This window comes from Lissotriton vulgaris, chromosome 1_1 (assembly GCF_964263255.1).
Source record: "Lissotriton vulgaris chromosome 1_1, aLisVul1.2, whole genome shotgun sequence".
In the NCBI taxonomy this organism is placed as follows: Eukaryota; Metazoa; Chordata; class Amphibia; order Caudata; family Salamandridae; genus Lissotriton; species Lissotriton vulgaris.
In genome coordinates this window covers 68,347,813-68,419,901 of record NC_141685.1, presented here as the reverse complement: position 1 = coordinate 68,419,901, position 72,089 = coordinate 68,347,813, and the positions used below count along the sequence as shown (strand labels likewise).

General features: G+C 49.5%; 1 protein-coding gene across 1 annotated transcript; it reads right to left on the bottom strand.

Moving 5' to 3' along the window:
- Positions 1-21,971: 21,971 nt before the first annotated feature.
- Positions 21,972-50,946, bottom strand: LOC147737332 (uncharacterized). Its single transcript, XM_086925095.1, has 3 exons — positions 50,689-50,946; positions 36,155-36,238; positions 21,972-26,641 (listed from the first exon to the last, which is right to left on the bottom strand). The coding sequence occupies exon 3, from the start codon at positions 25,919-25,921 to the stop codon at positions 23,960-23,962; it is 1,962 nt and encodes a 653-aa protein (XP_086781221.1). The 5' UTR covers positions 25,922-26,641; positions 36,155-36,238; positions 50,689-50,946; the 3' UTR covers positions 21,972-23,959.
- Between the last annotated feature and the right edge of the window lie 21,143 nt (positions 50,947-72,089).

Genomic DNA, 72,089 nt, shown 5'->3' with positions numbered 1-72,089 from the left:
AGTCCTACCTGGGAGTCAAGCAGAAACTTCGGGACATGAAGCTGCAATACATGCTCCTTTACCCGGCCAAACTCAAGGTGCTCTCCCAAGGGCGCGCTCACTTCTTTGAGTCTCCGGCGGAAGTGTGGGAGTGGCTCGAGATACGGGGAGACGACCTACCTCCTGGTGAGCGGGGTGGCCCCCGCGAGACCTGGGGGACCCGGCCCCCGAGGCGCCGGCGAGGCAGAGGGAGACGCAGATCTGGATCCCGGGGTTCACCCGAGTCCCGGATTACCGTGGGAGAGGATGGGGCGCTCCACGTGAGACCATCGACGGCGGGGGCCGCTTCGGAGTCACCTGAGGCCACTGCACCTGGTGAGATCCTGGTCCCGGATACCTTGCAGGAAACCTTGCTGGAGGTACACTCTGCTCCCCCGGTGATACCGGAAACCGCCCTCTCCGAACCACGGCCTGAGTGAACTCTGATATGAGGTACTGTCTTGTTAAAATGTTGTTGCCCTGGGAGGTTGGGTGGGTCGCCCCTCCTGGTTTTTGCCTGCCCAGGGCTGTCCCTGCCTGGCACTGGGAACCCTGGTTGGTGGGCTGAACAGTGGATGGACATCATGTTGGCCGAGGCGATGTGGTGAGAGGTCCAAGAGTTTATGGCGTACCGTCGCCCAGCATTGGTATTGACTTTCATGAACATTCCCAGAGACTGTCCTGGAACATTGGGTCCTCGGGGAGTTGGGGGAAAGGGTGGGTGGGTTTTGGTTGGTTGTGTGTGAGTGTGGGGTGCGTGGGGTGTATGGGGTGGCTGTGCACGTCCTGGCACTGGCAGGGGAAGGGCAGGGTAGCGTTCTTGGTTGTTGCTGTCCTCTTGCTCGCGGGTGGGGGGGGGGGACTGGTTTTGATGGGGTGTTGGGTCCTTGTGTTTTTGGAAGGCACTGGCGTGGGATGACCGGGTTGGTGTGTTTTCCTGTTGAGTCATTCCTCCTTATGGGTGGGGGAGGGGGGGGGACTGATTCTGGGGTTGGGTGGTTGCGGGTGTTGTGGGGATGGGGGGAGTTGTGGGGGGTATTTGTTTTTGGCATAGTGTGTACTACTGTTCGTGCCCCTAGGAGGCTGTTTGCAGAAGTGAGACCTGGGTGCCCGGATGGGCATGACCAACGCTTATGGGATTCAAATTTTTGACTTGGAACGTGCGTGGCCTGGGTACTTGCTCCAAGCGGCATAGGGTGCTATCCTTCCTTCGTCGGCATGGTGTATCAGTGGCGTGCCTGCAGGAAACGCATTTGAATGAGGAGGGTGCTCTTAAATTGGCAAGGAAATGGAGGGGTCAGGTGTTCCATTCCTCCTTCTCTACCTATGCTAGGGGGGTCCTGATCTGGGTGGCTCCGGGGGTACCCCTAGCAGTCCAGTATGTTGAGGCTGATGTTGAGGGCAGATATGTTCTTATACGTGTGAAACTGGATGGGAGGGACTTCCTGCTGGTGAACTCATATGCACCTAACATAGTTGACCCGAGTTTCTTTACCGGCCTGCAGGAGCTTATAGCGACGGACCTGGATGCCCCCCTCCTCTGGCTTGGAGATTTTAATTGTGTACTGGATCCACTGCTGGACAGGCATCCCCCCCGGGTGGGTACAAAACCTCGGATGACGGCACGACTCCGGGAGGTAATGGAGAATCTGGGTGCTGTGGATGTCTGGCGCCTCGGCAATCCGGGACTGAAGCTTTACACTTGCTATACCCCCACACATAACACACATAGCAGGCTCGACAGGGTCCTTGCGGCCAACATTGGTGCATCCCTTGTTTTATCGGTCACACATCAGGCCCGGTTCTTATCCGACCACTCGCCCGTGACGTGCACGGTACAGTGGGTGGACCGCTCCTCCCGCCCAAGGACCTGGCGGATGCCAGGGGATCTTCTGCAGGATCCGGTGGGACGGGAACATGTGGAGACGTCCCTGCGTAATTATCTGGACCTGAACTGGGAAGTGGGTGATATCCCTTTTGCGACCAAATGGGATGCCCTTAAGGCAGTCGTGCGGGGCGCTTGTATGGGTCTGACATATGGAGTTCGCAAACAGCTGCTCCGTGACCTCGCGAGTGCTGAGGAGCGCCTCAGCCACTGCCAGTCCTTATCGGACCCGGATGGGTCGAACATGGACTCTGAGCGGACAGCCCGAGAAGGCGTCCATGATATCCTGAACCGGCTGGATAGATTCACTCTTGGTCGATATCGCCAACGCCTTCACCGTGAGGGGGACAAGTCGGGCCGATTGCTGGCCTGGATTCTCCGAAGAGAATCGGCCCCTGCGCGGATTGTTGCGTTGAGAAATCCCGCTGGGGTCCTAGTACACTCGGAACGGGACCTTCTTGCGGTGCTCCGCACACATCTGCAGAAGGTCTATACTGCTGACCCCCTGGTGACAGAGGCGTCCTATCAGCCATACCTCCGGGATTTGCCCCTTCAGACCCTCTCTAAAGAGGATGCTGAGGACATGGATACTCCAGTGACGCTTCATGAGGTCAAGGTGGCGGTGGCCGCCCTGCCGAAGGCTAAGTCACCGGGTGGAGACGGTTTTCCCCCAGAGTTTTACCAGGCGTTTGTTGATACTCTCGCGCCCCATCTCTTGCAGGTTTACCATGAAGCGATGGTGCGAGCTGCGCTCCCACCCACCATGCAGCAGGGTGAGGTCTGCATGCTCCTGAAACCGGGTGGGGATGACTGTGATCCTACGGCCTACCGGCCGATCACTTTAATCAATACCGACGCCAAAATTCTTACTAAGATCTTGGCCACCCGACTGGCTCCGCATATGACACACTTGGTTCATTCTGATCAGTGCGGGTTCATTCCGGGCCGCAACACCGCCATGAATCTCCGGCGTCTGAACCACGTTCTACATGAGGTGCGCGATAGGGAGGATCCTCAGGTCCTGGTCTCGATAGACCTGGCTAAAGCTTTCGATACAGTTAGCTGGGGTGTAGGAAGGGGGAGGCTCGCACATCAGGGCTTGTCCTACCTTGCACCTACAACGCACCCTGCCCGCAGGCCTACCATAGGGGTGACTAATATGTAGTCAAGGGAAGGGTCGGTGCTGGCAAGTGGGGACACTTGCCCAGCTAGCGTGACAGTACGAGACCGCACGCGGGTTCTGCGGTCGCAGTTCCCAGACACATCTTTACGGCTGCTTCGGTGGGTGGCGCAACCAGCGCTGCAGGCCCACCAGCAGTACAAGCCCCGGCACTCTCTTGTGCACTTTACTAGGGATTAACAGTAAATCCAATGCACCAATCAGGGATACCAATCGTATGTACAATTTACAGTAGGGAGCACTTGCACTGCGGCACGGATCAGCCGTGGCGCAGTGCCCTGAGTATCGGAAAACCAGCAAAACATCGGAGGCACATCAGCAAAAAGTGGAAGGGAGACTCACGCCAAGGTGCCAGGTCTAACATGTGTCCCCTCCAGCTGAAATGTGGGTGGAACTACCCTTCCCCAGGGAGTTCCACATCACTAAGGCGGAAAAATCTGGACAGACCGTCAGCGTTGGCGTGATCGGTGCCAGGGCGGTGTTCCACCGTAAAGTCCATACTCTGTAGAGAAATGGACCACCTCAACAGTTTCGGGTTCTCACCCCTCATTTGCATTAACCATCTGAGGGGCCTGTGGTCCGTCTGAACTCGGAAGTGAGACCCAAACAAGTAGGGTCTTAGCTTCTTCAGCGCCCAGACCACAGCAAATGCTTCACGCTCTATTGCACTCCACCTACTTTCCCGTGGAAGTAACCTCCGACTTATGAAGGCTACGGGTTGGTCAAAGCCCTCCTCAGTCATCTGTGAAAGAACAGCCCCTACACCATGCTCTGAAGCGTCTGTTTGCACAATGAACTCCTTGGAGAAATCGGGGGCCAGGAGCACGGGCGCCGTGCACATGGCAGTCTTCAGGGTGTCGAAAGCCTTCTGACAGGTGTCAGTCCAAATCACATTCCTGGGCTGCTTTTTCGAAGTCAGCTCTGTCAAGGGGGTCACGATCGTGCCATAGCCCTTGACAAACCTCCTGTAATACCCAGTGAGCCCCAGGAAGGCTCTGACTGCAGTCTGGGTCTTGGGGGGTTCCCAAGCCAGGATGGTTTCGATTTTGGGCTGCAAGGGGGCTACCTTGCCACTCCCAACCTGGTGTCCCAAGTACACCACTGAACCCTGCCCAATCTGGCACTTGCTTGCCTTGATTGTGAGGCCTGCTCTGCGCAGGGCCATCAACACTTCCCAGAGGTGTCGCAGGTGTTCGGGCCAGGTGCCGCTGAACACCGTGATGTCATCCAGGTAGGCGGCACTGAACTCGTCCAGTCCAGCCAACACCTGGTTGACCAATCTCTGAAAGGTGGCAGGGGCATTCTTCATTCCAAATGGCATAACCCGGAACTGGAAATGCCCATCTGGTGTAGAGAATGCCGACCTCTCCTTTGCCCCATCGGTCAAGGCGATCTGCCAGTACCCAGACGTCAAATCAAACGTGCTGAGAAACCGGGCAGCCCCTAGCCGATCAATGAGCTCGTCAGCTCTGGGGATGGGGTGCGCGTCAGTCTTCGTGACTGAATTGAGTCCTCTGTAGTCCACACAGAACCGTAGTTCGGGTGTGGCTCCCGGCGCAGCAGCCTTCGGCACCAAGACCACGGGGCTGGACCAAGGACTGCTGGAAGACTCAACCACTCCGAGGGCAAGCATCTTGGAGACCTCCTCCTTGATGCAGGCCCGTACCCTGTCAGTTACCCTGTAAGCCTTATGCTTCACCGGTAAGCTGTCTCCAGTGTCCACATCATGGACGCACCAATCTGTGACACTCGGAACCAGGGAGAACAGGTCTGGAAACTGCCCCAGCAACTGGCGGCAGTCCTCCTGTTGTTCGGCGGTCAGGGAGGGTGAGAGGTTAACTCCATCCACTGACCCATCCTTCTCACAGGCCACCAAGAGGTCAGGAAGAGGCTCCGACTCCTCCTCCATTCCGTCATCGGTTGCCAACAACATGCCCACTTCGGACCTTCGCAAGTGGGGCTTGAGCCGGTTGACATGTAGGACCCGCAAAGGGTTCCTGGGCGTCTTCATGTCCACCAAGTATGTCACGGGGCTCTTGCGCTCCACAACCTCAAATGGTCCTGTCCACTTATCCTGAAGGGCACAGGGCTCCACTGGGGCCAAGACATACACCTCCTGTCCAGGCTGAAGCTCGACCAGAGTGGCATTCCGATCGTACCACCGCTTCATCTCCTCCTGGCTCGCTTCCAGATTTGCCTCGGCAAGTTGTCTGAAGCGCCTGGTTTGGTTTCTGAAGGCCAGCATGTAGCTATATACATTCTGGGGAGGTTTCCTGGGAGATTGCTCCCAGCCTTCCTTTACCAAACTCAGTGGTCCTCTCACGGGGTGACCGTACAGCAGTTCAAAGGGGCTGAACCCTAGGGACTTCTGTGGTACCTCGCGATATGCAAAAAGCAGGCATGGCAAGAGGACGTCCCACTTATGCCTCATCGGACCTTCCAGGCCCATGATCATGCCTTTGAGGGTTCGGTTGAATCTTTCAACCAACCCGTTACCTTGGGGATGGTAGGGTGTGGTGAACTTGTACGTTACGCCACACTCCTGCCAAAGGGACTTCATATATTTCGATATGAAGTTGGTCCCCCTGTCGCTCACCACCTCTAGAGGGAATCCTACTCGTGAGAAAATTCCCATCAGTGCACGCCCCACCACGGGAGCCGTCACTGTCCTCAGAGGGATGGCTTCAGGGTACCGGGTGGCATGGTCCACCAAGACCAGGATGAACCTGTTGCCCATGGCTGTCTTGGGGTCCAGAGGCCCAACGATGTCAATACCCACTCGCTGGAATGGCGTACCGACCACAGGGAAGGGTTGGAGGGGAGCCTTGTTCTTCCCTCCCGTCTTCCCACTTGCCTGGCAAGTCGGACAGGTTCTGCAATAAGCATCTGAGTTTTTATGCATTTGGGGCCAGTAAAAGTGGGTGACAAGCCTGTCATAGGTCTTGTCCATCCCCAAATGTCCTGCTAAAGGCACATCATGAGCCAGACCCAGTAGGAAGGCTCTGAACTTCTGGGGTACCACCAGCACACGGGCTGACCCAGGTTCAGCAGCCTTAGGCTCCGAATACAGGAGGTCGTTCTCCCAGTACACGTAATGTGTTTTGGCCTGAACACCATTGGCCTGGTCTGCAGCCTGCTGCCGCATACCCATGAGAGAAGGGCATTCTTTCTGCTCCCTGCAGAATTCCTCCCTGGAGGGTCAGCTCAGGCAGGTCCCCCAGTTCGGCGATCTGTTCCCCCGTAGGCTCCAGGGCATCCCCCTCAAGGTCTGCCTCCTCCTGGACCGTAGGAACTTCAGGGGCCGGTTTCCCGCGCCCCCTGCGCCTTCTCCCTAAGGCCGGTTCCTGGGCCTCTCCATCAGGCCCCAGGACCTCTCGATCACCCCTACTGGCTGCCATCGACCGGGTGGTCACGCACGCCCAGTCAAGCAGACCCACCATCCGCAGGTGAGTCGTTTTCTCCACCTTTTCCCAAGGGGAGTGCTCCAAGTCGTTCCCTAGCAAACAGTCAACAGGCATGGTTTTCCTCACACAGACCTGCAGAGTACCAGAGACCCCCCCACACTCGAAGGGAACTTGAGCCATCGGACACTGACTCTCAGAATTATCAGCGTTGATAACCCTACAGTAGGCATGGGGTACAACCTGCTCTTGAGACACCAGGTGCTGCCTCACTGCAGTCACACTGGCTCCTGTGTCTCTAAGAGCCTCGGCCTCCTTACCATTGATGATCACCACCTGCCCATATTTCTTAGTGTTAGAGGGCAGGTAGTTTGTAGGGATCATCTCGCTGTCTCCTAACGAGACTAGGGTCATGTGAACGGGATCTCCACCCCCCGGGACCATCATTTCTTCTCCCAGGTGAACGCTAGTCACTTGTCGGGGCGGAGCACCAGTGGGTGCAGGTTTTCCAAATAGGCGACACTTGGGGTCACTGGATATGTGCCCAGGCTCGCCACATTTGAAACAATTGAAGGGCCCCTTTGGAACAGGTTTACCTGTCAGGCCCCATTCTGCTTCGGGGGTGGGGGAGGCTGAGAACCCTGCTGCGGATTCCCTTGGGAACTACTTTGGGGGCCTTTTTGGAACCCTTTCTGTTTTCCCCCCTTGTCCCCCCCACTCTTCTGCTGGGGACCCTGCCCACTCTTGGCGGAATCTCCCACGGGACCCTTGTGGACCCTGGTGCTGAGCCAGCGGTCCGCCTCCTCAGCAAGCTTCCTCGGGTTGGACAGCTTGCTATCGATCAGGTGTTGGCGTAACTCAGGAAAACAGTGATCAGACAAGTGCTCCCATGCAATTAAATCAAAGAGACCTTGAAAATCATTAACTTTGTTACCTTTCACCCAACCATCCAGTGCTCTGCAAAAGTAAGTCACATACTCCACATACGTATTCCCAGGCCGCTTAGTACATCCCCTAAACTTCTGTCTATACATTTCAGGGGTAAGCCCGTACCTGTTTAATAAAGCTTCTTTCATGTGGGCATAGGATCTCTGATTCTCGACGGGCAAATCTAGCAAGGTATCTCTCCCTTCGCTAAGGAACCTTCCCCACAACCCCGCTCCCCAATCCTTGTCAGGGACCCGGTGGGAGGACATGGCTACCTCGTATGCCCTAAACCACTGTCCTATGTCATCCCCCTTAAAGAACTCCTTAACTACGTCCTTCGGGATGTGCACTCTTGACTCTACCTGCACTGGCGATGTGCTGCCACCAGAGGGAGGACGATCCAAGCCTCTCTCCTTGAGACTTATCTCCCTCATTTTCACTTCGTAATCCATCTGGTGCTTTCGCTCTTCCAGCGCCATGCTTTTGGTTTCAAGCTCCAGCTGGATTTTCATTTCTGCCAACTTTCTCTCGTGATTCCGGGTTTCCTTCCTGTCCGCCAGCTCCTCTGGCGACAGGCCTTTACCCAAGCTGTGCTCGCTGTCTTGCCTTTCTAGATCGATCAGATCCCCAAGCGCATTTTGCTCCTCCGTCGTATTCTGCTCGGCGAGGACGTCTTGCTCTTCCGGGGTCTTTCTGGACTCCACCCAGGCTTTCAGGGCCTTGTAGAGCTCCGGCTTGTTTTTGCAACCAGCGTGCGGAACCTTTAGTTTCCTACAGAAAAACTTCAGCTCCATCTTTGAGTATTTGTCCAGCTTTGCGGCATCCCACTCTATCTCCAACACCTCGGAGGTCGTGGACTCCGCTCCATCCAGGCTCTTTGTGCCCGGCATGGTTTCCGCACTCGGAATCTTCTTTCGGCAAAATTCAAAAAGCAAAGTCTGTGGCTTAGTAACTGGACCGTAATCCTTGTGTAGTGGTCAGAAGCTCAGGTATAACTATCGCAAGTGTAAATTCGAAATCCTCACCGCTGCGTCCAATGTAGGAAGGGGGAGGCTCTAGTTGGCGCAGTGCAACACTAGCGACAAGCAGGGACTCTCTCTTCCTCGTCAGGGCTGAGGGTTACCTTCCAGACAACCTCTGCTTACCCTCTAGGTAGTGTGGCTTAAGCAGTCGTAGGCTAATCTTTGGGGCACATAGGGTTAAACACTTGCAACAGTACACCTTTACAAGCAACCCACCACACAACGGGACCAGACTGTATTCTTGTAAAAATATATATCTTTATATAGATTTTAAGCAGGCTTGGGAATACAGTCAATAACTTTATGAAAACGGTTGCAGGTTACTCAATTCGGGTTACTACAGTTCTTATGCAGTTCTCTTGAGGCCCGTAGGCCGGTGTTACTCAAAGTTCTTGTGGAGCCGGCGGCTTCAAGGGGATCTGTCCCACGTCGCGTTGCCTTCCCGGGGTCGCTGATCGTTGCGGCTCTTCAGCCGAGCAGGTCACTGGTCATCCGGGGCAGCGGTGTTCTGTGGCGGCAGGGTCCTCTCCTCGTCGTCTGCTCCGATGCTGTGCGGTGGTGACAAGTGGCAGTACGGTCCCCAAGTGCAGGACGTACCCAGCCAAATGTCGGTGCAGCTGTGGGCTCACAGCTGGGCTGTCGGGCAGGCTACCGACCTTGCGGATTCTCGTAGGGCAACTGTCCGTCTTTGCAGGTGAGTGGCTGCTCGTGAGGCAGTCACCTCGAGAGCTCGGACCGGACGGGTCCTCCTTTGCTTTGCTCTCGGGCTCCCGGTGCAGTTGCGGTCACGGTGTTCGGGCCAGCGGCGGCTGGTCCTTACTTTGCTTCCGCTGTTGCTTTGGGCCCCGGTCACGGTGGTCGGGAGGTCGTTGCCTTGGAGGAGATTCCTCCGTCAGTGCTGCGGCGATGGTCAGCCCCCGCAGTCGCTTTCTTCCAAGGGGGTAGCGTCCACTGGTCCTGGGACGCTGGTCAGGGGGCAAGTTCAGTTGCAAGCCCTTGGAGATCTCTTTAGCAGAGTTTGGCACAAATAGAGCAAAAGTCTTTTCGTAGTCGTTTTGTCTTCCTCTCCTTCAGCAGCAAGGCACCAGACACAGGCAAGAGTCAGCACCCTTCCTTGTCTCTCACGGTCCTTCTCGTAGGGCAGAGTCCTTCTGTGGCCCAAACCGGATCTAATTCTCAAGGAGCAGGGCTCCTTCTTTTATAGGCCAATTCTTTTGTTCTCGCAGGCCAGGGGGGCCTTTGCATAGCCACTCTCAGTTCTGGAGTACCCCGGCGGGTGTACTCCGGCTTCTGCTTTCAGTGTGAGGGGCAGGCGCATCAGACGCCCCACAGGAGGTGGAGCCAGCATTGTCCGGACAGGGGTGGCCAGAGTACCTTGTTGATGGGGGCTTCGCCCTTCCTGGGCCAGGTGCCGGCAGAGTCATCCGCCGCTCCCCAGGAGGGGGGAGCCAGCATTGTGGTGGCCGAGCACAGTGACAGTTTGAGTCAAGAGGCACTCCTACCTCCCACTAAGGTGTAATCTGCGCATTCACCACCTGCCATCCCTCCAGCCCTGTCACTCACACATCCCAGACAGTCAGATACACATACCAGCAGAGGCGGCTGAAATGGTTAAGCAAGCAAAGGCTAACTTTCTAAAAGTAGCATTTGCAAACCCAGGATATTAAAATAAACTTGGTTACAAGAAATATCTCATCATCCTGAGTTCAGGCATACTAAACATGACTCACTACCATGCTCCTTGAGCCTGCGGGGGTTATAGGGTGTAATAATCCTCGCAGCTCAGTCTGGCCTAATGGAGCAGGTAGCCTTCAATAGTGAAATACGGTCTTCGTTGTAAGTCACTACTAGGACATGCCACGCACATCAGGGCTTGTCCTACCTTGCACCTACAACGCACCCTGCCCGCAGGCCTACCATAGGGGTGACTAATATGTAGTCAAGGGAAGGGTCGGTGCTGGCAAGTGGGGACACTTGCCCAGCTAGCGTGACAGTACGAGACCGCACGCGGGTTCTGCGGTCGCAGTTCCCAGACTCATCTTTACGGCTGCTTCGGTGGGTGGCGCAACCAGCGCTGCAGGCCCACCAGCAGTATTGGCATCTACAAGCCCCGGCACTCTCTTGTGCACTTTACTAGGGACTAACAGTAAATCCAATGCACCAATCAGGGATACCAATCGTATGTACAATTTACAGTAGGGAGCACTTGCACTGCGGCACGGATCAGCCGTGGCGCAGTGCCCTGAGTATCGGAAAACCAGCAAAACATCGGAGGCACATCAGCAAAAAGTGGAAGGGAGACTCACGCCAAGGTGCCAGGTCTAACATGGGGGTACCTATTGGAGGTGCTTCGGTTAGCGGGGATGGGGCCCCTTTTCTGCACTTGGATTCGGATCCTTTACAGTGCGCCTACGGCCAGGGTCAGGCTCGGAGCGGCCCGCTCGGAGGAGTGGAGGTTGGGCAGGGGCACCCGCCAGGGGTGCCCCCTGTCACCGCTCCTGTTCGCTCTGGCGATTGAGCCCCTTGCAGTGACACTACGCGCGGAGATGGCACCCTGGGGAATACGAGTGGGGGATGTGGTACACCTGGTTTCGCTTTATGCGGACGATGCGTTGTTCTACCTGACCTCCCCGCGGGAGTCGCTGCCGATCCTGTTACGCCACTTGGAACGCTTTGGTGCAGCTTCTGGGCTGCGTCTTAATCCTGAGAAATCCCTGATCTTTCCCCTTGCGGGATGCGGTGATGACCCTCGTGTGGGTTTCCCGCCCCTGGGGCTGCGGTGGGAGATGGAGGCCTTCCGCTATTTGGGTATTCAGGTGGCTGTCTCTGATGAACAATTGCTGGCCCGCAACGCCGACCGTGTGCTCAGTTCCCTACAACAATCTGTGTTCTTTTGGAATACGCTTCCTCTCTCCCTCATGGGACGATTGGCCGTCTCAAAGATGGTGATGCTGCCTAGAATATTGTATATCCTACAGAATACCCTCTGTCCTCTTCCTCCTCGAATTTTCAACAAGCTTAACACGATGCTTACCTCCCTGCTCTGGGCAGGCAGACGCAGCAGAGTTGCGCTGCGCACAATGGTCAGGCGCTGGGAGGAGGGGGACTTGGAGGCCCCACGCTTTGATCTCTACTATTACGCGGCCCAACTTATACCGGCTGCGCGCTGGTTCGCGGGCGCGGAAAATTGGGAATTGCAACTCCTGGCTGGTAGCGCAGATGAGAGGGCGTTGCAATTGGCTCTGATGCGTGGCAGAGGTGCGGATGGCAACCTGCCGTATATTGTTCGGCATACTGCGGGATCTGGCAGCGAGTGGTGGAAAGAGTGCTGAGACGGGCCCCTTTTCATAGGGAGCTGCCGATATGGATATTGGCACCGGTCGCTCTAATGGAAGAGCACATGTCGTTTCGGGAATGGCGTGAGGGCGGCTGCGACACATTGGCAGACTTATATCCGGACGAGTCCTTTGTGACCCTGGAGAGAGCTGTTGAGGCCTTCAGTCTTACGGGGGGCCAATACCTTCACTATGGAGGCCTGCGGGACATGGCGAGAGCGACGTGGCCACAGTTCCCTGAGGCGCCCCAGGTGTCCCATACTTTGAATATCTTGCTATCGTGCGGCGCGGGACGGCGATTGATAACGCTTTTCTATACAGCGATGAGAAGCGACTCGGCGCCTCCGGTGTCTCCGTCCTGGGCGGCGTGGGAGGCAGATTTAGGGGTTGCCTTGGACCCGGGACAGCGGAGTCGGATAGGGACGCTCACCAAGAAGGTATCGTGTAATGCACGTTTCAAATTAATCCATTTTAATTTCATGCACCGCACTTACGTAACCCCAGTTGCTCTGCGCCGCATCGCGGCGGATAAATCGGATGCCTGTCCTCGGTGTGGTTCAGCAGGAGCCGGATTTCTCCATCTAGCTTGGGAGTGCCCACTAGTCGGGGACTTCTGGAGGGTAGTGGTAGCCTACATCCGGAGGGTCACGGGACTGCGTCTTGACCTGTCCCCGATCCATTGCTTGTTAGCCCTGGTCCCCAAACCTAAGAAGAGGAATCTGTCATATAAAATGCTGCAGCTGCTCTTAGTGCTGGCTAGACGGCGGGTGGCTATAACCTGGATGGGACAAAGGGCGCCAGATATGACATTATGGCTTCGGGATGTGGGGGAATGGACATTGGCTGAAGAAACGCACATGCAGCATACGCGTAGGGATGAGCGGCTACAGGAGGACTTACTTGCATGGCGTATGATGTGTGCGGTGGGGTCGACTGACAGCGACTCCGATGCTACTAGTGCTGCATTGTTCTCGTCCGAGGAATCGGGACCTGAGGAAGGGGTGGCGGGGGCTGGGGAGGGAGAGTAGGGGCTGGGGTTCTACCCTGATGACTACGCACATGTTCCTTATGTCAGTTTCTGTACTTGCACTGTATCCCGTGGATCTGATTCTTGCGTTTCCTGTTCTATATGCAACTGTTGGAGCCGTGCTGGGGGGGTGAACTGCGTACACATGTATTTTCTGTACCTTGATGCCAATTTTGGGGAGGGAATGTATTGTTTATTCTGTTGAAACAATAAAGTTTTTTTTTTCTTCACCCTTAAAAAAAAACCTACTTAGGTCATCTCTTGTCGAAGGAGGGAAGGAAATTGACCCCATAAAGAATTCAGGTGATTGCGCAAATGAGTGTGCCAACGACACAGAGAGAAGTTCTTGCCTTTTTGGGTATTACATCATATTGTAGACAATGGATCCCTAATTTTTCATTGTTGGCGAAGCCTCTGTTAGCATTGACTGAAAGATACTCCGTATCCTCTTCCTTGGTCTGATGAATGTCAGAAATTTTTTTCAGAATTACGTGATGCATTGTGTTCGGCTCCTGTGTTGGGTACTCCAGACTATAACAAGCCTTTCACGTTGTATGTGCACGAGAGAGAGGGATGTGGGTTGTCAGTGTTGACACAATCTTTTGGGGACAAGCAGCGTCCATGCGCGTATTTTTCATCAACGTTAGATCCAGTTGCTAGAGCGTTGCCGAGTTGCTTGAGAGCTACAGCGGCAGCGGCTGTTTCTATCCGACAGTCTGCTGGACTGGTGATGGATAATACGTTGATTGTGATGGTTCCACATGCAGTGGATACTTTATTAAATCGGACAAAAACTCAACACCTTACTAGTGCAAGGTTGTCAGGTTATGAGTTGACACTTTTGGCTAGTCATGTGCATATTAAGCGATGCAATGTATTGAATCCAGCAACATTGTTGCCGATGCCTGTGGATACAGATGGTTAGGTACAGCACGATTGCTTTCTGAGGACGGAAGAGGAGACGAAGGGTAGGATCTATTTAAAAGATTCTCCTCTTCCGGATCCTGATGGTACGTTATGGGTTGATGGTTCATGCTACAAGCTTCCGAATGGTGACATGACTGCAGGATATGCCGTGACGACATTAAGTACAGTTGTTGAAACTGAACGAGTGAGCTATAATTAAGCACAAGCAGTGGAATTGATTGCATTAACGAGAACGTGTGTTTTGTCTGAAGGAAAGAGAGTGAATGTGTATACCGATAGTCAGTATGCGTTTGGTGTTGCCCATAGTTTTGGACGTTTGTGGAAAGAAAGGGGATTCCTCACATCCCATGGGACTAAGATTCAGCATGGACAGTTGGTGAATGAGCTTCTCGAGTCACTTACTTTGCCAAAGCAAGTTGCGATTGTGAAGTGTAGTGCTCATCGGAAGGTTTCGGATGATGTTGGCCGTGGTAATGCGTTTGCGGATGAAGTTGCGAAAGACACAGAAAGAAATCTGATGAGTCGAATGTATGTGGCAGGCCCTGCGAGATAGATTGGTGATGTTGGAATGTGCGAAGATACGTTTGAGAGTGTGAAATCGATACAGGCTGAAGCTACTGAAAGTGAGAAGAATGTTTGGAGAGAAACTATGGGTAGATTGGATTCGACTGGTTGTTGGGTTGAATTGTCAGAACACCAAAGATGGATGTTGCCAGATGCGCACGTGCTTGCAGTGGTTATTATGGCACATGGTTTGCCTCACATCAGTGTGAAAGGGATTTGTAAGTTGTTGGCTCCAGTATGGCAGAATGCTGGAATTCCCAAATGTGTGGAGAATGTGGTCAAGAATTGCATGGTGTGTTTAATGTATAATCCTGGCAAGGGAACCCCAACTCCAGCTGGTCACTTTGCTCCTCCGACGTATCCGTTCGAGGTTTTGCAATTGGATTTCATCCACATGGAAAGGTGCAATAATTTAAAGTATGTCCTTGTAGTTGTTTGCGCCTTTTCTAGATGGGTAGAAGCATACCCCCTAAAAGATAATACTGCCTCGTCCACTGCTAAAGTCCTGGTCAAAGAATATTTCCCTAGGTTTGGGTTGCCAAGGATGGTATGGAGTGATAACGGAAGGTAATTCGTGGGGAAGGTGATGAAGAGAGTGTGTGAAGGGTTGGAAATTCACCAGAAATTCCACACTGCGAATCATTCCCAATCAGCTGGTTTAGTTGAGTGCTATAATGGCATGTTAAAGTTAAAGCTGGCTAAGATTCAAGCGAGCACTGGTCTTCAATGGCCTGATGCTTTACCATTGGCACTTTTGTCGACTAGAACTACAGTACGTTCCCGGATAGGCCTTAGTCCGTATGAGATTGTCTTTGGCCGTCCGTCAAACGTTTGGGGAGTGCCGTGGCCAACAAAGTTTAGTGACATCGAATACCCTATGCTAGTGGACTACTTGTATGACTTGACGACTAAATTGCGTGTCTTACATCAACAGGTTCATGATAAATTGCCGCCAGCTTCTGCGGACCCAGGTCACATCCTCAATCCCGGTGACTGGGTCCTGGTGAAATATTTTCAGCGGACTAAGAATGATCAGCCCCCCTGGAATGGACCGTACCAAGTCCTGCTATCTACGAGGACTTCAGTAAAGGTTTTCGGGAAGAAAAACTGGATCCACGGTGTACATTGTAAGAGGGTGCCGTTGCCTCTGCCGTACGACCAGTGGGTCCGAGAAGGTATTGCAGATTCAGAGACTGAAAGGGTGCCGAAGTTTGCACCGTTTAGCGACGCTGAGTTGGTGTGGAGAGGTTCCGACAAAGGAGATGACGATGTCCTTCAAGAAGCTGTGCCTGTGTCTCAAAGATTAGACACTACTGAACCTGAACTGTAGTTTCAGCCTCAAACGAGGCCTGGAAAAGAGCGTTATAATCTACGTCCTAGAAACAATGGACTAATAAAATAAATGAATTCCTTTTTTTTTGATTTTTGGAACTGAACTCTCTCAGGAACTGAACTCTCTCAGCCAAGAAACTTTTTTGGTATATTTTTGTGAACCACCATCCGGGTTCAGCTGTAGGGTCACGGTGTAAAGACTAGAGAGTGCAAGCCGAAGACGCAAGGTCGACGGTTCTGGTTGGTCTAAGGGAGTTCCCTGGGCTGACAGAAGCATTCCTTAGCAGAAGAAAACCAACCGCCGTGAACAGCATTGGTTAGAGCAGTGTTTCCCAAACTGTGGTCCGCGGACCCCCAGGGGTCCGTGACACATTCCCAGGGGGTCCGTAGGCAACAGTTTTAAAAGCACAGAAACATTTCTTGTATAATTAGCAGCCTTCCAGCAACAATAAAAGTGTCAAGAGAATGCCAGTGATTAATGTACCTGCTGGAGCTGAGGAGAGTTTTGTTCAGTGGCAGCTTTGATTGAACTAATGTAGCACAGAGGGTTAATGTGCCTACTGCAAAGAACTTGTATCATGCATCTTAAAAAGCTGTATTTTATGTGCATAGGTTCGTGGTTACTGCTTTTGTCACAGAAATTCTTTTGTTACTGTGCACTTCATAAGTGACAATCATAATCTAGCATATGGACCTATAAACTGTCATCAAAGAGCCGCTTGCAAACTGCATGGTACCAGTTATTAACATATATTTTTTCCCATTCATTATCCTGATGCTGATAAAAATATTTATTTGTGTGTAAATGCATTTTTAATGTTAAAGTCAGTGCTAGCCACTGTGTTATGCTCTGAATCCTGAGTTTGTGCTTTTCCAGATAAGCACTCTTTAAACATTTTATATACACACTGATTTACATGTATGATTCAATGTCTCTATATGTGTGTGATGTAAAGTGCTCTGACATCCTACAATGGTATGAGAGATGCTATAAAACAAATGAAATACATGTGACAGAGGGGCTATTACTTCAATATAAAATACCAAGTGCCAGATGTACGATCTGTTTTGATATGCGCGAACGGGTTCGCAAACCCGTTTATACATGCAAAAACCTATTTACGTACATAGCCTATTTTGCAAACTGAAGTACTGGGTTTTTAAGAACCCAGCGGTGCCAGGGACACACCCTATGACTTCGAGTCCTTCCTGTTTCAGACTACAGAAACACAGCGACTTCTTGGTGAAGTCAAAGATCGAATTTATTGGCTGCAGCCAGTAACAGCTGTCCTAGAAGTACCACACGGTGTATATTCTCAGGAGACTGCTCAATCTTACAAAGCCATCCTTCTCCTTTTATACAAAATATTATGCTTTAGGCAAACATTCCTTATTTTACAGTTAACCGTTCACATATTTCCACTACAAAGAAAAAGCAGAGTCATGATGACAAGCCCATATTTCAGTTTGTCCAGCCCACAATCAATTACCCGGCAAGGTCCAGTATTTTCATCAGATATCGACGGACCCCCAATAAAAACGGGCACCTCCTCCTCGTAAAGCAAGTCATAAAGAAAGAAATAGGGACAGGTGTGTGTAAGATTAGGTATGGTTTGTGTACGATGAAAGGTTGATGACATGTTGTGCCTTGATACTAATCTCATTCGACCACTGGGAAAGGAACTGGCCGAACAGGTTTGGCTTCAGGCAGTGGAGTCAGCTTGCCCAGGTCACAGAGGAGTCAGCAAAGGTGTATGTGTCCTTCAGACTCGTGGTTGGCCTTAGTCATTGGCCTATGTGAGGGCAATCACAAAATGGCTGGCGCTCACAAAATGGACCCCGAGGGTTCAGGACGGAAACTCTGATTTAGTGGTGATCTCATCACTCGAACACACCGAAAATGCTCGTATATAGTATACTCGTCATTCTCGGTCTGCTGATACCAAAATCGTCATGATACGACGATGTTTATAACACGGGTCCAGAATTTTAAGTACCACAAAGTCGCAATTTGTTTGCGACTCGCTAAATAGGTTTTGCAACTTGCTGTTTGGAAGGGGCATTCCCTTCCAAATAGAGAGTCTCAAAACCATGTACAAATGTTTTGCGGTCGCAAAACAGTCGCAATTACCACCTACTTCAAGTAGATGGTAATGCATTCGAAAATGGGAAGGGGTCCCCAGGGGACCCCTCCCCCTTTGCAAATGCATGCAAAATTATTTTTTAAGGGCAGGCAGAGGACCCAGGGACCTCTGCCTGCCCTTAGAAAATGAAACGAAAACGTTTCATTTTCTTTTTTATTTTAAATGCATGGTAAACAGGCTGCATTTTTTTTAAACTGCTTTATTTAAAAGCAGTCCGAGACATGGTGGCCTGCAGAGCCCAGCAGGCCACCATCCCTGGGAGGGCTGGCATTCCCAATGGGCTCGCAGATTGCGAGAGGCTCATTAATATTAATGAACCTCGCAATTTACTACCCCATTGGGAATCCCAAACAGTGTTAAACACACTGTTGTACATTTCATTTAGCGACTCGCAATTTGACACTCGCAATGTGTCGCCAATTGCAAGGCGCTAAATGAAATGGTCGTATATCTGGCCCCAAAATCCTTAGTACCTTGAGTATTTGTTTTGTGTGCACACGTGTGTATTTTTTTCGAATGACTGTTTTAATTTTGAAATTTAACTCATACACATTGCTTGGGGGTCCCCGGCTTCCAGTGGTGACTCAATGGGGGTCCTCAGGAGTCAAAAGTTTGGGAACCACTGAGTTAGAGGATGGAGTTTTTTGAGATTGAGAGAGCCGTTGAGAAAATGAACTTTAAGAAGAAACTGTGTAAAATTATGCACGGCAAATGTTTTCTGATCACATGTCTTTTGATGTTTTTTAGCATGACGTTAGCTTTGGTGGGTTGGTTTGTATTTTCTCTTCAACTGATTTCTGCACCCATTTTTCAACCTACGACTTTACCTGATACTACTTCTTTGCATTCTTTCCATACTTTACCTGAACACGAACAGATTAGAAGGTCAGAATTTGTAAATAACTCATTCATACAGTTATTGCATCAACATCAGTTGGTGGTGAACATCACTAATTGCTGGGTGTCTCGTCTTATGCCGCATACTACGGATAGAGGTGTTCCCTATTTGATTTTACCGATCAGTCAGAACGGGTCTTTGTGGGCTTTTCAGACTATGTTCCTTTATGCCCTTGAGGTTTATGCTCCGCGTTTTGGAAGAGAGAACACGAGTAACCAAGCTTTGGTGAAAGGAGTTTTAAACATGAGTAGAGAGATCGATACTTATAGAACTATTCCCAGAGATGAGTTAATGGCATATGTTGGTTGGAATGCAACCAGATATAGTATTAGTCTGGGTGAGAAGCAGAGACGAAAAAGGTCACCTCCGATTTGGATATTACCCCATTGTGGTCATTTTTGTCTGCAAGGGAAAGGCAAGAATCCGAGAGCTCAGTTAGGGAAGAGTGTTTGTACTCAGACGTGTGTCTTTGAGTCCCAAACTTCCCCACCATTTTTAGCAGCTAAGGGCACGTATTTTGTCTGCTATGATAGAGCATATACATGGTTGCCCCCTGATTTTTCGGGAACATGTAATGTTGCATTTTTGTTGCCTCCTACGTATACTGCTGCTGTAGATTACCACAGAACGAGAGTTGTTAGGGGTGTCTTCAGTGAGGAAGATACTACGGGACAAGAAGTGGGAGACTTTTTCAAGGGTTTCCTACCATTTTGGGGACCGATGGCAAACAGTAGAAATATACGGCAATTGACAAGAGTGGTTGAATCCACCATAAATGAAACTGCTGGTGCCCTTAGTAATCTGACCGCTTAGCTTCAAGCAGATCGCCTTATGACAAAACAGAATTGAATGGTTTTAGATGTCATACTTGCAGATCGAGGTGGGGTATGTAAAGTGATCCAATCGAGTTGCTGCGTTTTCATACCAGACAATGCTCCTACAGTATACCAGGCCATTTCTAAGTTACATAAGATCTCTGAGTCTATAAATGTGGATAAAGGAGATTGGTCGTTGATTGAATGGTTTTGGGAACTGTTATCGACTTGGGGATGGAAGATTCTGATGATCATTGGGATGGCTTTAGCGATTCTTTTCCTGTTCTGTCTTTGTGTGCAGTGCGCTCCTGCTATATGTGGCCTCTGTGCTACTACGTGTGCAAGGAGACCTGTCCCAAGAGAGGTACTAAGTGATAGGATTATGCTCCAGCAACATCTTGATGATCTGATGAATATAGACCTGGACTCAGATTGACGTGAGTTTAGATTATTGCCTATGTAAGGGCAAAAGGAGGGTCTGAGGTTCCGTGAATTCTGAACCCGTTTCATAACGGTGATGGTTTCGTTACGAATTTGATATTAGCGAACCGTAACTAGTTAGTGCGGCAAGTATGAGTGTTTTCATCACGTTAGATCGATGGATTCACTACGTATTTAGGGATTTCGTTCTGAACCCTTGGGTTCCATTTTGTGTATGGCAGCCATTTTGTGGTTGCCCTCACATAGGCCGATGACTGTGGCTGAACTAGTCTTTTTAAGGACATGTACACCTTAGCTCCAGTTCGTGCCGACTCCTGTTTGACCTGAGTGAACTGACCCTGTTGCCTGAAGCTGACCTTGTTAAACCAGTTCCTGCCCTCTAGCTGATCAAGGTTAAGGTTCAGAGCACAGGACATCGTAAAGTTTTATTGCACACAAATATGCCTTATCCTACTCTCACCTGTTTCTGCTACTTTCTTTATGGTCTATTTATGATTGGGTTGTGGCCTTTTTTATTATGGGTTCGTTCAACCTGTCTAAAGAAGAATGTTGGGTTTGACCGATGATTGATCATGGGCTGGACAACTGAAAAGTGGGTTTTACTGTCATGCGATACCTTTGGTGTGAATACATGTGATTGGACAGTTTGTAAATATTAGGTATTTGTCTGAAATGTGATTTTTGGCATAAAAAGGGACGACTTGCTGTGTAAAATTGAACAGTCTCCTGAGAACTCATACCGTGATGATTTCTAGGACTTCTGTTACTGGCTGCAGCCAATAAATTTGACGCCACCAAGAAGTTTCTGTGTCTCTGTATTCTAAGACAGGTGGAACCCGAAGACTTTGGGCATGCCCCTGGCGCCGCTGGGTATTAAATAACCCGGTTCTTCAGAAGTACTGGAGAGAATATGTGCACAAAATGAGGACATTTTAACACAATTCCATACACAGATTTGAGCTGGTTAACTGTGTGATGACAGCGATCCTTGTGCCAATCATCCACACTCGAGCTCATTAGGTAAAAAGACAATCATCAGTACAGACTACGTACTTATCCCTACCTTGGCTCAGTGCAGGAGGGCTTTCAGTTCCATTATAGAAAATTATACATTTAAATTTAAGCTTCCATAGGACTATGGAATGATTATTCCCCGGAGGAACCCACAGAAAACAACAAAAACAGATTTCAATATACACTTCAAAAATAGGAATCATTCAAGCTACCATTCATTCATCAGACGTACCACCACAAACAACAATAACAATATACTTTTAAATGAATACTGGAATAGAATTATTCACAGTAAAGCCATCTACAATTAATATTCTCTAAAAGAGATCTAATTATACAATTCTTGGAACCCTTTTTGTAATTTTTGGCTTATTGAAAGTTCTACGCGTTTCAAACTCGTGTTATTTTGGAGTTATCATCAGGACCGTTTGAATAGTGGCTTGAATGATTCCTATTTTTGAAGTGTATATTGAAATCTGTTTTTGTTGTTTTCTGTTTATGTAAATATGAATGTATTTCTTTGTGTACATAAGGTCTTAAAAATGTGAATTTGGCAAACTAAGATACCAAAATAAAGGAAATATATAAATAAAATATAAAACAAATAAAAGAAGTGATAATACACACGAAACATGGTGTTTCAGTTCATATGTTTTGAAAAAATAGTTTAGGCTAAGTCAATAGCGGCACGTGCATCTCTTTTGTTCATTTTAGACACCTTCTGACAGCAATCACACTGTCAAGACAGGACCTCCTTCTAATGTCACCTGTGCCAGACTCTCTGCTGAGGACAGTCACACTTTCGAGATAGGACCTCCTTCTAATGCCACCTCTGCCAGACCACCTGCTGACAGCAGTCACACTGTCGAGACAGGACCTCCTTCTAATGCCACCTCTGCCAGACCACCTGCCGACAGCAGTCACACTGTCGAGATAGAACCCCCATCTGTTGCCACCTCTGCTAGACTCCCTGCTGGCAGCACAAATTATCTTGAGTTTGGGGCTCAATATAATTTCTTTACAATCAGCAGTAAAATGTCAAAATCCAAATAATTTTTTATTCTATTACATATCTTAAAAACGTGCCTTTCTTTTTAATATGTAAAACTTAGTCATTATTGTGTACATTTTATAGCACCGTGATTGGTTCTACCTTAATGTTATTTTTATACAATCAATCTTTTTTTTCATTTCTTTTGTGGAACAATCATGTCAAAATTCGGCTCCATTAGCCATCAAAAAATCTCCGTCCAAGAATGTAAAATGATGATTTTGCCTAATTATCACACAACATGCGGCTCAGTGACTTTTATAAATGATTCCTCACTCTCCTGAAGAGAAGCGCTCACCCTGTCTATCACACAGCATGCAGGTTGGAGACTTTCATTGATAATCTGTATTTGCTGAACAGACACCGTGTGCTCGGCCTGGCTATCACACAGCTGCAGATCTCAGACCTTCATTATTGATCCTGCACTCTTCTGAAGTGTTCTCAGCCTGGCTATCACACGGCTGCAGCTCTGTGACCTTCATTATTGATCCTGCACTCTTCTGAAGTGTGCTCGGCCTGGCTATCACACAGCTGCAGCTCTGAGAACTTCATTATTGATCCTGCACTCTTATGAAGTGTGTTCGGCCTGGTGATCCCACAGCTGCAGCTCTGTGACCTTTATTATTGATCCTGCACTCTCCTGGAGTGTGCTGGGCCTGACTATCTCACAGCTGCAGCTCTGTGACCTTTATTATTGATCCTGAACTCTTCTGAAGTGTGCTCGGCCTGGCTATCACTCAGCTGCAGCTCTGTGACCTTCATTATTGATGCTGCACTCTTCTGAAGTGAAGTACTCAGCCTAGCTATCACACAGCTGCAGCTCTGCGACCTTCAGTGTTGATCCTGCACTCTTCTGGAGTGTGCTCGGCCTGACTATCACACATCTGCAGCCCTGTGACCTTTATTATTGATCCTGCACTCTTCTGAAGTGAAGTACTCAGCCTAGCTATCACACAGCTGCAGCTCTGCGACCTTCAGTGTTGATCCTGCACTCTTCTGGAGTGTGCTCAGCCTGGCTGTCTTACAGCTGCAGCTCTGTGACCTTCGTTACTGATCCTGCACTCTTCTGAAGTGAAGTACGCGGCCTGGCTATCACATAGTTGTAGCTCTGTGACCTTTATTATTGATCCTGCACTCTTCTGAAGTGTGCTCGGCCGAGCTGTCACACAGTTGTAGCTCTGTGACCTTCATTATTGATCCTGCACTCTTCTGAAGAGAGGCTGACATCTTTGTAGCTCTGAGAGTTGACAAAAGATCTTCACACATTTACTTCAATGGCTTTTCCTGTGTGTGTTTGCTGATCAGTACTTAATATTGAATATTCATAAAACCTACATCAACATTCACTGCACTTGAAGGATTCCTGTGCGTGTTTTCTGATGCTGTTTTAGACCTGATATATATATGTATATATATCCATTGTCACATTCCTTGCACTTGAATGGTTTTCCAGTGTGTATTCGCTGATATGTTCTTAATATTGATGATTCACTGAAACTACTTCTACATTCTCTGCAATGGTATGGTTTTTCCCCTGTGTGTGTTCTCTGATGGTGCTTTCGGTCTGATAATCGACAAAAGCTCTTCAGACATTCATTGCACTTGAATGGTTTTTCCCAGGTGTGCGTTTGCTGATGAATCCTTAATGTTGAAGATTCACTAAAACTACTTCCAGATTCACTGAACTTGAATGATTTTCCCCTGTATGCGTTCTCTGATGCTGTTTTATGTCTGATAATCGAACAAACCTCTTCATACATTCACTGCACTGGTATGGTTTTTCCCCGGTGTGTGTTTTCTGATGCTGTTTTAGGTGTGATTATTGACAAAAGCTCTTCACACATTCACTGCACTTAAATGGTTGTTTCCCCTGTGTGTGTTCGCTGATGAATCCTTAATGTTGAAGATTGACTAAAACTACTTTCACATTCACTGCACTTGAATGTTTTTTCCCATGTGTGTGTTCGCTGATGAATCCTTAATGTTGAAGATTCACTAAAACTACTTTCACATTCACTGCACTGGAATGGTTTTCCCCAGTGTGTGTTCTCTGATGCCTTTTTAGGTCTGATAATTGAATAAACCTCTTCTTGCATTCACTGCACTGGTATGGTTTTTCCCCGGTGTGTGTTTTCTGATGCAGTTTTAGGTGTGATGATTGACAAAAGCTCTTCACACATTCACTGCACTTAAATGGTTTTTCCCCTGTGTGTGTTCGCTGATGTTTTCTTAATGTTGACATTTCACTAAATCTACTTCCACATTCACTGCACTGGAATGGCTTTTCCCCTGTGTGTGTTCGCTGATGTTTCCTTAATGTTGAAGATTGACTAAAACTACTTCCACATTCACTGCACTGGAATTGTTTTTCCCCTGTGTGTGTTCGCTGATGTTTCCTTAATGTTGAAGATTCACTAAAACTACTTCCACATTCACTGCACTGGAATTGTTTTTCCCCTGTGTGTGTTCGCTGATGAATCCTTAATGTTGAATATCGACTAAAGCTACTTTCACATTCACTGCACTTGAATGGTTTTTCCCCTGTGTGTGTTCGCTGATGATTCCTTAATGTTGCCAAATCACTAAACCTTCTTCCACATTCACTGCACTTGAATGGTTTTTCCCCTGTGTGTGTTCTCTGATGCTGTTTTAGGCTTGATAAATATATAAAGCTCTTCCCACATTCATTGCAATTGAATGGTTTTTCCCCAGTGTGTGTTCTCTGATGCCTTTTTAGGTCTGATAATAGAATAAACCTCTTCTCACATTCACTGCACTGGTGTGGTTTTTCCCCGGTGTGTGTTTTCTGATGCTGTTTTAGTTGTGATGATTGAGAGAAGCTTTTCACACATTCACTGCACTTAAATGGTTTTTCCCCTGTATGTGTTCGCTGATGTTTTCTTAATGTTGACAAATCACTAAAACTACTTCCACATTCACTGCACTGGAATAGCTTTTCCCCTGTGTGTGACCGCTGATGTTTCCTTAATGTTGAAGATTGACTAAAACTACTTTCACATTCATTGCAATTGAATGGTTTTTCCCCTGTGTGTGTTCGCAGATGTTTCCTTAATGTTGATGAATCACTAAAACTTCTTTCACATTCACTGCACTGGAATGGTTTTTCCCCAGTGTGTATTCGCAGATGCTGTTTTAGGTGTGATAATCGATTAAACCTCTTCACACATTCAGTGCAATTATATGTTTTTTCTCCTGTGTGTATTCGCTGATGCTGTTTTAGGTGTGATAATTGACTAAAGCTCTTCAAACATTCACTGCACTTGAATGGTTTTTCCCCTGTATGTGTTCGCTGATGTTTTCTTAATGTTGACAAATCACTAAAACTACTTCCACATTCACTGCACTGGAATAGCTTTTCCCCTGTGTGTGTTCGCTGATGAATCCTTAATGTTGAAGATTGACTAAAACTACTTCCACATTCACTGCACTGGAATGGCTTTTCCCCTGTGTGTGTTCGCAGATGTTTCCTTAATGTTGATGAATCACTAAAACTTCTTTCACATTCACTGCACTGGAATGGTTTTTCCCCAGTGTGTATTCGCAGATGCTGTTTTAGGTGTGATAATCGATTAAACCTCTTCACACATTCACTGCAATTATATGGTTTTTCCCCTGTGTGTGTTCGCTGATGATTCCTTAATGCTGAAGAGCAACTAAACCTACTGTCACATTCATTGCAATGATATGGTTTTTCCCCTGTGTGTGTTCGTTGTAGGCCTGATAACTGGATAAAGCTCTTTACACATTCAGGGCATTTGAATCGTTTTTTCCCTGTGTGTGTTTGCTGATGGTGTTTTAATATTGATGACAAACTAAAGCTCTCACTGCATGTGTCTGAGACTTCTCTCTTGGTTAGCGTCTCTGGGTCTGGTATATACTTGTTTACATCCATTGACTGTACATCCTGAAGGGCCAACATGACTGATAAAGCACTTGTATTATTCTTGCATTCTCTGTATGTATTGTATTTTGCACATTTGCTTTCCGATTAAAGAATAAAGTGCAATGGTCACCAACTACTTCCCAATCTCAAAACGTGTGTAAGGCTTCTTCGTGGGCGATTGTGTCTTTAGACTGGATAATGGTTCTGCACGCATGCGGGTAAAGATCCAACGTCCTTCTGGTCGGTGCACACTGGGACAGTGCTCTGTATTTTAGACAGCAGAACCCCTATTTTTTTAACCTTCAGTTGTCTGACTCCACTCCATTGCGCTTTTCAATGGTTGTTGTGGATTGGTCTGAAACAGTTTGCAATACACCTCTAGCACAGAATGGTGGGCTGGTATTATTTTAGGAAGCACAGCACTGCTGTCACCACCTCATACTGACCTCATGATCAAAGCTGTTATTGGACATGTTTACACAAGAGGAGGTTTATCAGTATTGTCTTCATTTTCTAGAGGTTATTTCTTCGTTTTGAGGCATGGAAGTACACAGCTGAGACTCGTGGAATCACTGAATTTCTTGTGTCCCTTCTCCCTTCTTTCAGGATGTCTCAGTTTATGTTCGGGTTTGGCTGGCTCTGATGGCACTTATGTTTTCCTGAATACTGGAACTCAATATTTCAGACTTCGTCTTTGCAGATTTACAGTGTTATCTTCCTTATTTTGAAACATTTCGTACAATCAAAGATTGTTTTCTGTCGGATGTAAAAAAAAATGTAATAACTTAAAGGGAAACATAACGGAATGTGCAAACACAATTTTTTATTGATTGTATAAATATCTCTTGATTACCATTTTTGAAACATATGAAGGCATATTTAACCATACACAGAAATTTACATAAAAGTTGCTTTGAATATGTCACATCTTAATTATCCATGAGTAAGTTGGTAAAAAAAAGGGCGCTCGCATAGCACTCATACACTAGTTACAGCTTTAGGTAGTGGCAAATGGTCAAGGTTTTGTAAAACAAGAACAGCTCTTTGAGTAAGAGATGGGAGATGGATCAGGAAGACTTGAGACAGAAGGTTGGACATCAGAATGTTGTGCCATGAATCAAATATTGCTGCTCGCAGAGGTGCTTTGCTTCATCCACTACACCCACAATATGCAGTAGAGCGGCAGTTTAATGATTGTATTTACTTTGTGGTTTTACTTCTCTCACATATATTTCTAAGTTTGTCGGTATTATCCACTGGGGTGGGAGTTTCCCAGCTGGACAAGGAGATTGAGCTTGGCTGGTCTGTTGTTTAGTTGTCCCACCTCTAACTTTAGAGCTTGAGATAGCATGCTAGACTGGCGGCCCACTAGTTGACAACTGTGGTGCATCAGCGTAGCAAGAGCACAGATGGTACGCCAAAGCCAAGGCTGTTAGCACCCTTTCACCCCTGGACCATGCTCAGCACCCGAAACACTCTCTTAAAAACATCTCTTAAGTCAAACTGCTCTGTCCATACATCCTACACCTCTGCTGCCCGCCACACAAGGTAGAGCCTGTTCTCAAACCTATTCACCTGCACCTCACTTGCATTGACCTGCTTTCAACATTCCATTTCCAGCACAAAACCTGCGAACAACATTTTCCAACCACGTAATTCCCATGACTTTTCATAGGTCTCTCCTCCTACTCATGCTTTTCAACATCGCCTGTACAAACCACTGTGGCCACCTTCAATGGTACAATCCTGAGGTGCGCTCATTCTTTCCACAAGATGGAGAATGCACCAGAACAGCGCACACTGCACATAAGATAAAGATAAAGTGCCTTCTGCGACTCTCACACATGCCCGGCAATGAAACAGTCCCTACACAGCTTTTACAAAGGGCCACATGTGTCAGGTTTCTGTGAGCGCCTCAGAACGTAGTCATCCGGCTGGATGTCATACGGACTAAACAACTACATGTCCCAGACTGCTTAGCGCCTATCTAGGGGCGGTCCTGTTCCTCTTGTCGGATATTTTGGATTCTATTGACCTGAACTCTGAGCTCTTGGAGTGAGTTGCTTCCCGTAGCAGTTACCAAGGATTTCCTTGCCCTCCGTTGGTAAGCCTTCTTGCTTCGGCTTGTGCGAAGGACGAATTGTTACCGCAATTGCCCTCCGTTGGTGAGCCTTCTTGCTTCGGCTCGTGCGGAGGACGAATTGTGTTCCGTGTGGAGTGTTCTCTACGAGTGTGTCTCACTACCGCAGTTGCCCTCTGTTGGTGAGCCTTCTTGCTTCGGCTCGTGCGGAGGACGAATTGTGTTCCGTGTGGAGTGTTCTCCATGAGAGTGTTTCCTTCTTGCAGTTGCCCTCCGCAGGTGAGCCTTCTTGCTTCGGCTCGTGCGGAGGACGAATTCTCGTATATACTTAATCTTACCGCACGTGGTAAGTTTTGCTCTGTATGCTGTGCCTGCGTCTTGCGGCTCGTACACAGGAAATCAGGATCTCATATTGAATTGAAGCAGTGCCCTTCAGGACCATATTCAATACTGATTGGAGTAACACAGGTACTGTACTGTTTTATACTATCGGGTGACGTAACCCATTGTTGCTTAACTTTGTTTTACTCGGATACATTGAATCCAGGGGTCCCTCGGATGTTGCTCAAGACTCTCCTCTACGTCCCGTCATGTTCATATGTCGTGGGGTATGTACAATAGCATAGTGTTTCATTCTTGCAATACGGTTATACAAGGGCACAGAATAAGAAAGGTATTCATTGTGTATTACAGGGAGGACGTAGCACCGTTCATATCCTTCCAGGGCTCTGATGCTGGTGAAGAGTTGTATCCTCTATTACACCGTTCCTTTAGTTTCTTTACAGGTAGATGGGTACATCTTATGTTAATGGGTTGCTGATTGAAACAGGAGTGAGAGTATCTGGTACCAACGCATTTCTTTGTCTTGTGTTTTCCAGATCTCCCTCCCCGCTGTTCCCTTCCTTCCCCGCCTTTCTTTTTGCCCTCACCTGATCCTTCCTTAACCCACGGCTATTTCAGCAATCTGGGTTTGGTTAGATCTGGAGGTGGCCTTGTTATAACATCACGCTGATCCCGAGGATTGAGAAGGTAACAACATGCTTAGCATTGCTTTTCAAATACTCACAAAATGCCACAGGCACAGCTCAATAATGCAAAATAAAAGCATTTCACAGTGTGAAATGCACCGCCAAATGATCCATAGCGTGCAGCATGCCACCAAGGTTCTTTACTTTCGCAAATGCGTTCGCAGCTGCAAAGTTTGTTGTCACCAAAGTGTTCTTTCTTTGAAAAAGGTGCTTTTCCTCTATGAAATATAGAGCGAGGGCAGGCCCAGATCAGTCAGAAGTAAAACATTTATAGCTCAGTAGTATTCTGAGATAAAGAACTGGGTAGTAGGACGCTGGCTTCCAATAACACGGCACTGAGCACCTCACTTAAGCCAATCTTTAATGATTGTTTGAAGAACAGGGCAACAGGAAGGTGTGTTAAATGCCGACCATTAACCTTTCACCAGCTGCACACGGGGACGGCATTGGCTAGAGTGAACACCGTGCTCACGCAACCGCTCAAGTCGTGCATACGGGCGCTAAAACATGTTAGCGAAGTGTCCTGGAATCCTTGATTCAATTCACATAATTTAACTACACACATTACAGTTAACTCTCCCCCCACCGTATCAAGTGCATGTTTCCTGATTCGACACCAGAGTAGTGGTGCTGTAAACTGGCTGGCGCTGGCTTCTAACATATGGTGCGGGAGTGCCCACCACTACTGGTGTCATGGCTTGAGATTACAGCCACCAAAGCAGAACTCACAGACCATACACTGTCAACTACCCCTGAATCCTGCCTGCTAGGCCTTCTCAATAAAGCAAAGAGGGGGCAAACACTTACACTGGTTCATAGACCTTGGATACGTACTTTACAAGTGACAAAAGCAATGTTTTGGAAAGTGGCCTCTGTGCCAGACACTAAGAGGTGGCTGCATACTCCCCTGCACTGTGCACGAGCAGAGGATAACACACTACGCATGCTACTCTCTAGAGGAGTGGGGAGAATGGGTGGGGTGGTGGGAAGGTAGGATCTGCTTTCATGGTTTCCCCCACTCTTTGCTGGTGTCATACAGTTTTTCTGACTAGTCTGCGTCAGATCCTGCTAATCAGGACCCCACTCACTGTGCTTCCTTTCTAAATTGGCTATGGTGAGCACCTTGGTACATTCCTTATTGGCTGCTGATGTACTCTAGTAAGTCCCTAGTATATGGTACTAGGTACCTAGGGCCTAGGTACTCCAGGGGACCCCCATGGGCTGCAGCATGTGTTATGCCACCCATGAGCTGCCACTCCGTTAGCTGCCATCATTAGATCATATGGTTTTGAAACCGTGTCCTACGCCGACGACACTCAGTTACTTGTCACCTGTGACTCCGATCTCGTCGGCACCCGGCTTCGCTTTAGGAGTTGTATGACCCGAATAAATGAATGGATGAGCGCCAACAAGTTACAACTGAACAGCAACAAGTCCGAGATCATCTTGTTTGGAAGAGCTGAGGAGGTCTGGTCGTCTGACTGGTGGCCTGCGGAATTAGGATTGGGCCCCCCTCCCAAACCATCTGTCAGAAACCTCGGCATTACCATAGACGCCCCCTTGTCCATGAAGCCCCACATAGATCAGGTTCTTGGGGTCTGCTACGGCATCATGTGCATTCTCCGTAAGATTTTTAAGTGGCTCCCTATTGAGGCTAGGAAACCACTGGTACAGGGCCTTATCGTTAGCCGTTTGGACTACGGAAACGCCCTGTTCACTGCCCTAAATGCCAATCTGCTTTCCAAGCTTCAGATTCTTCAGAACCCGGCAGCTAGGCTTGTCCTCAATCTCCCCAGTAGATCCTCATCCATCTCGAACCTACCGACTCTTCCTTGTCTCCCAATCTGCCAGAGATGTCACTTTAAAATCCTAAGCCTGGTCCATAAGACAATGCATGACGCCGGCCCTAACTACCTAAAAAACAAGCGCCTTAGGTACATCCCTGGTAGATCTCTAAGGTCCAGCTCCAAATTCCTCCTTGCTCAGCCCCGTTTTCGGACTCTGCGCAACGGGGGCCGTTCCTTTTCCTATCTGGCCCCAATGTGGTGGAACAAACTACCGGTCCATATCTCTTCCATAACCGATCATAAATGTTTCAGTAAAAATCTTAAAACCTGGCTTTTCCCCCCTCCCACCAACTAGCCGCAATGCACCGTCCCTGTCCTCCATTCTTTAGCTGCTAGCGCCTTGACACCTTACGGTGAACTGTGCGCTATATAAGAATGTATGACTATGACTATGAGGGACCCTCCAAACTCTGACCACAGGCCTGCCATTGTAGCCTTTGTGAGTTGGTGCATGCACCTCTCACGAAAGATATGTTTCCTTATATCTAACATCCCTGCCCTTGAAACCTATAAGTCACCCCTTTAGCAGGCCTTTCAGGCCCAAAGGCTGGGTGATTGGTTCCGAATGTGAGGGTGGCCCTGCATGAGCAAACAACCCATACAAACCCGGAAGTCCATTCTCCAGGCATTGTACGTAAATCAGCCATTATGAGACAGCAAGACTATCTCTAAACTGGCTGGAACGAACCTGGGCATATTTGGTATCAGACGTGTTGGAATCATACCCCAACACTGTATTTGGTGTTGGAGGTATGATTCCATCCACGGTAGGGCTCCTCCGGGAAGCATACCACGCTCCTGGGACCGATCCTACAGACCTTGAAAGCAACTTAGGCCTGCTGCCTACAACAGACCCTATTTTGCCCTCCTGCTGCTGGGCCAAGCCCGAGAAGGGGAAGGTAGGACAATAGGCTTCCTGTCATAGGGAGGTGTTTCCATCTCCCAGACAAGATTTAGTGTATTAGGCAGGGGTGGAGGCGCTTGCCAGCGCCTCATAGTCTGCTGGAAGGACAGATTTGGTGCCCTCCTTGCATACTTCAGTTCAAACCAGCTCAGGGAGCTGTTGGCTACCGCTTTGAACCACAGCTGAACTCATCACTGATCCTGGGCTCCTACAGACTCCAACAGGTTCAGTGACATACGACACAGAATTGTGAGAAAAATTTAATTTCTTAGCTAAATTTGAGATTTGCAGGGGATTCTGGGTAAGATAACATTGGGGGACCCATGCAAACCACACCTCCCTGGTCTCCACCCGGTGTTTCCATAGATGGCTGCTGAGCCCGAGACCAAAAACTCCTTTGCAAAAATAGGTTGTTTTGTGATTGATTGGGAGCACCTGCGTTTTTGGTCCTGGCTCGCATGCCATCAACGGAAAACTACAAAACATAGATATTTCTGAAAACTAGACACCGGGTGGAGTCCAGGGATGTGTGGCTTGCATGGATCTCCCAAAGTTTTCTTATCCAGAATCCCCTGCAAAGCTCAAATTTAGCTAAAAGGTCACATTTTCCTCACATTTCTGTGTGCCAAGTTTGTGAGATCACTGCGCCGGCACACATTTCTAACCATCCAGCGTTCCCCTCGATCTCCCGATAAAAATGATACCTCACTTGTGTGGGTGGCCAAAGCAGAGTCAGCCTAATACAATTGAGATATCATTTTTTTATCAGGAAACCGAGGAGTACGCTGGTTGGTGGGAAATATGTGCCGGCACAATGAGGCCACAACTTTTCCACTCAGAAATGTGAGGAAAGTGTGACATTTAGCTAAATTAAAGGTTTTCAGGAGCTTCTGGGTAGTAAAACGCTGGAGGTTTCACACAACCTACACCACCAGCCAAGCGCCATCCATGCATACCACCAGCCAAGTACCATCCATGCACACCACCAGCCAAGCGCCATCCATGCATACCACCAGCCAAGCACCATCCATGCACACCACCAGCCAAGTACCATCCATGCACACCACCAGCCAAGCACCATCCATGCACACTACCAGCCAAGCACCATCCATGCATACCACCAGCCAAGCACCATCCATGCACACCACCAGCCAAACACCATCCAAGCACACCACCAGCCAAGCACCATCCATGCACATCACCAGCCAAGAACCATCCATGCACATCACCAGCCAAGAACCATCCATACACACCAGCAGCCAAGCACCATCCATACACACCACCAGCCAAGCACCATCCATGCACACCACTGGCCAAGCGCCATCCATGCACACCACCAGCCAAGCACCATCCATGCACACCAGCAGCCAAGCGCCATCCATGCACACCACCAGCCAAGCACCATCCATGCACACCACCAGCCAAGAACCATCCATGCACACCACCAGCCAAGCGCCATCCATGCACACCACCAGCCAAGCACCATCCATGCATACCACCAGCCAAGCACCATCCATGCACACCGCCAACCAAGCGCCATCCATGCACACCACCAACCAAGCACCATCCATACACACCACCAGCCAAGAACCATCCATGCACACCACCAGCCAAGAACCATCCATACACACCAGCAGCCAAGCACCATCCATACACACCACCAGCCAAGCGCCATCCATGCACACCACTGGCCAAGCGCCATCCATGCACACCACCAGCCAAGCACCATCCATGCACACCAGCAGCCAAGCGCCATCCATGCACACCACCAGCCAAGCACCATCCATGCACACCACCAGCCAAGAACCATCCATGCACACCACCAGCCAAGCGCCATCCATGCACACCGCCAACCAAGCGCCATCCATGCACACCACCAACCAAGCACCATCCATACACACCACCAGCCAAGAACCATCCATGCACATCACCAGCCAAGAACCATCCATACACACCAGCAGCCAAGCACCATCCATACACACCACCAGCCAAGCACCATCCATGCACACCACTGGCCAAGCGCCATCCATGCACACCACCAGCCAAGCACCATCCATGCACACCAGCAGCCAAGCGCCATCCATGCACACCACCAGCCAAGCACCATCCATGCACACCACCAGCCAAGAACCATCCATGCACACCACCAGCCAAGCGCCATCCATGCACACCACCAGCCAAGCACCATCCATGCATACCACCAGCCAAGCACCATCCATGCACACCGCCAACCAAGCGCCATCCATGCACACCACCAACCAAGTACCATCCATACACACCACCAGCCAAGAACCATCCATGCACACCACCAGCCAAGCAGCATCCATGCACACCACCAGCCAAGCACCATCCATGCATACCACCAGCCAAGCGCCATCCATGCACACCACCAACCAAGCACCATCCATACACACCACCAGCCAAGAACCATCCATGCACACCACCAGCCAAGCACCATCCATGCACACCACCAGCCAAGCGCCATCCATGCATACCACCAGTCAAGCGCCATCCATGCACACCACCAACCAAGCACCATCCATGCACATCACCACCCAAGAACCATCCATGTACCGCCAGCAACACAACATCCACCAGCAAAGTGAAAGTCCACATACAAATCGCAAGACATGGTCCAGCCATGCAGACCGATAGCCAAGCGACAGTACACGCACACTGCCAGCCAAGCACTAGTCCACACACACTGCCACCTAAGCGCAGGCCACACACTTTACCAGCAAAATGCAGGTTCACACACAGTCAGCCAAATGCCAGTAAAAACGGACCATCATCCACACTCCAGTTCACACACACAGAAGCTACTGTCTAAAGGTTTTCAGCAGATTAGCCTACAAATATTGCTGATCTGCCCCTAAGAGGGTGGTGGGGGGGAGGGCAGAAGCAGCAAAAATGTGTTCACAAAAAAGGGACCAACCCTGCCTAAGCCCATAAACATTTCTCTGGTTCATAGTGGGCTTTCTGCTCTCCAGGGAGCAGATCAGGGGCTATTGCCCCTTTGGGGGAGGGGGTATTTGCATCGCAGCCATCTTTTATTAAAAAAAATCCTGATGTCTAATAGGCTTACTGCCTCTGGGGAGAAATCGAGGGCAATTACCCGCATCTGCCCCCTCAAGGCAGGCAGAAAGACTGTCCGATTTTTTTGTTTGGAGGTGGGGTCATTGGCACACATATTGAAAACAAGAAATCCCTGGGGCCTAGTGGGCTTTCTGCCACTCTGGGGGCAGATCGGGGGCTAGTACCCTCAATTGAACCTGAGGAGGGGCAGAAAGACTTCTATTTTTATAATTGTGAATGGGGGCATGGCTTTGCCCATTGTGGGTAGCTCCAATCCCTTTTTTTATAATCCCTGGTGTCTAGTGGACTCACCCCCCCCCCTCCCCCCACGGAGGGGCAGATCAGTGGTAATAACCCCTTTCTGCCCCGGGGAGAGACAGAAAGACTGTCCCTTTTGTTTTGGGGTATAGAGATATTAGCATGCCCATTCTGGGAAGCCCCCACTTCTCTTTCAGAGAGGAAAAAAAATCCCTGGCATCTAGTGGGCTTTCTGCTCCCCTGGGGGGCTGATCGAAGGTAATAACCCTTATCTACCTCCCAGGAGGGCTGTCCCTGTTGTGTTTGGGGTGGGGGCATAGACATGCCCATTGTGGGCAGCCCCCACCTCTCCATTATTAAAAAATAAAAAATTATAATTCCTGGTGCCTAGTGGCCTTTCTGTCCCCCAGGGTGAGGGGAGCAGAAAGACTGATCATTTCTCGACAGCTGGGGGCAGTATAATGCCCATTTAGGGCAGCCCCTACCACTAAGTTAAATAAAAAGCCATCCTGTGGCGATCCCCAAGCAGAGATCCACTAGATTCTCCCCTTTCCAATGATACCTCTCCTGCCTGCCTACGTGCTCGGTGGACTAGGATAGCCCCAGGAGCATGTAGGCAGTGAAAGTGAAATGAAGCTTTCAGCTTATTTCACTTTCACTGTAGTGGCGTCAGCACGCCATGCACGCTGCTCGTCAGTACACTGAAAGAAAAGTGCCTCGGCAGCTGGGTAAGCTCATCACCAGCTCCCAAGAAAAAAAGGAAATTCCTCTGCTGTTTGCAGCAGAGGGATTCCAAAATAGTGGGCCTTGGGCGTAACGGTTACATTTGGCACCGGAGCGCCACAACCATGGACGTTACCAGTACGTCCAAAGAATGGAAGGGGTTAGTAGATCTTACTCTCAAAGTGATGTAACTGGCAATGCTTCCCAACCAGGATGTGTTCTACATATGCCACATATATTATGTCATTGATGTTCCCTGCAACCTGTATCGCTCAAAGAGTTTGCTCTTGTTGATGTTTTACAAGAATAAAAAATGCAATCAAATATTTATGAGATAATGAGATGCAAACATACCTCCATCCTGCACATCCTGGGACTAGACTGCTGGAAAGAGATCGATGGGAAGGTTTGGAGGTGAGCAAAACACTGAAACATGACCTGAAAGAGCAAATTCAAAAAAATTGTTAGGAGAAGATAGATGGAAATTAGAAATGACAAAAGGGACAAGCAAGAGAAGGAAATAAACTCACTAGCCCTGTAATTTTTTACAGAGCATAAAAATAAGTAAAAAATGTTTTAAAAGTTTGAATAACACTGAAAAAACCACAATTTAGAAACTGAAAACAGAAAAGCCAATGAATCTTGTTTTCAATGCTCCTTTTTAGAGAAGAAGACTTGTTGTATGCATGGGAGGATTAAATATGAGATCTAGTGTGTCATGACGGTGCACCAGGTGTGGTTTTCTGTAGACAAGCATTCCAATGGGCTCTGGGAAGAGCAGTCTTTTTATAACTGTGTTTAACGTGGATGCTGATAAAGCTAGGAATGAAATGCATAATAGTTGAGACTTTCTGAATCTTTAAACTTAGGAACACCTAAATTCTGAGCATGCATACAACACATAATGTGAAGTGCGCATTTGGATGAGAACAAACAGATGGCAGACTAGAAAAGAAGTGGAGAAGAGCTGAAAGAGGGAAAGAAGCCCAATGGTTGTGGCATTCTTTCTGTTAACCTTAGAACCCCTCACATTCAGCATATGCTGCTCAGAAGACATTTGGGAAACTGAAATCATAGCCGGAGACCTGAAAATTAGGCTGTATGCAGACAACATGCTTCTTACTTTACCCTCTCCAGAACGTTCGCTGCCAGCACCGACGTTCACCATATCAGACTGTACAGCACTTTCCAGGTACAGAATGAACAGAACCATAAGTGAAGTCTTACCCTTGATGGTCTATACAATGAGGGAAGCCCTCCATGAACATCCATTTTGGTAAATCGCCACAAAGATTAAATATTATGAGTATTGATTACCACCAAGTTTCCAATGATGATCAAAGACAATATGACTGCACTGATTGATCAAATGCACACGGATTTCACTAAATGGATCAAACTGCAATTGTCGCTGTGGGGACGAGTCCAAACTATGAACATGGAGGTAGCCCAAGGTTTAACTACATTTTCAGCATGCTGCATATACTGGTCCCAGCATCAGAACTAGGCCTAATAGACGCAGCCATTAAAACATACTTTTGGCAAGGTGAGACACGCGGACTTGCCATGTCCAAACTCCAAGCCGCTACTTCAGGCGAACTGATACTTCCAAAGATGGAAATATCTCATTTGGCGCATCAGCTCTCACAGGAAGCATATCATTCTGCCACAGATCCGGAACGCACCAATTGGGTACGACTGAAACAACAACTGTGGGTGGGCACAGGGACCGCAGGTGATGTATCTGCATCATCCCTCACAGATACCTCAAATTCAATTCAATTCAATTCAGTTAATTTGTATAGCGCGCTACATACCCAGAGGGTCTCAAGGCGCTTGTAGAAGGGTGGGGAGTTACTAGTCGAATATCCATGTTTTAAGTTGCTTTCTGAATGCTAGGTGGTTCTGAGTGAGGCGAAGGTGGGTGGGAAGTGAGTTCCAGGTTTTAGCCGCCAGGTAGGAGAAGGATCTTCCTCCCATGGTGGTTTTGTTGATGCGAGGTACAGCAGCAATGGCTTGGTTAGAGGAGCGTAGCTGGCGGGGGGGGGGGTGTAAAGGAAAGTCGTGTGTTGAGGCATTCGGGTCCAAGTTCGTAGAGTGCTTTGTGTGCGTGGGTTAGGAGGCGGAATGTTATCCTCTTATTGACGGGGGGCAAGTGGAGGTTTTTCAGGTGACCAGAAATGTGGTCGTTACGCGGGATGTCTAGTATGAGTCTAGCTGATGCGTTCTGGATGCGTTGGAGATTTTTCTGGAGTTTTGCTGTGGTGCCGGCGTATAGGGTGTTTCCGTAGTCCAGGCGGCTTGTAACCAGTGCGTGGGTGACCGTTTTTCTAGTTTCGGTGGGGATCCAGCGAAAAGTTTTTTTGAGCATGCGAAGAATGTTGAAGCACGATGATGAGACGGCGTTGACTTGTCTAGTCATCGAGAGTGAGGAGTCCAGGATGACGCCCAGGTTCCGTGCGTGGTCTGTCGGGATGGGTGCTTTTCCAAGGGACTCTGGCCACCAGGAGTCGTCCCAGGCAGAGGGGGAGGTTCCTAAGATAAGGACTTCTGTTTTGTCGGAATTCAGTTTCAGACGGCTGTGCTTCATCCAATTGGCTACTTCTTTCATTCCTTCATGTAGGTTTATTTTGGCGGTGTTAGGGTCTTTGGTGAGTGAGAGGATCAGTTGAGTGTCATCAGCGTAGGAGATGATGTTGAGATTGTGTTGGTGTGCGATGGCCGCGATGGGGCTCATGTATACGTTGAAGAGGGTGGGACTGAGTGAAGATCCTTGTGGCACGCCGCAGATGACTTCAGTGGCCTCTGACTTGAATGGTGGAAGGCGGACTCTCTGAGTTCTTCCGGCAAGGAACAAGGTGATCCATTCCAGTGCTTTTCCTTGGATTCCGGTGTTTCTGAGGCGTTGTATTAAGGTGCTATGACAAACTGTGTCAAAGGCTGCGGAGAGGTCGAGGAGGATGAGGGCGACTGTGTCTCCATTGTCCAGTAGAGTTCGAATGTCGTCTGTTGCTGCGATGAGTGCGGTCTCAGTGCTGTGTTTGGCTCGGAAGCCAGATTGTGAGGAGTCGAGGGATTTGTTGGTTTAGAGGAAGGCGGCGAGCTGGTTGTTGACAGCTTTCTCGATTACTTTGGCCGGGAATGGAAGGAGCGAGATGGGGCGGTAGTTTTTGAGTTCGGTGGGGTCCGCTGTGGGTTTTTTCAGAAGGGCGCTTAGTTCGGCGTGTTTCCAGCTTTCCCGGAAGGTGGCGGAGTTAAGGGTGCAGTTGATGACGTCTCGGAGGTGTGGTGCTATGATGGAGTCAGCTTTGTTGAAGATGTGGTGAGGGCATGGGTCTGTGGGGGATCCTGAGTGGATGGAGTTCATCAGGCGGATGGTGTCCTCAGTGGAGATTGGGTTCCAGTCATTAAGGATGTTCAAGGGGGGTGAAGGTACGGCGGAAGGTTGGGTGGGTTGGTCTCCGGGTTGGTTGTCGAAGCTGTTGTGGATGTCTGCGATTTTGTCGTGGAAGAACGAAGCTAGGGAGTCACAAAGGGCTTGGGAGGGAGTGATGTCGGTAGAGTTGGCAGCGGGGTTGGTAAACTCTTTGACGATGTTGAATAATTCCTTGCTGTTGTGGGCGTTGTTGTCGAGTCGGTCTTTGAAGGCGGCTTTCTTGGCAGTCCGGATCAGTTGGTGGTGTATGTGAGTGGCGTTTTTGAAGGCGTCCCTGGTACTGGTGTTTGGGTCTTTTTTCCATGCCTTCTCAAGGGAGCGACAGCGTTTCTTGGATTTCTTAAGATCATTGTTGAACCAGGGGGCGTTTTTGTTGCCTAGTTTGATTTGACCTTTTCTCAGGGGTGCTAGGTTGTCGGCGCTGTTGGTTCACCATTGAGTGAGGTTAATGGCTGCTTGGTTGGGGTTCGAAGAGTGGGCAGGGGGGTTTTGAAGAAGCGATGAGGAGATCTGGTCGATGGTGATTTTGTTCCAGTTTCTTCGCATAGTAGGTTGAGGATGGTTGTGGGTTGTGGGCTTTTTGTAGAAAAAGTGAACGCAGCTGTGGTCCGTCCAATGGAGAGCTGTGGTGTGACTGAAGGAGATATGTTTGCTGGAGGTGAAGTGGGGGAGCTGCAGAAGCGATGTGGGGGAATTCTTTGCCACCATAAACTCCGCCTTTGGTGGGGGGTGCTGGTTTGTATCCTTCCTTCCCTATTTCTCTCACAGATCGAGATCATAGACTGAGAAGGTCACTATGTGATATTAGCAGGCAAACTGGATGGTAAAGACATAGACTTAGTGAACATTTATTTCCCCAATGTGGGCCAAACTATCATTCCTATTCTCCCAAACTGTCTTGTCACCCAAATACATCATTACTCTGTGTTACTTTGAGGAGATTTTAACTGCATGGCTGGTGTCACTTTAGCCCACATCCCCACTACATAAACTGCCCACGCATTTCGATGTTGGATTAACAATTGAGGATTTGTTGATACCTGGAGAACCTTAACTCTTCAATTCTTATTACTTGGGTACGCACAAGCTATCAGTATACTTTAATACTTTCTTATGCTCGGCTAGCGTACATGCGAGAGCAAGAAGGGTCGAATGTCTGGTGAAAAATACTGTGACCACCACCCGTTATTACGGATTCTGGCCTGGGCGTTGTCCAGACCCCGCACTGCGACATGCAAGCTCAATACTGCGAAGCTGATGACCCAGTCTTCAGATCTACCCTAGGGAACGTGATCAGTAATTACTTTATGGAGAATACAGGTCCAACTTCTACACTAGCGTAGTGGGAGGCATTCAAACTAGTGCTACGTGGTTGCAGCATCTCAGCAGTAGTAGGGACTCGGACCCAGCTTCATACTTAGATCAAACACTTGGAGCACCTCTTAATAAAACCGGATCTACCAACGGAGGGAGCACAGGTGCTGCATGACACACTGAGAGCAGAAAGGGAAAAACTCCTCAAACTAGTGGAGCAACTCCTGGCATACGATTATCGAGCATATAAAAAACTAGGGCACACATAGAATATTATAAATCCGGCAGATTACTAGTGTGGCTGGCCAATCCTGATAGACAGTGTCCCCAAATACTGCAGATGCAAAACAAGGGGAAGGTAACCTTGTTTACAGGTATGCCGCGATTAATACGGCCTTTGCTGTCTATTATTCTAACATCTATGGGTGCTCTGATGTGGACCCAACCCAGCCAGTGTAGGATTATGCTCTATCTGCAAGTACGAAGCAATGTCACCGGTAGCGGCTGCATCCCTAGGATGTGATATCCCAATCCAGGAAGATATGGGTTGATTAAAGCCCTGGGCAAGGTACCAGGCTCAGATGGCTTGACCCTGGAATTTTATTCATCTTGTGCAAACTCGCTTCCCCCAATCTTGACTACACTGTACAATGCAGCAAAAACTGTGGGGGAACTACCACCAATGAAGGGAAAGTCCCTGTTTGTTCCAATCCACAAAAAGGGTAGAGTGATAAGATACCATCCTATAGACTGCTCTCCATATTATATGTAGATTATAAACTACTTAGTAAATTGTTGGTGACTGGGCAACCATACAGGTGATCTTATTCACACGGATAAAATGGGTTTTATACCTAAACGCAGTTTGATCCCTAACATTCGCCAAATACTCCATACCTCATTGGTGGACTATCCTAGAGCACTAGTGATCAACACTGACACAGAGACAGCATGTGACTATCGGCGCTGAGACTTTCTTGATGCTACTCTGGCCAGCATGGGACTGGGGAATGGCTTCATCAGCTGGACACGTCTGCTATATTTGCCCCTGATGTCTCCGGTCCGAAATGGGGTGCAATATCAGCACCCTGTAGGGTAGAGGCCATTGCCACACAGGGTTGCCCGCTGTCGCCAGTGCCGTTTGCCTTGGCTCTTGAGCCCCTGGCCCTGACACTCTGCACCATCCATCATTATCGAGGAATAGTGATTGACGACCACCCCATCTATATCCCCCTATATGGAGAGGATCTATAAGTGTACCGGCGTGGGGAACACGCAAATGTGGATCACGCATTTAGAGCTTTGGATGATTTTAGCCAGACGTCGAGAGTCCAGGTGAATTGGGATAAGTCAAATGCATTCTCGATACATGCTCTGACACCAGCCACCATTCTGCCAGAAATGGGGGAGGATCTCTGCTCGGAACCAGTCACATTATGCTTTCTGGGCATTCATATTTACTACAACTTGGCCGATCTTGAGCAATCTTCAACTGGCACTGATTTTTGCAGACATCCATACATTTCTGGCTAATATTTCCTCTATCAGTCGCAGGCAGGGTGATACTGTGAAGGTGGTTTTCCTTTCCAGTCTCTTTCATTACTTTGCAGCTCGCCCAAATTGGCAAACAAAATCCATCTTTTTGGAGATTAACAGCCTATTGCTATACCTCATATAAGGCACAGGATGTCGTAGACTGGCATTAATCAAACTACGGCTCCCCACTGATGGAGGTGGGTTAGCGGTCCCTGACTTGGAGCTTTATTGCCTGGCGGCGCACCTGAAATGGGCAGCTTACGGACGACATTGTCGATGGGGGAGAGGGGCATGATAGAGACTGGCGTACACTTTCTCTACGCCAGTACCATGCTATGAGCCAGATTGATTAGCCCTAATGCTCAAACAAGCAAATATCTGATCTTTTGCTGGACATCCTGCAATTTCAATGGGCCTGGGTCTTGCAGCGAACACAAATGAGGGTTCCGTGTGCGAAGTACCTTACACTGTCGGCATTACTACATCTCTCGCTTGAGGGATATTGGTCTAGGTTGTTGGATAGAAAGGGTATGATAGTGCTATGGAGTGGGTAACAGGTGGAAAACTAAGGAACTTTGTGGAACTCGCAAACAAATATACTCTACCTTCCCACCACTATTTACTGTATGGATCAGTGGCGGCAAACATGCGGAGGCCATGGGGAGGACAGGCAAGAACCCCCAAAACAGAGGGGAAGAAACCATGTGGAAATAACGCCAATCCACAATGTGGGGGGCGGGTGGGGGTAGAGATCTGAGAAGTTCCTGAAGAGCCAGTTGTTACACAGCTGTAGAAGGCCCAGCAAATCCTTGCATCTGTAACACTATTCAAAGCATCACATAACAAAATTCCATAACAGAACACAACATGACCAATGTCTGTACACTGCCGTATTACATCATATAACAATAAACAGTAAAGGCATCCTATCTGCAGAGGCTACACATCTTTGCCCCTTTTTAACACCACACACAGACATACACACACACAGAACCACAGTGACACTACCACACACAAAATAGGACAATAAATCACCACAGTGACACTACCACACACAAAACAGGACAATAAATCACCACAGTGACACTACCACACACAAAACAGGACAATAAATCAACTCAGAGAACCAGAAAAAAGCAATACCCAAGGAAAATATGAAAAACTAACCAGATGCCACTCAGTCAACATGTAAGAGGAGCGTATCTTTTAGGCACTTTGATAACACGAGAACTCCCTCTTAACCAAGAACTCTGCACCATTCCCTGCAACAGACACGTGGTTGTCACTTACATGTTTTTAGCTTTCATTCTCACATTTTCCATTTCTAGCCACTCTTGTCATATTTCACCATTGTCCATTCGAACCACGAATAGCATTGCCTCTAACCTCGAAGACTCTAACAGGATCTCTAGATTTCGAAGATGCATCTCTTAGCAAAATGGTGTCTTCCTGACACGTGCCAAATCAATCATTGCGATTTTGACCTCCTGGACATATTTTTCCTTACACCTCACGTCCCTTTGACACCGAGCAACACTGTTTGTCTCTCAATTTCCCGGCATCATCACTTGCTGTAGACATTCATCACATCCTTGATCCATCACCTCCATCTTCAAAAAGGACACAATGAGGACACCTCTTTCCTCCCCCTCATGAGTGTGAAAGGTGCTTTACCAGAGATCGAAATAGGGACACAACGAGGACACCTCTTTTCTCCAAGTCATGAGTTTAAAAGTTGCTTTACCAGAGATCAAATGAGGGAAACACAGGGGACACCTCTTTTCTCCACGTCATGAGTTTAAAAGGTGCTTTACCAGAGATCAAATGAGGGACACAACAAGGACACCTCTTTTCTCCCTCTCATGAGTGTAAAAGGTGCTTTACCAGAGATCGAGTGAGGTGTACAGCTATAATCCCTCCATAAATATCTGGTAGTTACTTCACAGTCAACTCTAGATGTCACCGCGCTCCGGATACACTCCACTAGAAACCTGTTGAAGCTCTCCACTTTTAGTTGGCCTAAGGGTGGTACAATGGCGTGCATAAATGTTTCACTCCACATTTGCCTAAAATCTCTGTCATGGTGGAAGAAGTAAATTGAACTCCATTGTCAGTGAGCAGCTCCTCGGGAGTCCCTTCTCTTGTAAACACTTCACATCCAAAAGGAATCACAGAGTTTGTGTTGGGTTCGGCTATACCACGTACTTCCACCCGCCTGAAAAGATGATCCATCATGACAATAAAGTATCTCATATTGGAAGGTAATACATGAAAAGGGTCGGAAAAAAAAATCAACCACAACTCTCTGCCACACCTTACCAGGACATGAAACAGGCACAGCAGTGCACACAGAGGTCACCAAATGTTTATCACTCAAACAGCATGGTGCACAATTTCTCACTAATCCTTCTACCTCCACATCCACTCCAGGGCACCAGAAATCATTTCTTATCCTACGCTTAGTGGCACTCATACCCAGATGGCCTACATGAGCTGTCTCCAAAATCTTTTGGTGGAAACATCCTGGGGGAATTAACTTATTACCTCTTACCAACAATCCTCCTTCCAAAGATAACTCATCCGCCACCTTGCAATAAGATTACAAAGAATTCTCAAAAGTTTTTTCCCTCTGCCCCCCAAATTTCCCAAAAATCATGACCTTGGTCAATACAGTATCCTCCCTCAACCGATCACACAATTCCATTAAATTGGAACAAATGACCAAATCTTCAACTTATGCAATGATACATGCCTCAATTTCTTCCTGTAAATCTACTGAACACAAATGTAATGGTAACCAAGACAGAAAGTCCACTCTAATGTTCTTTCCTCCTGTAATATGAAGCACACTAAAACTCCAATAATTTGATAGATACTCTGGCTGAGGATCTTAATTTGGATCCTAGACAAAATAGCAACGAGTGGTCTGTGATCGGTCCACAAGCTAAATTTTCTTTTCAAGAGATATGGCTTACACTTGCCGACACCCCAAACGCATTCCAACATATCACTTTCTATTACAGAATATTGTGTTTCCAAATCTTTCATGCTTCTGGAAGCAAACCCTACAGAGACTTCCGTCCCATCCATTACTTGTAGCAAAGAAAATCAATGCCCTATTGTAGGAAACTGGCTATATATATACTACACAAAAATGAGGTATAGTGTGTATAGAGACCAAGTGAACCCAGAGGTAGGAAGAGGTTAAAGTTAGATAGCACCTTACTCTCTAAATTGGTAGCTTGGTCGAGCAGTAAGGCAGTATCAGAGGACAGTGTTAAGCATTTGATGTACACACTCAGCAGATGGCAAATAAACATGGCACAGGTATGCATTAAATATTTTTCAGCAATAAGTTACTGGACATAGAACAGTTTGAAAATGCAATAGAAATTGTACTTTGTTTGATTTACAGGGTATGCAGAAGGATGCAACAGTTAGCAAATACAGTACATTGAAATGAATATGCTTTTATAGTAAATTACAGGTAAGTTATTTTCTACGTTACTTTTCTTACTCAAAGCAGGATACTTAGATTCAGCACTGGGACATTTCCTGGAAACAGGTACGTAAATAAGTTTTGGTTATTCACATGATTTTTAAAGAATATTTTTAGGTTTCAAAACTCCACACTTGGAAAGTTTTTGGAGAAAAAGTGTCAATGCTATCCTATGGAGAGAAAACAGGTTAACAGTCCATAGGTAAGTAATTGACTGTGGGAGTTAAGGTTCTGGGGTTAGACTCAGGGGTCCCCCAGGGTCAGTGTTGCACTATTGTTACACCCTTAGCGGCACTGGGGCGGCGGGGTGCAGAGTGTTGAGGCCCACTGTTATCCAAAGGGGGACAGGGGGTCTCCGGATGGTGGCTGCTGGCAAGCAGGTCACTGGGTTGTGAGAGCAAAGCTCCTAGGGTTAAGGTCAGGGCAAATGGGGAAACAAAGTAGCACAAAAGGTGCACCCTCAGCGGCACTGGGGCGGCCGGGTGCAGAGTGCTGATTCGACGTTGGGCGCCCAGTTTTTTTCTATGGAGAACCTCAGGCAGGGAGACAAAGGACTTCTGGGTGCGACCACCACTGGGAGAGGTAAGTTGGGAAGTTAAGGATTGGTTAGGCACAGTCGGTTTGGGCACACAAGGCCGCGGGGCGTCGGGTGCAGGGGTGACTTCTGGGGTCGGATCTTCTTACCAGCTCCTGGTCGCGTTTAAGGGGGCCTTCTGGATTTAGGCTGCATTCGTCAGCTGGAGGCTTGAGGCAGGTCAGGGGGTCACCTGATCTCGGGTCAGGCTCGCCATGGTGACCTCCATGTGGTATATTTCCACTCGAGTTCGGGCCTGGTTCGGCGGGTGCAGAGTGGGCTGCATTTACGTCCCCTGACTGCTGCCAGGGGTTGCTGTTTGAACAAGTCCAGTGTTCACAAGAGGTTCAGTCTTTAAAGTGAAGGCAGGCAGGTCTTCCGTGGTTTTGAGGTTACTGGCTGCAGGACACACCGGGATTTCGCAGGAGCAGGTTCGAGGGGTGACAGGCCTGTAGGACTGGGGCAAGTTAGTGGGCGCTGTCCTCTTGTTAGCTCTGCACGGCTCTTCGGTCCTTCTCCTTATCTTCTTTTCTTGTCATTTCTGGATCTGAGGAAGCAAGGTTCAGGGTGCCCCCTTAATACTAGATTTAGGGATATTACAGGTAGGTAAAGGGCATGGACCATTAGGTCCATTCCCAGGGGTGGGTACACCCCCTATTCTGCCACTCTCCAGTGGGAGGGCGGCTGGAGCCTGTCCCTGGTTGGCTGGGTCCCCCATCCTCAAGATGTCCGGGACTCGAGGCTGTGCTTCAACCCGCTTCCCCCACCTGAGAGGTGGAGTCGGCAACACCCCTCTTCCTCACTTGTTTTTCCCGCCCAAAGTGGGGGGTAGAACCACTAGGGACCAGTTGCTGAAAGCAGCAAATTGTCTGGAGAGGCTCACAAAGGCGGTATGCCTTTGAATCTTCTCCTTCGTGAACCCTGCCCATCCTGGGGGAGGAGGCTTGGTACCTCGTCCCAGGATGTGCATTGTTTCAGGTACCCGAGAGCAGCAAGCTCTCGACCCAGAGGTCCCGAAACATGTCAATTGGTGGCAGCCTAAGCAGCCACTCAGTCAGGTCACTAGGAGTTGGTTGAGTTTCAGGGGCATCTCTAGGATTCCCTCTTTGGTGCATTTTACATTAAATCCCACACTGGCATCAGTGTGGGTTTTATGTGCTGAGAAGTTTGGTAACAACCTCTCAGTCTTTAGTGTAGCCATTATGGTGTTGTGGATTTCGTGATGACAAACTCCTAGCACCATATACTCTTAATGGCAGCACTGCACTTACAGTGCCCTGGAATGGCCCTGGGCACAGGGCTCATGCACTTGTACCCTCACCACTGGCATAGGGCAGCCAGCTAGAGGGGTGACTGATCTATGCCAGGGCAGTGGTTTGTGAGCAGGGCACACAGAGATGTTTGCCATATCGACTCTTCACTTTGTTCTGTACCAAGACACACAGCCTTCAAAGGCAGTGTGTGAGTGTCAGGGTACAGGGCCTCTAAGGGTGGCACAATAAGTGGTGCCGCCCTTAGGGGTCTTTTCTGGTCACAGTGCCCTTGGTACATGTGGTACCATTTACTAGGGGCTGACATGTGGCCAGAGATGCCAATTGGGGTTAGGCTTCATAACAGTTTTAGGGAAGAAACATAGGCCCTGGGTACCTGATTAGCAGGAGCCCAGGGCACACTCAGTCAAAGAACATCAGCAATTCATCAAAAAGTGGGGGCATACCATGCAAGAAAGAGGGCACGTTCTCACACAACCCCCCCCCAAACGAAAGAAGATTAGACTAACCTTTCTCTAGAGAGTCTTCATTGTGTAAGTGGAAGAACCTGGAAAGTCCATCTGCATTAGCATTGGCAGTCCCAGGTCTGTGTTCCACTTCAAAGTCCATTCCCTGTAGGGAGATGGACCACCTCAACATTTTAGGATTTTCTCCTTTTATTTGCATTAGTCATCTGAGAGGTCTGTGATCAGTTTGAACTAGGAAGTGAGTACCAAACAAGAATGGTCTCCCCTTCTTCAGGGACCAAACCACAGCAAAGGCCTCCCTCTCAATGGCGCTCCAACGCTGCTCCGCGGTGAGACGCCTTCTGTTTATAAAAGCAACAGGTTGGTCTTGGCCTTCCTCATTGGTCTGGGATAGGACCGCTCCTATTCATAGCAGAGGAATCAGTCTGCACTATGAACTGCTTGGCATAATCTGGAGCCTTCAGAATTGGTGCTGAGCACATTGCTTCTTTCAGGGAGTCAAAAGCCTTTTGACAACTAACTGTCCAGTTTACCTTTATGGGCATTTTCTTGGAGGTGAGTTCTATGAGGGGAGTCACAACGGACCCATATCCCTTCACAACCCTCCTGTGGTACCCAGTCAAGCCAAGGAATGCCCTGACCTGGGCCTGGGTTGTTGGAGATGCCCAGTCCAGGATAACCTGGCTCTTGGGCTGTAAGGGTTGTACCTGGCCTCCACCAACAAGGTGGCCCAACTACACCACAGATGCCCTGCCCTAGCTGGCATTCGGATGCCTTGATGGTTAGGTCTGCAGTTTGCAGGGCTTTTAAAACCTTCCCAAGGTGGATCAGGTGATCCTGCCAGGTGGAACTCAAGACAGCAATACCATCAAGATAAGCTGCACTAAAGGACTCCACCCCAGTCAGGACTTGATTCACCAACCACTGGAAGGTGACAAGGGCATATTTTAAACCAAAGGGCATAACAGATTTCTCATGGTGCTAATAGTGCTCTAACAGTGAAGCAGAAAAGCAGTGAGTACGCACACATTACTAATTGATCAGAACAAATCTCAGTAGCGTTAAAAGATTTTTCAAATTGTATTAAACAGCAGTTCAGAATGCACAGTTCATTGTGCACATATTATTCATACAGCAGCGTAGTGTGTACAGATTCCAGAGTACAGTGAACATCACTCAAGTGTACGCTGATTTCTCCTCGAGTAGTAAAAGGCTTTGCAGCGTCCCATTATTTTCCAAGGTGTAGCAAACAGTGGTGCAGTGTGCACATATTTCTCATAGTGCAGTAAACAGCTGCATGCAATGCTTTATCATAGTCAATTACAAGTAATGAAGCGTAACACAGAGCGTAGTAAAAAGCAGTGCAGTCTGCACAGATGCATCAGTACAACAAAAAGCAGTGCAGCCCATATATTGCGGTCACACAGAAAAAACAGTGTGGTGTGAACAGATTACTCAGTGTAGTAAGACGCAGTACAGTGTGCACAGATCCCTCATATTGTCGTATGATGCAGTGCAGCATGCACAGATTTCTTAAAGTGTAGTAAGACGCAGTACAGTGTGCACAGATTCCTCATATTGTCGTATGATGCAGTGCAGCATGCACAGATTTCTTATAGTGCAGTAAGATGCAGTGCAGCGAGAACAGATTTCTTAAAGAGTAGTAAGATGCAGAACAGTGTGCACAGATTCCTCACATTGCAGTATGATGTACCGCAGCGTGCTCATATTTCGTAAAGTGTAGTAAAAGCAGTGTGCACAGATTCCTAAATGCAATGAAAAGCAGTGCAGCCTGCACAGGTGTCTCCCAGTGCAGTAGGATGCGGTGTAGAATGCATGGATAGTGCAGTACAGATCAGTGCAGTGGCACTGATTCCTCACAGTGCAGTAGTATATAGAGCAGCATGCACAGATTCCTCACAGTGCAGTAAGATGGAGAGTAGTGTGCACAGTTTCCTCACAGTGCAGTAAGATGCAGTACTGTGCACAGATTCCTCATAGTGCAGTAAAATGCAGTGCAAAAGTGCAACAGTGCAAGGATCCCCTCTTTAACACAAATGATGCCCACAAACACCCCCAGGGCGGGAAGGAAAGCCCCCCAGGGCCCCCGGATAGAAGAGCCCAGCTCAGTCCCAGGGGCCCCGGATAGAAGAGCCCAGCTCAGCCCCAGGGGCCCCTGGATAGAAGAGCCCAGCTCAGCCCCAGGGGCCCCTGGATAGAAGAGCCGGCTCATCCCCAGGCGCCCCCGGATAGAAGCGCCCAGCTCAGCCCAAGGACCCCTGGAAAGACTAGCCCAGCTCAGCCCCAGGGGCCCCCGATAGAAGAGCCCAGCCCCAGAGGCCCCCGTATAGAAGAGCCCAGCTCAGCCCCAGGGCCCCCGGATAGAAGAGCCCAGCTCAGCCCTAGGGTTTCGGATAAAAGAGCCCAGCTCAGCCCCAGGGCCCCCGGATAGAAGAGCCCAGCTCAGCCCCAGAGGCCCCCGGTTAGAAGAGCCCAGCTCAGCCTCAGGGCCCCTGGATAGAAGAGCCCAGCTCAGCCCCAGGTCCCCGGATAGAAGAGCCCAGCTCAGCCCCAGGGCCCCCCGGTTAGAAGAGCCCAGCTCAGCCGCCCAGGGGCCCCCGGATAGAAGAGCCCAGCTCAGCCCCAGGGGCCCCCGGATAAAAGAGCCCAGCTCAGCCCCAGGGCCCCCCGGATAGAAGAGCCCAGCTCAGCCCGGCTCCTGCAGAGATTCCCTCCAGGATTATTCAGTCTATTTCTTCAAACACAGCAGAAGGTGCTGACAATCTCCTACCTGAGCAGAGACCTGTGCAGACGTGTCCAGGCTCTATCCTCCTCCTGGGAGGATGATGGTGGGGGGGGGCAGATCTGGACTCTGAGGGGGACAGGGGCAGATCAGGGGTCTGATGGGGTGGTCTGAAGATGAAGGTAACTGCCCACCAGACAGACAGGGCTCCTTCATCCTCTGCAGCAGTCTGGATACAGAGCAGATGGAGGAAGTGATGTCAGCACCGCTGCTGGTGCTGTCTCTGCCACCGCTGACCCGGAAGAGAAAACTCTTCACCCTTTTATTCCATGTGTAGCTTTGTGGATTTCATCAGCAGGCGAGGAGCGCCCTCTGGTAGCCGCTGACGGAACCGCCGCCTCCAGGCTCCAGCAGTGAATACTTTTCACACAAACAAGCATTTATACCTGTAAAGACCTGGGATTTCAGATGTCACAGACGTGAATGTTTTTAAGGGTCAGACAGTTCAAGTACAGGGCCTCACACTTGGTTGCTGCTGTAGAAAAGTATTTGTAGCTTCCCTTCAGATGAGCATCTTCCAAACACCGATGTAAAGGACTTAAGAGTATTTACAGAAAGGTGGCAACTAGAAGTGACAGTCTGAATTTCAATGAATATATCTGTATTTCAATGAATATATCAATATTTCAATGAATATATAAGTATTTTGGTTAGTTTTGCAATCAAAATGGACAGTGTATTAATTTTTTTAAATTATCTATTTGTAGTTTTTTTCAAATCCACAGCGTGGTACGTAGGAAAGTAAACAGAGGAAAATACCATGGAGTTTTAACCCCTTGCATGCTGATGACGGCCCCCGTATGTCATGCACCGCGGTGCTCGTGTGCTGATGACGGCTGGGGGCCGTCATGAACCCGCCCACTTGCGATTTTGCCGCACAGGCGCAGAATCGCGGTCGCATGCAAGGGGTTAAACACCAGATCAGTGGCAATGCAGCATAGGTCATGTGTCAAAGCAATAATTAAAGAACATAGCTGCCAAGGTTTCATATTGCTATGTGTGACATTTTCATAATTTCAGTGTGATTATGAGTGACATTTCAATGACAATGAGTGACACTTTTTTGCGAGAATAAATCAAGCAATGAAGACGAGGGAAAGACATTTAATTAAATTAAATTTGAGCAACAAAAAAATCTTTAAACTGCTGCAAAGCACTTGAAACCCATTAGGCCTCAGGCTGAGGCGCAGAGAAGTCTCAGGCATAGCCAACAGCCAGTGCGCTGCAGTGTTTTTAATTTTATAAATGAGTCTCCCTCAACATTTACACAGTTGTTTCGAAGTATTTCAAGGAATGGCTCGTTCAACTCGAGGCAGCTCAGCACGAACTAGTAAATATACAAAATAAACGACCTGTTCTATTTTTCATCCACATGCTCCAATAATTGGTGTATTTTTGCTGCACTTTAGTTTAGCTAGCATTCATGTACCACACGTATACATCCGGGTACGAGCTGCCTCACAAACATGGGCACTACCTTCGAGAGACACCTACCAGCCTCTTGAGAGCGCTGAATTTATTTCCTATCATCACCCAAGTAAAGCACAATTTTGCTGTTGGCTCACCAGGATAAAGTCAAGTGAAAAGTAAGGGGGGGGCAGACTGGAGCAGTAACACGCACCCAAGGCATTTTAGTCAAGGCAGCCTCAGGCTCTTTGAAGCACACACTCAGAGGCTCATTATGATAGCGGCAGGATCGCCACCTCCGGGACGACAGTGGCGATCCTTCCGCCTTCAAATATTGATTTACCCACCGCCAAATTATGATGGCGATGGGTACCGTGGTGGACGGAAAGTCCGTCCGCTGCATTTCTGACGGTGGCAGTCATCACAATTGTCTGGCAGACAGAGCAGGGGCACTAATATGGTGGCAGTGCCTATGAGGCACCGTCCGCCGTATTAGGATGTGGGATATTAAAGGCCTTCCCATTGCGGCATCGGGGATTGGGTCTTAGGGGCCCGTTGAGGGCCCCCCGTGTATCTGGGGGAGGTGGGGTGCCCTTGGGGGTATCTTTAGTACCCCCCTACATTTCGCTGCACCTGGTGCCAGGCACCGTGTGGTGCCTGCAATGTGGTGCAGGAAAATGTTAGACATGCGATTTTAACATCGCAGTGGGTACTGCTGTCAGCAGCACCAGCCGCAATGTTAAATTGCGGAATGCAACCGCCAAGGTGGCGGTCGCAAACTAATTTGCGGTGCGGTACCGCTGAAGGTCTGGCGGCCAGTCCCAAAACCGCAGGGATGGCTGGCAGACTCAGGTCAGCACGCCATCCTAATGACCCCCTTAGTCACAGCCTCGTGGAGCCAGTGGGCAATTATGTGGAAGAGGATAGGTCAGGTGTAGTAGCATTAGTAAACAGTGTCAAGTGAGCGTTCAGGCCAGAGAAATCATGTTAAATCAGCCGGCCTGAGAAAGGTGGTGTGCCGTGCATGTTGTGTGTGAGTGTCACTGACTGGCTTCTAGGTGAAAGTTTGTGTTTGACTACAAGTGTGGGTGTGACTCGTGTGTGTGTGGCACATGGAGGTCAGAAGGCAAGTCAAGCACAGATTTGCAAATTGGTTACTGGCAGCAATTGTTATTTTATGGCCCTCACTGACTCCTAGCCGGGTTAAGTAAACACTTACTTGAAATTAATTCAGTGGTGGCCAGCTCAGGAGCAGCTGCATTTCACGTGATGCCTGCCGCCTGGCTTCCCTCTCTCTGGCAGTGGACTCAACTTCGCAGTCATAGGTCCCAGTGATCTGGGACAACGAACTAACCACTCCATCAACTGCAGTCAGTCAGTCAGTTCTAAGTGACTCCGCCACCACCCAGGGATGTGGTGAGACCGGCTGAGAGTTGGTCAATCGCAATGCAGCGAGCCGCCGAATTTCATTACCGCACCAGCAGCAGAGAGCACGTGTCACGGGAGGCAGCCCATGACAAGTGAAAGTAAGCTGCGTTACTGCGCAGTGATTCAAACCAGTCTGTACATTGTAGCAAGCAGGCAGCTCAGAGCCCAGCTCCCAAGCAGTCTTCTGAATAGCGCGGGCTGCCTGCCTGGCCCACTAACACTAGTATTATTAAAAGACCAGCCTCCACTCGGTCCACGGCGCTTGACTGGCACAGGCGCTTTATGCGTGACTTCACATTTCAGTGCGGTGATGCGTACCACCACACTGAAATGTGTTCGTCTAGCGCCTGATGCATGGTACTTGGCAGGACTGAAAGGAACAGCTTATTTCTAATTTTCTGTCAATGTGGCTTATTCCTTATATTTGATATGATTTGATATCTTTGCACAAGACTGACATTTAGGCCCTAATTATTTATTTATTTATTTATTTATTTATAGTGTTTTATATAGCGCGAACAAGACCCGTGGGTATCAGAGCGCTTAACATAGACGATTACAGATTGACATTATAGTAGCAAATTATAACAACAAAACAAAACAAAACAGGTGAGGTAGATGGTGATATACTATCTAGGGCGGTTTAGATAAATAAATTCTTAGCGCCTGTGCCATTAGCATTAAGAGGTGCATAACGTAAAGCTTGAGTCATAGTCAAATATTCGGCTCGGTGAGGTAGGGTTACATAGTATTATAAGTACAATTATCTAAGTAGATTAGCACTGAGAGTAGAGATAGTTTAGATAGTAGCGAGGATCGTAAAGATAAACAAAGTAAGGTATAGGTAGTATCTTTCAGGTGGGAGATACAGTGTAGAGATCATATAAATATGAGGTAGCAGTAAGGTGTACAGCCGGTGTTTGCGCGGTAATCAGTCCTTTGTCTTGTCGATCTTCAAATTATTCAAGATGAGCCTGATCCTCTTTTGGCATAAATGTTCACACCAGTAGTCTATAGGGATCTTTATGTAGGGTATATACTCATCATGTGGTTCTTCAGTTCTCGTTTAAATGTTGCAGTGTTTTTAATCTTCCTGATGTTAGGAGGGATTGAGTTCCAGACTCTGGGGGCGGCTCCGGAGAATGCTCGGTCATATGTCTTTTTCTTTCGGAAGAAGGCCGGCTTCAATAGCAACTCTTTAGCGCTTCTGGTTGGTCTGTTACCTCCCGATAGTTTAATTTTCTTGGCTAGATATCTAGGCGTGTTGAAGTGGATCGCTTTGTGGGAAATACAGGCTATCTTCATTTTAATTCTAGCTTCATAAGGTAGCCAGTTTAGTGCCTTCAGGTGAGGAGATATGTGGTCGAATTTCCTGGTTCCCGTGATGAGTCTTGCCGCTGCGTTGAGACAGGCCTTTAATGGTGCCGTCGATGTTTTCGGTAGGCCAGCTAACGTGGTGCAGCCATATTCGATCCTTGAAATAACTAGCGATTGGATGGCAAGTTTTAGATCCGCTTCTGAGATAAAGGGTTTCAGTTTTCTTAGATAGTTCAAGTGGAAGCGGGCGCTCTTAGCCATTGAGTTGATGTGTTCTTTCATGTCGAGGTTCTCATCTAATATAATTCCTAGTGATTTGGCTGAGTTAACTAGGGTCGGAGTGCAGTTGAGCGCAGTCACCAATTTAGCCCATTCCTTTACCTCTGGTTGACTCCTTGTCGGTGAGATTAACAGGAATTCTGTTTTGTTGGCATTAAGTTTCAGATGGTTGGTTGTTAGCCATTGCAGCGCTTTCTTTAGAGTTGCATTCAGTAGGTCTATGTCGTCACTGCAGGTGATCTTCATATATATTTGCGTGTCGTCTGCATACATATGGTAGGAGATCTGTGATTTTCGAAGAATCTCCGTGAGGGGTTCTACATATAAGTTGAAAAGATCTGGGGATAATGTTGAGCCTTGTGGAACACCCATTGCGTTAGGGCATGGGGAGGAGATTGCTTGGTTGACCAGGAATAGCTGAGTCCTGTTCTGCAGGAAGGAGTTAAACCATTTCAGTACGTTTCCCGATAAACCCATTCTGTCTTGTAGCCTGGTCATCAGGATCTCATGATTTACTGTGTCAAATGCAGATGACAAGTCTAGAAGGATCAGTAGACACGCATGATTTTGGTCAAGGGCTTGTAGGGCGTCATCAACAATATGTAGGATCGCGGTTTCAGTACTGTGCCCTGTTCTGAAACCTGATTGGCAGTCATCAAGTAATGAGAACTTAGCGATGTGTTGACTCAATTGGCCCTGCACGCATTTCTCAATAAGTTTGGCGAGTAAAGGGATGTTAGTCACTGGTCGATAGTTATTCGGATCTGTTGCATCCGCTGTCGGTTTTTTGATGATGGGAACTACCTGCCCTGTTTTTAGGCAGTCAGGGAGGGTTCCTTGTGCAAGTGAGGCATTTATTATCTCAGTCCAGATCGGAACTAGAGTGTGGTTGATTTCTCTTACACATTTTGCCGGTAACGGGTCTTGATAGTGGTTGTTCGGTCTAAGTGCAGCTAGTGTTTTGGCGATCTTTCCCTGGTCGTATAGTTCAAATGTGTCCCAGTTTGCCTTATTTTTTGTTAGGAGATCTTCCGAGGTCACATTAGTCTCATTTTCAGATGAGGGAAAGGTCGTGATATTAGCAGCGGCACTTGTAAGCTCAACTTCTAGCAGTTTAGTTTTCTCCGTGAAAAATGAGGAGAATTCTTCGCAGCTTATGGGATTTTTCGGGTTCTCTTGAGTCGTTTTAGTTAGTTTATTAGACTGTTGTTTTAGGATCTCAAAAAGTTTTCGTGGTCTGTTTTTAGCATTGTCCAGTTCCGCCCTTATAAATTCTTTTTTGGAGTTGATGCTGCCCGGGCCTCACGGGCTGCACACTGCCTTGCCAGGTGGACCCGCCGGTGGTCCGGAGAAACACCCTGAACCACTGCAGACTGCCAGGGACGAGCCCGGGCGACGGGGTGAGCAGGCCCCCCCCTGATCGCGCCGAGGCCCCTTCTCACGACCTGCCCAGACCAAGGTGAGACACGGCAGGGCGGTGGTCGACCCGGGGGGGACGCAGGCGACGGCGGTTGCCCTAACAGCGGACTACCCCCCCCGGAGGGCCCGCACAGCAACCGGCGCCACCCGGGGTGCCCCACCAAGCTGAAGCGGACACCGAGGGGCCGGCAGGAGGCAGCGGCCCCCGAGTCAGACGCTGAGGACCTGGAACTCTGCCCGGGGGGCAGCGCACCACCGGGGACAGGACAGCCATCCCCCCCCCCGCATTGTAGACGCACGGAGGGGCGCTCCTGCAGACCCCCCCCCCCAGGGAGGTGAAGGCGGCCGGAGAGACAGTGGGGCATGAGTGAAGAGAAGACCGGGCCCTGACCGACCTGCCCAGACCACACGGGCACACGTGTCGTCCACGCCCCCCCGGCCACTGCTGCATCCGAGCCGGTGAGGCGCAGCCATGGAGCGGTAGGGCAAAACACTCCCTGGAGGACCCCCCCCCACGGGGGCAATAACGACGGCCTAACCTGAGGGAACAGCTGGCACCCGCAAAGCCCCAACCCAGGAGCACTTCGGGGGACACCATCACTGGAGTAGCACCGGGGGGCGACCCTGCCGGACAGGCGCCACCCGCACATGTCCGGGGGAGTGCGGACCCGCACTGGGACTGGTGGGGCCCCGCCGAAGGGGAAGACGGGCAGACAGATACACAAAATGGCCGCCGAGCAACTGGCCGCGAGGCTCGACAGCGTGCTGGCAGCGATGGAACGAATGGAGCAGTCCCTCCAGCAAACTAGAACCTCTCTGGAGTCCAAAATAGATGGGGTCGCCGTGGACCTGACCCTCCTGCATGATGACCACAGGAAACTGTCCGACCGAACCAAGACCCTGGAAGGCGCAGTGAAGGAGATCGAGCCCAAGGTCACTCAGACAGACAGGCAAATGCAGGACCTCCTGCACAGAGTAGAGTTCCTGGAGGACAGGGCCGAGGATGCGGAAGGGAGGGCGAGGCGCAACAACATTAGACTCGTGGGGGTTCCTGAAAAATGGGAGGGGGCCCGCCCGGCTGAACATGTGGAAGACTGGCTGCGGACACTTTTGCCCGAAGGCTCGCTGTCACCGCACTTCGTCGTGGAGCGCGCACATCGGGTGCCAACGAGGCCCTATACCACCGGCGCCAACCCGAGGCCGCTGCTCTTCAGGATACTGAACTATAGGGACAGAGACACAGTACTGCGAGAGGCACGGCGATTGGGCGAGGTGCGCATAGACAATGCGTCGATCATGTTCTTCCCCGATTACACCATCCAGGTACAGCGCCAGAGGCACAACTTCATGGAAGTGAAGAGGAGGCTACGCACTGCGGGCCTCAAGTACTCCCTACTATTCCCTGCCAAGCTGAGAGTAGTGGCGGGAGACAACACCTACTTCTTTAACACACCCGTGGAGGCCAGCGAGTGGCTGGACGGGGGCACGGACACGGCACTAAGGCACTCTCGCGGAGGCGAGACGAGAACCAGGCCACGAGGACCGCGACGCCGCCGCAGACACAGGACCCAACAGTCCCAGCACGCGGAGTAGGGGGCGAGACACTCTCACACACTGGACCAGATGCTCCAAGAGCAACGCGATGCATTACAGAAGGTTTCCCAAATGAGCAACCCACCCTCCCAAGAGACAGCCCAGGAGGACGGCCAACAACCGGTACCTAGCGACGACGACGAGGCCATATATGGGATCCCGAACTCGCAGATCTCGGTGGAACTACCCATAGTCACGCCGCAAACCTCTGACCTGATCCACTGATTCCACAGGTGATGTTTGCATTGGCCTTGCCGCAACGAGGGGGGGCTGGCAGTGGTCAACTGGACAATGATGCGTGACTGGCGGCCGCCACTGCTGGGGCCACCTCCCGCCGCCCCCCCCCCCCCCCCCCCCCCACCCCTCCTGCCGGCTGACCGAACTATGGACTCCTGGAACAGTGAGTAATGCCCTTATGGCACCAGTGGTAAGCAGGGAGGGCACTGCTGGGGTGGTCTTTCAGCGCGCACCCGCACCTGGCCACACACAGGATGGGTTACTTGGAGCATTGGACCGTAGTGGGCGGCCACTAACGTCCTGTATTGAATGGCTCAGGGAAGCGACCTGCTTCCACCAACTGACTGTATATCCTTCTTGCCGAACTTGTGCTTAGCACGCACTGCCCCTTAGACAAGTAAGAATGTTCCTCTTTCTTGAGAGCATGGACGGTGGCCCGTTCCGCCACTGCCCTTTTGGTATTTTAGTGGGGATAGCCCGCTGTTGGTTGTTGTTATTCGTTGTTTTTGTTTTTTCTCTCCCTGTCCTAATGTTTTCCCGGACTTTGCTGAGTGTACTGTGGGGGGTGGGAACGGGAGAGCTGGGAGAGCCACTGTTGGGGCCTTTCATGGAGCCGCTACTATTGGGAATGTCAGGGGGGACTGTGTATTGCCAAAATGTCTGCCATAAAAATATGTACATGGAACATTAGAGGTATGCACACACCCGCGCGCAGGTATCAAATCTACTCCTACTTGAAGAGGCAGAATGTACAGGTCGCGCTATTGCAGGAAACACACCTGAGTGGGGCGGAGGTGACAGCGCTGAGGCGAAGGTGGAGGGGACAACTGTATGCCACTGAATACTCCTCATACGCCCGCGGAGCGTTGCTGTGGGTAAAGCCGGGAACCCCCTTCGTGATGTCGGAGGTTCACTCAGATGCGGAGGGGAGGTATGTCCTAGTGAAGGGTCGCATAGACGGGCAACCAGTGGTCCTGGCGTCCATTTACGCTCCAAACACGGATCAGGGTACCTTCCTGGCGCGCATCTCAGAGAAATTGGCGCCCTGGCACGGCGTCCCATGGATACTAGGGGGCGACTATAACACGGTACTGGACCCTGTGCTGGACCGCTCGGTCCCGCCACGGCCAGAGGCAACATCCCAGGGGGCCACGAGGGCACTCACACAGTGGGCGACACAGTGGGACCTGAAAGATGCATGGCGTGCGCACAATCCTGACACTAGGGTGTACTCTTACTTTTCGGGGGCACATGCGCTACACGTTCGCCTTGACAGATACATGGTATCAACGGAAATGCTGCCACATATCACTGACTCTCAATACCTGGGTCGGACACATTCGGACCACAACCCCCACACACTACACATGGCTTGGGAACGCCCGCGCCCACCAATCCCCACATGGCGACTGCAACCTGAATTACTGCTAGATGGCCCCTTTAGAGACTCTCTGCAGGCCTGCGTAGCACAATACTTCACTGACAACTCAGATACAGCATCCTCCCCGAGAGTAGAGTGGGACGCACTCAAGGTGGTGGTCAGGGGACATTGCTTGAGCACTCAGGGGAGCATACGGAGGAAGCTGGAGGAGGACTTGCGCAGGGTGGAGGCGGACCTACTTGGCAGGGAACAGGAGGCGGTGGGAGGTGCAGGAGACCGGCTGCAGGCGGCCCGGGCGGAGCACGAAACACTCCTGGAACGGCTGCGACACGTCAACTTTGCGGCCCATTCGGCGCGAGTGCACCAACACAGTGACAGGCCCGGTAGGCTATTGGCCTGGCTAGTCAGGCAGGAGGAACGCACGGAGCCAGTATCCGTCATCCGCACGGCTGAGGGAGAGCTGGTGTACACCCAAATCAGGATACATCAAGCGTTTGTGGGGCACTATCAGGCACTATACAAATCACAGCTGAGAGTCTCCGCGGCCTACATAGCAGAGTACCTGGCGGAGATCCCGCTGCCCTCCCTTATAGACTCGCAGCAAGACGCCCTGGGGGCGCCTTTCTCCTCGGAAGAAATACGCGAGGCCATTTTCGCACTGTCCAACGGCAAATCACCTGGCCCGGATGGACTACCCGCCGAATTCTTTAAGGCGTGTTTGGACACGCTGGTTCCGGAGCTGCTCAAATTGTACCATACTGCGATGGAGGAATCAGCACTCCCGGACTCGCTAAACGAGGCAAACCTGGTCTCGCTGCTGAAACCGGGCAGGGATGGCGCACTCATGGGGTCCTATAGGCCGTTGGCCATGCTGAATACTGACTACAAAATCTTCACCTCCCTCCTGGCCCGCCGCCTAGCCCTGTAGGTACCAGCTCTGGTGCATGCGGATCAAAACGGCTTCATGCCGGCGCGGAGCACGTCTCGTAACCTACGCCGCCTCTTCCGGATTCAGGAAGCGGCTTTGATGCATTGGCCCAGATCGGGGTGCCTGGTCTTGGACCTGGAGAAGGCCTTCGATTCAGTAGAGTGGCCGTACCTGGGAGCAGTGTTGGACAGATTCGAGGTGGGGGATGCCTTTGCTGACATGGTCGGACTGCTCTACCAGAGACCCAGTGTCCGAGTGAGGACGGGTGGGCTGCTGTCGGAGAAGATTGGGGTGCGCAGAGGCACCAGGCAAGGCTGCCCCCTGTCGCCCCTCCTCTTCTCTTTAGCCATTGAACCGCTGGCGGCTCTGCTACGGGACAGAGGAGCGGAATGGGGGATCCCATTGGCTGACGGAACGCACACAATCTCCCTCTATGCAGACGACCTGCTGCTTTATGTGCGAGACCTCACTGCGGTTCCGGCCGAGCTATCGGACATCTTCCAGACCTTCGCGGAGGTCTCGGGCCTCAGGGTCAACTGGGCCAAGTCCGGGGTATACTCGTTCAGCCGCGACCAAGAGGAATGCGATGTATGTCTTGGAGGAGCCCGGCTCGCTTGGTACCCGACCACGTTTAAATACCTAGGGCTACACATCTATAGAGACCCACAGGACATACTAGAGGGCAACCTGGTGCGCGCCATTTCCTCCCTGCGAGCCCAGATGTCCTTCTGGAAAACTCTACCGCTGAACGTGCCCAGCCATATAGCCCTTTCTAAAATGATAGCGCTCCCTAGGCTACTCTATCACTTTGCGAACATCCCCACGTATGTTACCACGCGGATATTCCGCAACCTGGAATCAATGCTTCGCGGCTTGATCTGGAACGCGGGACGACCACGAGTGGCGCTGGCTAAACTGTACTCCCCGACCGCGGAGGGAGGATTGGCTGTCCCCAATATGGAGCTGTATTACCTAGCTGCACAGCTCCAATGGGTGACGTACTGGCTCAGCGATACGCATCTAGACGATACGGCCACTGCGGACTACCAGTGGACCCACCCCCAGGTATGCGCCTTGTTTCACCCATTGACCAAAGGACCCCGTCCTCTGCCCTTGCAAATGGCCGTGGCCCGCAAATGCTTTCTCCGCAGCCTGAAGCTGACACAAAATGTCAGACCGTATGCTCCTGCCCTCCCCCTGCTGGGCACCCCCAGGAGGAGTGGGATGGTTACGCCGCGCAATCTGGACCACTGGATCGCAGCTGGAGTAGAGACCGTGGGCGACCTGTATGCTGACGGGGCCCTGCTCCCGTTTGCGGAACTATCGGACACCACGGGACTCCCGGCCGGACAATTCCTATTCCATGCGTCGGTACTACGGGCATACACTGACTCCTGGGGTGACATCCAGGATGAGCCGCCGATGCACCACCTGATCCAATATCTACATGTAATGGGCAGAGGCTCACATATCACGCATTGGCTAGCACAGGCGCTTCTCATCCACACGCAAATACCCACACAGCAGATCAGGGCTAAATGGGCGGCGCACCGAGGGAGGGATTGGACAGATAAGGAGTGGAACCTAGTACTAGCTAGTCCCGTGAACGTCCCCCGCAATTCCCGCTTCCGTATCATTCAACTGTACATATTGCACCAGGCATACCTAACGCCAGATAGAATAAACAGATACTTCGCGATTGACGCTGCCGTTTGTCCCAGATGTGACCTGCTGGGCGCAGATATCCTGCACATGCTTTGGCACTGTCCAACCCTGACCGCGTACTGGGGGGAGGTGATCTCACTCCTGAATCACAGCACGGGCCCGGGTCTGCCAGACACGTGGGAGGCGTGCATTCTCGGACTCCATAAAAGAACCAAGCTGAACAAAACACAGGCACGGTTCTGGGATCTGGGCCTCATCACGGCCAAACGGCTGCTCACACGACACTGGAAACGGCGGGAACCGCCCGCCCCGAAACACTGGTTTACATCCTTTACTAACTGGGCCAGGGCGGAAGGCACGGCGCTCCACTGGGAAGAGATAGCGGGCCTGAGGCAGTTCCCGATAGCACAGCTCTGGGATGGCATCCTGGGGTCCCTGCAGGGGGAGGGCGCTGCCAGGGGGCTCACGTAGAATAAGCGACACCGGAGGTGGGCCACAGAGGCTAATGCTCTATCGCAGGAACCACCGCATGTGGCGCCGCCCCCCCCCCCGACACCGACTAGAATCACCCAGCGCGTAGACCTCAGACACGGCTCGACGCCCACGCAGGCACCCACCAGCAATCATTGCCCAGCACTGAGCCCCAAGCACAGAGTTGCAGACACCGCCCCCGCGAGTACACTCCACCCCTCCCCACCCCCCTCTCACATACATGTTCACATGTTTGTAGTATCGGACCCCTGCTCACCGACGGTGGCCTCCCTAACCCCCCATGCCACGGTGGGTGGAAGCCGTCAGCGGCGCTCCAGGCGGCGACTGCAGGCGTAGGCGCCGCTTGATACACCGACAGCGAGGCCACTCCACCTGACTGCTACATACTCCACTAACCAGGCCGGCGACCGGCGAAATACCATGGCCCAAAGGAGCTGACCCACTCTAAGTCCGAGTACACTTGCGCATGCACACCTTTGATCTCCTGATGTACTGTAACAACATCGACAAATACCACATCGATTAGAGGTGTCTCCCACTAACACCGTGCAAGTGGGACAGACTTTAAGTGGTGAAGTTGCGATAGGAACATTGGGACATACCGATACGAAATGTTTTGTTTAGTTTGCCGATTTCATGGCTCAGTTCTAGAAAAAATGAAAAAATAAGACGTCATTTCTGGACCTTTTCTTTTTCTGATTCGAAGAAATGTGACTATACTATCTGTGTCCTAGTGCACCAGGGACACAAGGGGCGCAATGACACACCCGCTTATGCTGACCTGCACCCTCACGATTCACCGTTCATTTGCAGCCGGCCCGCAGGGTTGTAGGCTTTGCTATATGTACTGCACCCTTGAACTTTAATAAACGTCTTCAAAAAAAAAATAAAAAAATAAAAAATGAGTACTGCACACAGTTCCGTTGAATGTTACATTGAGTGTCTATTTTAGTGAGACTTGGTTGTCAATCTTATCACTTTGCATGTGTTCTGATCATGTCTATAAATTCAGTAATGTCTCTTCCTTTGGAATTGTCAAAGTCAAATGTTAAGTGACAGCACTCCCTGTGTATAATTTTTTATACCTCATTTCATTATTGATTTTTCATATACAATGAGCATATAACAGGGATGGAAGTTTATCGATTCAGCAGAGTCCAAGATACTGTGTAAACTAGAACTTGTGATACAACATTGATGACAGGAAAAACAATAAATGAAATAACCCCTCTAGATAGAGGTGATGTGGCTCAGAAGATCCCGCAGATGATCAGGGAAGGAGGATGAGGGGGAACACAAGGGAATGCACATGGGAACAGGAAAATAAAATGTCAGGGTGCCGGGTCCCATGGTCGCCCCCAAAAAAGACAACTCCCACTATGAAGGCCATAGACAGCTAACTCTTCCAATGGTGGGTTTAATACTGGAATATTTACATTTTGTTAAGCAAGGTCAGACGGGCCATGAATTGTGGTGCCACCCCTAGGTTGATGATTAAGGTATCCAAAATGGAGCCCCAGTAGCACAAAGTACTGTACAGTCTGCAGGAAATGCAAAATGTCACAGGCCGTGCACTACACCGTCAGCACCTCCAGCACTTGGAATCATCTGCCGTATGTGCTTTATAGATCCACTCTGGCATCCAGTGTAGGAACTTGAAATAACTGAATTTTAACCTGTCCTCCCGGAGGAAACTTCCATGGTCTTTCCAAAGGTTGTGCCCGTCCTGCTCAGACAGTGAGAGGCACAGCCTCTGCTCCAACAAACAGCATCAATTGCGGGCAATGGTGCTCGAGAAAAGGCTGTCTACAGCTGTAACATACAATCCCGCCATGGTGTCCTTATATCCTTTCCACATCAGGATATAATGCAACATTGGGACAGTCTCAAGATCATAAGGGGGAGCACCCAGCATGTGTCGCAGGCTATTCAGGGGCTGTCGATACTGTCAGTGATGCGATTGTGGCAGCCCATAATCACGCATGAGAGTAGCAAAGGGGGGCAACTCACCGTCCCCTACTATATTGTCAACAGAGCGTATCCCTCTGGTCTTCCACTGTGTAATCAGAGTTCAGATCATACTTTGTTCCAAGCAGCTCCTTGAGAAGAGCAGGTGTCAGCAATGCGCTATACGTCTGAGCCAGGTGAAGCGGGAGGTCAGTCAACCACCACTGTTATGCCTCACAGTAGTAGCCAAATCGTTCCTCGAATTACCTCTCAAGGACCTTCCTGCCCTCTCACAGCACCTGTGCATCGGAGATGGACCCAACGTTTTCGTCCAAGTTAGGGGAGAGGAGTTGGCCTAACGGCTAGGGCGGTCGACCTCGAACCTAGGGAAATGGGTTCGAGTCTCGGCAATGACGCTGAACATCCTGTGATTCTGGGTAAATCACTTAATCTCCCCGTGCCTAACAACAATGAATGTGTCCTAATGTAACGCAACTGGTGCTATGTAATTCGCTCTGATACCCTATTCGGGTCAAGTTCGCACTATATAAAACTCTATTAAAAAAAAAAGCACTGGCTCAGATATTGGTACCATCTGTGCTTGTCTTCAGGGGCTTTATTATTATTATCATTATTATTTTGAATTTGTATATCAGCTCACACCTACCCAAGAGGGTTTCCAGGCGCTGTACAAGGACAGCAGAGAAGTAGAGCAGTCTGTTGGCTGAAAAGCCTTGTTTTCAAGGATCTGCGAAATGAAAGAAGATTAGGTTGCAGACGGAGGGGCAATGGCAGGGTGTTCCATAGGGTGGGGCCCAAGTAGGCAAAAGAGCGCCCACCCATGCGAGAAATTTTGATTTTTGGGATTCGAAATTTTTCTTGGGTGGAGGATCAAAGACTACGGGAGGGAACATAAGGCCAAACTAAAAGTTAGCGCGTGCAGACCTGCAGTGGGAATGGTAAGAACGCTTAATGGTAAGATAAGCAAATGTAGCTTCAGATGAATACGTTTTTCGCCATTGACGTTCAGAATTTTTACATTTAGTTTTCTCCCTTTTTAGTTCATCATTGAACCAGGGGGCGGGGGGAGGTGATTATTTAGCTTCTTGGTCGAAGGTGGGAGGCAGATATCAAGGGTAGTCTATATCCAGTTGCGGAACGCTAACAAATCCAAAGTAAGATTATATAGGGCTTAGGGACATTATTAGACAGCAATAAATTAAACTTAGTCATGTCCAGGTTATTCCAATTCCTAAAGGGTATAGCCATGGGGCTGCTATTTGTGGGTGCAAGGTGGGGGGCAACTACATTAAAGCCCACTAAAAAGTGATCAGTCCAGCTAAGTGGAATGGCCGCTGGGTAATGTAAAGAAGGAAAATTGGAGAGAATAGGGTCAAGGAGATGGCCAGCTTTGTGTGCAGTCCCCCAGTTTTGAAGTAAAATGTTCAGAGCTGCTAGATCGGAAACCAAGGTATTACCAGTAGTGCACTTGGGATCCTCTAGATGGTGGTGGAGATCACCAATGATTGTGAAATTAGCTGAGTGTAACAGAAGCGGGGCGACAAAGTCAGGGAAATTAGAAGCCCATGAACCAGCAGGGCTTGGAGGGTGATACACTAGTCGCCCAGACAGGGTGAACTGTGACGTCAGCGTTATTTTAAAAGTTGCAGCATCACAATCAGGAATTGATAGTTCATCAAATTTGCAGAGCAGATTTTTAAAAAAAAATAATAGCAAGTTCGAGGCATGTGGGCTGCTGAATTCATATCTGTGCATAGATCGCCGCCTAGTGTTGGGTCCGGATGATTGCACATTGTTGTCCTGGAAGAGTCTTCGAAGTATCACGAGATAGGTGGCTCCTCCCCTGGACTACAGTGCGCATGGGCATCCTCTCCATCCTCAGATAGTTTTTTTCCGCCATTGGGTTCGGATGTTACTATCTTAGCTCAAGTTAGGAAAACTTTCTACAAAGCCAAAAGGCTTTCAACAGCGTTGGTATTGTTTCGTTCGGTATCGGTACCTTTGTTTCGAGAGGACATCGAGGACTCAACAGGTTTTTCTTTCCACACTCTACCCGATCTTCGATCTCCAATGGAAAGAAGTCCATTCAAGAGGTGTCCCCTTTTCAATGCAAAATACCCGCACATCGATATCCACCTGGTGTGCAATAAGTGCCTGTCCCCAGACCACAAGGAAGCCAACTGTATGGCCTGTGCCTGGTTCAGGTCGAAGAAAACTCTTAAGATTCGACACGCGGCTCGATTGGAGTCAAAGAAGTCAGCGCCTGTTCCTGTGAACATCTTCGGGACCGAAGACGAAGAGGTCATTGATCTGGAGGATCAGGAATACTGCTCCAATCCGGCTTCGGGCCATGACTCCGAGTATGACGCCGAAGACGAAGAGGTGCAAGAAGAAGACGAAAACGTTGTCGATGAGGTAGGAGACGAAGTGGAAGCCTTTGGGGCCGTAGAAGATAGCTCAGGCGAAGAGCTAGGCCCAACCGGCTATACGGGGGCTGACGATGACGCACTCAATAAGGCTCAGGTTGAGGGATCGCCACTAGGCCTTACCCAAGATCAACAATCTCGTTCTACAGCCCCGCATACAGGACCAGCTTCGAACATTACTAAAGAGCCTTCGGTTTCGAAACCACAATCGTCGATACAAAGAAATCGAAACCAACAGCATCATTGCCAAAACCGAAACCGAAAGTGCAAGTGACTCTGATCGGCTCCAAGGCCTCAAACCCCTCGGAGCCTAAGAAAATGGCCGTTGATGCCGGGAAGCTCAAGAAGGTCGTCGAGCCGATGGTTGGGGCACCGAAGACCAAGGTCAAGGCCGTCGAACCACCAAAGCCGTCGCCGAAGGGAGTCAATTCACTCAAAAGGCTCGAACCGAAAGACGGGATCGATCCTCGATCGAGGCCTACGGACAAGACGAAGACTGGCTCCAAGGACCCTGTCGAGTCAACGCGCCCCAGTCCATTCATAGCCAAGGAAGTGTCAGAGTCTCTCCAACGCATCAAGGATAAAGCTACTGCGGTCGGACCAAAGAAGGCCCCAACGCCGATGCTGGTCGGACAAGTTCAGACCGTGTCGACACCTATCAAATTCGGGTTGCCACACTCGGTGTGTCCGAAGATGTTCGAGCCGAAACAAGCTATCGGCGCCACTAAACAAGTGTCGACAGAAATGGAGGCTGCAGAAGAGCCTGAAGACCAGGAGCCGAGGCAATTCATCGACTCAGAAACTGGTAGACTGTCTTTATTTATTTATTTATTTGGCACATTTGTAGAGCGCTCTGTTACCCGGAGGTGTCCTGGCGCTGTCCATATACAAAAGAAAATTAATGCCAGAAACACCCATGGAATCATATAAGATTCCCTTGAAGAAAAAGAGAGTTTCAACAACATCTCCAGCTCTTGTGGTAACCCCTCCATCACTATGGACAGGAACCTCAACATTTTTCCCCAACATACTCAGATGTAGATGCAGGGGATGATGTACATGAGGAGGACCTCTATCATGTGGACACTGATCCCGATGATCAAGCCCAACCATGGGCGGACCCTGCTGACTCTAGGGATCCACAGACTGGCCCTGACACTCATGTGTACAGTGTGAAAACATCTCCTAATGAGGACACAACTGCCTTTAACGCCCTTATTGAAAGGGCAGCCAGTAATCATGACATCGAGCTACATGCTGACCCTGTGGATGAGGACTTTCTGGTCGACACCTTTTCCACTTCAGAAAGGACAGTCAAAACCCTACCCATGCTAAAAGGGGTCTTTAAGCATGCTGGTGACATTTTTAAAGACACCACTAGAGCCAGGGTGTTAAACCCAAGGATTGAGAAGAAATATAGACCGGCCCCTGCGGACCCTACTTATATAAGGGGACAGTTGCCATTGGACTCATTAGTTGTTTCTAATGCACGTAAGAGAGCAAACTCCCAGACTACAGGTGATGCTCCTCCTCCTGACAAAGAGTCAAAAGTTATGGAAACTTCAGGAAAGAGAGTGGCTGCGCAGGCGGCTAACATCTGGCGCATTGCCAACACTCAGGCACTCTTAGCCAGATATGACAGGGCCCATTATGATACCCTTGAGACACTGTTGCAACACCTACCTGATCACCCATGTATGTATAGGCATTTATATAGCGCACTACTTACCCGGAGGGTCCCAAGGCGCTTCAACCGCTGCGAAACCCTTCCTGGCTTCCCTGAGAGACGGTCCCTTAATGGGTATCTCCAGGGTGAGACCAGGCATCCCCGGCGGTCTGGTGGGGCCGTTAGTGAAGATGAGGCAAGCTAATGCCCAGAGTTGCCGAGTGTGATCGCTGATCAGAGTGGGCACCGAGGCGAGAGAATTATCGAGTCCGCTGACCCTGGTCCAGAAACCTGCTGCGCCGGGAATCGAACCCTGGTCCCGGGCCGTCCTCTGCTCTCAGGTCTGCCGCCTCTAACCAGTGAGCCACACTACTTCACATCAGTACAAGGAGGGGGCAGAACTACTCATCCAGGAAGGGAAACTGATGACCAATGCTTCCATCAAGTGCACTCTAGACGCAGCTGACACTGCAGCCAGGGCCAACAACACTAGCGTTATGTTAAGGAGACACGCCTGGATGAGAATCTCAGGATTCAAACCTGAAATACAAACTTCTATCCTCAATCAGCCAGTTAACCCAGACTTCTTATTTGGACCTGAGATTGACAACACCCTTGAAAAAATTAAAAAAGACACGGAGACTGTCATGGAGTCTATGGGGGCTCTGCAGTCACAGCAGTTTCGGGGTGGCTCCTTTCGTTGCTCCAATACTAGAGGCCCCTCAAGAGGCCAGTCAACACAACAGACACAATACAATAAGGGAGGTACACAATCCACCTACAATAAAAACAACTGGGGTGGATATCGTGGAAACAACGTCAAGGGCAGAGGCAGAGGAAACAACAGTTCCAGATCCTCTGCCAATAACAAACAGTGACACCCTGTCACTGCCCCCGACCATATAACACCTGTCGGGGGGAGACTACAACAGTTCCTCCCAGTCTGGAAACCCATCACCACAGACAGGTGGATGAGAGACATTGTACAGTACGGGCATTGTCTGGAATTAACGTCCACTCCACCCAACATCCCACCAAGACACTGTCCTATGTCGGCAGAGCACTTATACTTATTGCAGCAGGAGGTCGTCAGCATGCTGCAAAAATGGGCCATAGAGCTTGTGCCTGTAGAAGACCAAGGGTCAGGGGTGTACTCTCTGTACTTTTTTTTTTTATTTTATTTTTGAAAACCTTTATTTGTGCAATCATAAAAGTACAAATACGGGCCCACAACCCTCAGGCCGGCCACGAATACTGTTTAGGCACCAGTGCATGCAATACGGCGGCGCAATAGCACATCAATATCAATTAGCGAGCATTCAGCAGTTACACCGTACATCACGTGCTACCGCGCCTCAGGAGCATTGAAGGTTCATTTAAAAAAAAAATTTGTTAGTAGCAACTATTAAAGTCCAACTGCTCCGTTTGAATTGAAAATAGAAACTATAAACTAAGAAAGCAGGGTCCATGTAGACGTGCTATACCAGTAGCGACAGAGTCACACATAGCCCAGTAACCCAAATGTCAAATCCCCCCAGGCGGCATGGCGGCCCATAGAGTGTGCAGCAAGGTATCAGAGTCAACTTCCTAACATTTGTCTACCGCCACCCGCCCACCAGTAATATCGACATGGACCCAAGATCGAAAGGAAAAGAAGAAATAAAACAAAGAAGAAAAACAAGGCACCATAGAAACAAAGAAGAGAACTAAAAACCCAATCCCCCAACCCCCACCCTACACGCATGCAGAGGCTATGGCCTACCCCCCCCCCCCCAGAAATGTGTCTGTCGCCCAATAAACCCGAAATATAGAAGAAGAAAGTGAGAGAAGAAAAAAGAGAATAATATCATAACACATAAGATATAGGGAGCAAGAAAAGAGTAGCCTAATCTAAAACTCCCATGAAGCACCCAACCCCGGAGGAGGGCCATAATCACTGAGTCCCGGACTCCACTGCCCGCACAAAACCTCCACCCCATCCACAAGGTCAAGAAAAGCACATCAGTTGTAGCAGCAAGTGGGAAGGGATAGCACAAATAGAGCCCCTAGGTATACCAAAACAGCGTTTCAATCCGGGTCCCCCCCAGCCGATCAGACATGAGTACCGAAACCACCAGCAGCAACCCCCGGTCCCCCAGCCCGCAAAAAACATGCACCCTGCGAAGAAGGATCAAAGACCAGACACATCAATGGCAACCTGAAATGAAAAAAGACCATCGCAAGTAGCTCATACAAAAGTTCCAGGAAAGCGTCCCAGTTCAGGTCTCCGCTGGCCAGGTAGATAAATCAGCGCAAAGTTAGGCAGTTTAGGGGAATATAAACAAGAGGAGAGAGAACCAGTACGACTCAGGCAAGTTGACACGTCAGGCACATACAGTTCCAATGAATATACAGTGAAAACAGTCCGAGTCGAGTCTCCGTCAGCCAGTCTATAACGAGCATCGACGAAGATTCCCTCAGCCCTGCCAGATCGCAACCGTCTCTGTAAACATGGCCTCCGGGGGAGGTCCAACCCAAACAAAGCCGGAGGACAAAATGGCCACCACCGATGAAGAGAAAGGAGGCAGAGACAAAATGGGCGCCTCCCGTCACTGGTCGAGCCGCAGGCACCCAGGATAGTCACCAACAAACATAGGAGACAATATCCAAGCCATCGCCTGGAAAAGAATGCTTGCGAGGCTGCTGGTTCAAAGGGAACCAATGGCATCAAAGGCAAAGTTGGAAACACTAACCTCTGCGTAGACAAAGTCTCAGACCCCGGCAAAAGGGGAAACATTGTAGCGCCACTGAAGCTGTTAGACGGCCGTTCACAATCATCACGGCAAGTAGGGAAAATCAACACCTCCCCACACTCGCTCCGCATCATGGTGTCCCCCACAGAGACAGACAAAGGCAAACCAGTACAGTGCTGGGAGTTGGCCGGTCTCCCCCGACCCGAGAGGACACCGTCGAGTGGCACACTCAGCGCACCGAAGAGGGAACGCCAGTCACGGCGGAGCTCGGCAAGCGCAGCCAGAACGGTCCTGTACGTTGGCTCCGGCCGCAGGCTCTTTAGTTCCACAGTAGGTGATGAGTTACTGAGTGCAGCCCCCAGCTCGCCATCGGGCAGGGCGGTATAATGACAATGCGAGGCAGTTCTCGCCATCACGGGGAAGACAGCCGCCATTTCTTCCTCCTCGGACG

Coding starts and splice junctions, on each gene's coding strand:
- LOC147737332 (XM_086925095.1), bottom strand. CDS start 25,921: ATGTTGGCCCTTCAGGATGTACAGTCAATGGATGTAAACAAGTATATA.